At 47.8% G+C, this 72089-nt stretch overlaps 3 protein-coding genes across 3 annotated transcripts; 2 read left to right on the top strand and 1 right to left on the bottom strand.

Annotated features, from left to right (window-relative positions):
- Positions 1-14439: 14439 nt before the first annotated feature.
- LOC132583438 (olfactory receptor 6E1-like) lies at positions 14440-15399 on the top strand. Its single transcript, XM_060255075.1, has one exon. It carries the CDS (start codon positions 14440-14442, stop codon positions 15397-15399), a length of 960 nt encoding a protein of 319 aa, XP_060111058.1.
- Positions 15400-26359: 10960 nt separating this feature from the next.
- LOC132583439 (vomeronasal type-2 receptor 26-like) lies at positions 26360-34255 on the top strand. Its single transcript, XM_060255076.1, has 5 exons — positions 26360-26502; positions 27923-28214; positions 28415-29239; positions 31970-32096; positions 33327-34255. The coding sequence occupies exons 1-5, from the start codon at positions 26360-26362 to the stop codon at positions 34253-34255; spliced, it is 2316 nt and encodes a 771-aa protein (XP_060111059.1).
- A 35810-nt stretch (positions 34256-70065) lies between these two features.
- LOC132583974 (methanethiol oxidase-like) lies at positions 70066-71525 on the bottom strand. The gene has a single exon (XM_060255735.1). It carries the CDS (start codon positions 71487-71489, stop codon positions 70125-70127), a length of 1365 nt encoding a protein of 454 aa, XP_060111718.1. The 5' UTR covers positions 71490-71525; the 3' UTR covers positions 70066-70124.
- Positions 71526-72089: the final 564 nt, after the last annotated feature.

Below are 72089 nucleotides of genomic sequence, written 5' to 3' on the forward strand. Positions count from 1 at the left end.
AGTCATGGAGTAAAAGGACAGGTCCTCTTGTGGATCAAAAACTGGCTGAGTAATAGGAAGCAGAGAGTGAGTATAAATGGGCAGTCTTCGCAGTGGAGTACGGTAAACAGTGGGGTGCCGCAGGGCTCGGTACTGGGTCCCATGCTCTTTAACTTGTTCATAAATGATTTAGAGTTGGGAGTGAGCAGTGAAGTGGCCAAGTTTGCGGATGACACTAAATTGTTCAGGGTGGTGAGAACCAGAGAGGATTGTGAGGAACTCCAAAGGGATCTGTTGAGGCTGGGTGAGTGGGCGTCAACATGGCAGATGCGGTTCAATGTGGCCAAGTGCAAAGTAATGCATCTTGGGGCCAAGAATCTTAGCTACAAATACAAGTTGATGGGGTGTGAACTGGCAGAGACTGACCAAGAGAGAGAGATCTTGGGGAATCGTAGATAACTCACTGAAAATGTCAAGACATTGTGCGTTTGCAATAAAAAAGGCCAACGCCATGGAAGAACTCTATGAAACTCTCAACATGTCAGAGTATTAAAGAATATTGTTTTAAGATGATGTACAGATGGTATATGACTCCTAAGAAGTTGGCAAAGATGAACAATAAGATGCCAGATAGATGTTGGAAATGTAAAAAACATGAAGGTTCTTTCTACCATATGTGGTGGACTTGTGAAAGAGCGAAAATGTATTGGCAAATGATTCAACAAGAATTTCTAAGATCTTGGGATATAAATTTAACAAAGTTGCAGAGACTTTTCTGTTGGGATTACAAATGAAAACATTTCCAAAAGAAGATAGAACTTTAATCTGGTACTTGCTCTCAGCTGCTAGGACATTGTATGCACAGTTGTGGAAGCAAGAAAAAATACCAGAGAAATGGGATTGGATTGTAAAAGTTATGACATGGAGTGAAATGGACAAGTTAACATAGTTAAGAGACTATGATTTAGAAGTATTTAAGATGGAGTGGAAAAAGTTGAGAAGATATGTAGAAAAAGAGTGGAAAATAAGAGGACATTGGACAATTTTTTATAATGACTAAAAGAGTGGAAAATAAGAGGACATTGGACAATTTTTTATAATGACTAAGTACAAGAGGGAGGATATTAATTTTGGTTCTTATTAATTAAGGGTACCTTTAATATTAAGATTTTAAGTATATAACACCTGTGGGGGTCAAGTAACAGGGGGAGGGGTGGGTAGAAAGTAATATATGGGATAGATTAAAAAAGTAGTTATTAATGATGTAAGAAATTGAAATTTATTACCATATGTTACTAATAAAATTGTTTGAAAAAAACAAACAACTACAAGTTGATGTGAACTGGCAGAGAATGACCAAGAGAGAGATCTTGGGGTTGTGGTGGATAACTCACTGAAAATGTTAAGACAGTGTGCAATTGCAATAAAAAAGGCCAATGCCATGCCGGGAATTATTAGGAAGGGAATTGAAAACAAATCAGCCAGTATCGTAATGCCCCTGTATAAATCGATGGTGTGGTCTCATTTGAAATTCTGTGTACAATTCTGGTCACTGCACCTCAAAAATGTATTATAGCACTGGAAAAAGTCCAGAAAAGGGCAACTAGAATGATTAAAGGGTTGGAACACTGTCCCTATGGAGAAAGGTTGAAACACTTGCGGCTTTTTAGCTTGGAGAAACGTTGACTGTGGGGTGACATGATAGAGGTTTACAAGATTATACATGGGATGGAGAAAGTAGAGAAAGAAGTACTTTTCTCCCTTTCTCACAATACAATAACTCATGGGCATTTGATGAAATTGCTGAGCAGTCAGGTTAAAATGGGTAAAAGGAAGTACTTCTTCACCCAAAGGGTGATTAACATGTGGAATTCACTGCCACAGGAGGTGATGGCGACTACAAGCATAGCCAGCTTCAAGAAGGGGTTAGATAAAAATTTGGAGCAAAGGTCCATCAGTGGCTATTAGCCACAGTGTGTGTGTGTGTGTGTGTGTGTATAATTTTTTTGGCCACTGTGTGACACAGAGTGTTGGACTGGATGGGCCATTGCCCTGATCCAACATGGCTTCTCTTATGTTCTTATGTCAAACATGCTTATTTCTGTAACATAATGGGCTCTCAGACAAAGAGCAGGTCTCTAGCTCTATACTGCTCCCCCTTTATTTACAAACATTGGGCAAGTAATCAATCCATCTGGCCCAAGGATGTTTATGCTACAGCCTGGCTGGTACCACTTTCAAGTTGCCTCTCCCACAGGTTCACACAGACAACTCTTATCTTCTGCTAGAGAAGTGTGAGAATGGGAGATGTTTTTAGTAGCCTAAATTACTTAGTAATAAAAGAGATAGTGTTTAGTAACCTTTGAACCCGTGACTCAAGTATGCATCTGTAATGTAACCTTTGAAGAAATCCTATATAGCAACTGTGTAACTCTGTATACGTCATTACTCCCAAGGCTTGTGTCCTTGGTACAGCTTCTGAGTTTCTAAAATAAAACAGCTTTGATTTAAAACAAAAGACTGCTTATTGACATTGAGATCATGAAACCTGCATGAACCAAAGACCACGTGATAAGGGCTGTACTAAAGAAGGGAATCACATAAGATTTAGTAAAAAAAATTCTGGCTACATCAACACAAAGTTTTCCCATAAAAAAACTGTACATTAACAAGTTTTCGATTAAGCATTTTTGGTGAGGATCCATTAAAAAAAAAAAACTAAGGAATTGTACTATTTGCAAAATATTGCAAAATCTAAACTTGCTTCCTGATCCTTTTGAGTGGTTTTGATAATGTGTCCATCACTGGCCTATTGGAAATGATGATCATGTCATGATTCTGATGCTCTTGTCTTTTCAATAGAAGGTTTTTAAGAGATGTAGAGATATAATTCTTGTTTTAGCTCAACACTGAAGAATTACCAGCATGTCCTTACCTTGGCCTTAGCTGTGAAGGAGGTCAATGACAACCTGAAGATCTTACCCAATACGAGCCTTGGGTTTCATATCTATGACAGCTACTTCAATGCCAAGTTGACCCATCAGAACATCTTGAACTTCTTCTGCACCTTGTAAAGAATCATCCCCAACTACTGTTGTAACAACCAAAGGAATTTAATGGCTGTCATTGGGGGACTGTATTATGAAACCTCCCTCCACATAGCCAGCATGTTCAGCATATACACAATTCCCCAGGTAGGATGTATAGATTCTGTGAAAGTATTGCACACTCTTGGCTTTTCCTAAAATACTATCCATGTATTTTAGATTACTTCAGATTACTTTACTGCTAGATTGTTTCAGAATTTTTTTGATATTCCAATATAATTAGATCTAAGGGTTCCTGGTTTACTAACAAACATGGACCTAAGCATCTCATGGTCAGTTGTAACAATTTGTTTGATTTTTGCTTAGGCTACCTACTGCTTCTTTGTCCAGTGACAAATGAAAAAAACAAGTTTCCTTCAGTCTACCAGATGGTCCCCAATGAAGCCAACCAGTACAGAGGGATTGTCCAACTACATCTGCATTTCCAGTGAACATGGGTTGGAATTGTTGCCCTCTGTGGTAATAAAGGAGAAATGTTTGTTCAGATCTTGACACCTCTGCTGTCCCAGAATGCAGGGCCGGATCTGGGGGGGGGGGGCAAAGGGGGGTGCTTGCCCCAGGCACCGACAGAGGGGGGGGGATGCCAAATTGGGTATGGAGTCCATTGTATTCTGTGCGGCCATAAGATAGAATGGCCCATAAGGGGATGTCATTTTTTAATTTTGGCCCCCCCCCCTCAAGAAACATGTAGATCTGATCCTGCCAGAATGGCATCTGTCCTGCCTTCATTTATTGGCTACCAACCTTGACTTCAACTGAAGACATGACAGACATTTTTTACCTATCAAGACCCAGAGAGTATTTGTCCTAAACAACTTGGAAGTCAAGGTGTTTACTATAAAGGCAGATAGATATACAATGTTTGTTTTGAAATCTTTTCTGTACTTGACACAAATGGAAGACATGCCAGAAGTGATCATGGGTAAGGTATGGATTATGACAGCAGAGTGGGATTTCTCCTCTCAGACACTAGATTGGCTTTTGGACATCAAAGTTTTCCATGATGCTTTAACATGAAGACCAATGAGATATTTGGGTTCCAAAATTTAATTCACAGTATAAGTTCCCATTGGCCAGAGGAAGCCAGCATTTAACTGTTTATTATCAGATTCCAAACTGAATGGGGAGACCAACAGATGCACTGGATGGGAGAAGCTTGAAAATCTCCCATGTCCTTTTTTTGAGATGCCCATGACCTCCCAGAGCTACAGCATCTACAATGCGGTCTTTGCCATAGCACAAGCTCTGCATGCCATGTACTCAGTGAGGCAAAAATCCACTTTTAAGTTAGAGGAAGAAGACATATAGGAGTCCTTCAATCTACAGCCTTGGTGGGTAATATTTTACATCTATGTAAATGTACATAGATTTACATAGATGATTTACATATCATCTATGTAAATGATACATAGTTAATGATAACTAACTGGTTAAGCAAGAAACAAATCTATGCTATAAATGTTCCATTTAATATAATTCATACAAATCCATTCATTATTTTGGATCCTTACTTTTGGCTTTCACCTGGGCAGTGGGAAGGACACAGTGCAACCAATACATGATGGGCAGGAACAACTTCCAGTCAGAAATTGATGTTCCTACCATACAGTATCAACCACCCTAGTGTATTTCTTCACAGTGTATTTCTTCACAGAGTTTCAAATTGTGTAGGAAAGCAGAAAACCCACATATGAATTGACTTCATAAAGGAAACCATGACCTTTGATTAGCATGACCTGAGCAACTCTGTTATGACAGGACATTTTGGAGGTCATTGATTTATACCTATAAGTTTGGAATTACTTGATGGCATACCACAAACACACACATACACACACACAGGCAACATGCCACATTCTTCAGGGGTTCTTCAGAGGGCAAGGGTTTATCCATACAAACTGATTTTCAGAATTGGCTTTCTCCATAATTTACAGTTCGTTTACTTCCTGCTTCAGAGACAGAGATCTCTCTCTACATGTTTCCTTTTTTATTGTCAAATATTTTGGCAGAACAGCAAATGACCCCAATTAAATGCTCAATTGTCATTCCTATCCTTATTACAATTGCTAGCACAGATTACTTTTGCCCCCCCAGTCGGAAGAACGAGACAACGCCAAAGTTGGATGGGAAACAGGGCAACTTTATTGAGTTAAACAGCATGGGCAACATACCAGCTACCGGACAGGCCAAGGGAGACACCCCAGGACCCTTCCCTGTCCGGAAGGGTGAGCCACCCTGCCCCCGGCCGCAGCCAGCTGAAAGCGGCTGCTGCCAGGCCGGCACCGGCCAGGTTTACACCCCACGGCACGGCCGCCCACCCAGGGACGGCCTGCCCGAGGAGGTGACCCGATAGCGGGCAAGACAGCAGAGGGCCGTCGAACCCCGCTACTGTCCCATCCTGCTACTTCCCTAAATCAGGGAAAACCGTGGATGCTCACCGGAACCTGCAAACCAACTTAAACACCCGCCAATAAAGTTACCAATTAAAGACCCAACCTACAGTCAAATAGTACAAGGTAGGCGAAAAAACATCCCAGCAAAGGCCAATCAGCTGGGATGAAAAAATTCCTACCTGGCCCCGTAAAAACGGCGACCGAAAAATCTGTACTATTAAAGGGAGGGAGGGAGGGCCAAAACACGTGGCGAAGTGCGTGTAGGAGGGCGAGGCTGGGCTTATAAAGCCCCAGCCCCCGCCCTGCCAATCCCCGTATGGGCGGGAAGCACTGCCTCGCTCCATCCGGGGAGGCAAAACACGGCCCCCGCCCACAGCCACCTGCGGCGGCGCAGTCGGGGAGGGCCGGATTGCCCCCCCAGTCGGAAGAACGAGACAACGCCAAAGTTGGATGGGAAACAGGGCAACTTTATTGAGTTAAACAGCATGGGCAACATACCAGCTACCGGACAGGCCAAGGGAGACACCCCAGGACCCTTCCCTGTCCGGAAGGGCGAGCCACCCTGCCCCCGGCTGCAGCCAGCTGAAAGCGGCTGCTGCCAGGCCGGCACCGGCCAGGTTTACACCCCATGGCACGGCCGCCCACCCAGGGACGGCCTGCCCGAGGAGGTGACCCGATAGCGGGCAAGACAGCAGAGGGCCGTCGAACCCCGCTACTGTCCCATCCCGCTACTTCCCTAAATCAGGGAAAACCGTGGATGCTCACCGGAACCTGCAAACCAACTTAAACACCCACCACCCCAGGGCCAAGCCTCAGCTTAGGCCCCTGGGCCCACCGGCAGGCCTAAAGCCCGCTGAAACCCCAGCTGTAACTCGCCCGAAAATGCCCTGTTCCCGGAAACGGACAGGTGGACTCCGTCCTGCCGGTACAGGTCCGCCCGATCTGACTTGATGGCCGGGTGTGGAACAAAAAGGCCAAGGCCCTCTCAGAGTGCATTCCTGATCGCTCTGCTGGCCCTGCGTTTGGCTCTCTCCAACCCAACAGGGTCCCAAGCCGCTCTCCACACCCGCCGCGGAAAATGGCGGACCAATGTAACCGCACCTCGGGCCACCTGCTCCGGATTACCTTGAGGCCAACGACTGCCAAAAGTGACAGGGCCCTCCCCTGCACCAGGCCCAAACCGTTGCCTCCCAGGTGAATAAGCAAGAAGAGTGGCGGAGGACCATTCCTCCCCAAAAACAAGAGTGGCAGGAGCCCGTCCCAGCGAAGGCCCTGACGTCCCTGCCACTCAACGGCCGCCCATCACTAAGCCCCAACTGCGAACCCAACTTGATGCCGGGCTTGGAGGGCGGCCCCACAACCGTGCCGTGGCCGGCGATCAGTATCCTCTGCCTCTCGCCCTGCGCCACAGCACCTAAAACAGAGAAAATAACAATGTGAAAGCCCAGCCCAGCTAAAACTTGCCAGGCAACACAGGACGAACGTAGCCCATGTACGCCGGGGGCCACCATCTCCCAACCTGTTGAATGGCCGGCCCCGGGTACCCCATGGCTGCAGGAATTGATGCCGCCCCAACTCTAAATGAATGGGTCACAGACCGAAATCCCCACGCCCAAGCCCGTCCAAAGCGTGGCTGGTCACGGACCAAAATTGGAATGTAGTTAACAAGGACCCGTCCTCGTGCCGAGAAAAAGGGGGGGGGGGCGGCATCATAACCCTGCACAGCAATTTACTCGGCCAAAGCTAAAACAAGGCAGGGTAATGATCATGTCACGAGCCCAATGTAATCGTGACACCCCGCTGCCTCTGGTCAGTCTTAGACCCCGCACCTTCAAGGCTGCGGAGTCCCCAGTAATTTTAACATCTCCAGCATGGAGAGCTCGGCCAGAACAATCCATAAGCGAGCGGACCACCAACTCGCTGACTCTAAGCGCACCAAGATGGCGGACATGAAGGCTGCCTGAAACAAAACAGCCTCAAGTTTAGGAAAAACAAACCGCTGGCCATGACTTACGGAAACCTTTTCACGTCAGGCGAAAAAGGAGGTGCCGTGTATCAGGCCGCGGGCCTTGCTCACGGGCCCCGCCCTCCAATATTTTACGAATTCTGAAATCATAAGAGACGTCAGATAACCCCTTCACCTTGCTGGTGAACGCCCATGCAGCCAATTTGGCTCTAATGGTCCTTACCAATTTGGCTCTAATGGTCCTTACCAACCACTTACCTTTCAGCTCAACGCAGAACTGCATGAGATGCGATGCCGGAATTGGCCAAAGGTCTGCCAATACTACCTGCTCACTGAAGGCCGTGAACTGCTAAACGGAGCGATCATAGACCTTACAGGTAGAGGGGGCTAGGGCAAGCCTCATGGCCCGGTTGGCCTCGACTCTCCAAGCCGCCAAATCTCTGGGGCATCCGAGTCGGCAGGAGGTCGGCCCCCGGTGTAAAAAGTCGAAACCGCTCTATCTAACGACGTGACCAAGCGTCCACGACCCCGTAGCACACACCGGGCCCTGCTTGGCAAGGAACAAAATGTTTAACCTTACACAACACAAGGTAAAAGCGAACAAGGAACCTAACCGGGACCGACTTGGAGGTGAGGGTGTTAATCACCTAGACCACAGCCATGTAGTCACACCAAAAGTGAACAACATGGTTGGCCAAATCCTACCCCGCAATCGCACCGCAACTGCGATTAGGAAAAATTCTAAAAACATTGTATTACGGCAAGGTCCGTATCCACCACATGGCGGGCTACAACTAAGCCCACCATCGACCACGGAAATAGACCCCGTAACCAACAGTACCAACAGCATTGGACATAATCTGCAGATCGATTCCAAGAAAGTGCTAAAACGTTCGAAAGCCGAACACAAACAGCACACCCCAGAAGCAGTGCCCGGTCCCTGTAAAACCTGCCATCGAACATAAAGCCCGGTGACAGGCGAAATGCAGACTTTATGTCGCACTTAGCTAGCTGAGCACAAATCCCACAACGTCGGGCAACCTTGACAGCCTGGTCGAAGGAAGTATAGCGGACCGTGGGACGGGAATCGGGAATGGGATCATTCACCGACCCACCCCTGGGGAAAGATAGGTGGTGAATTAACCAAAATTCCCAGGGGCCTTTTTGGGAACCACACCCAAAGGTGAAACCCGCAAATTAGGAACAGGAGGGGCATCGAAAGGGCCCAGCACCCTGCCCTAAGCATACTCCTTTGAAATCTTTTCTCTAACACTTGCTCCATCCCACTAACAGACATTAAATTCTTCGCCATACAGGGTCCACGTGGACCTTAAAATGGGGTAAACCAAACCAAAACCTTCACGTAAGTAATCTCTATCGCTTACCCTAGAGTAGCTGGCTAACATTTTGATGAGAACGCTCACTTTGATGGGGCTGGGACCCTTTACCAGAACCATGGGCTTCGGCCCCGCCCCCGGGCCTCTTGGTGCCACTCAGGGGCTTGGACTTGCTGCATGCAGACAAGGCATGCACACCCCCACACAGTGGGCCTCATGCTTGTACTAGCAGGTCTAACGATTACAAACCTCCTGGGAGATTGCTCCCAGCACAAAAGCCGGGGTTGGCCGCCTACCCCGCACAAACGTGGGGACCAGACAGGCCAGCCTGCCTACCAACCAGGTGCCCACTGTCAGACCTGTCCCCAGCATTAAGCTTAGCGGGGGACATGAGCTGCAGCCAAAGCTGGTGACTCATTCGGTCCCAAGGCATAGAAGGGTTGAGGGCAGCCCTCATCCGGAACTCCTAGTCGAACTGCAGCCATGCCGCGTCCGAGAAGTCCATATACGCCTTGTAGACAATATCACTATACTGGAATAGCGGTGCAGCCCTTAAAGGCTGTGCACGCGCTATAACACCAGCATAGATCAGAAATCCGAGCAACCAGGTAGCCCGGTTTCTTTCCACCTTCCTCCATTTAATCCTTTCCTCGTCCCTCTCATCCAATTCATCTTCGTCCTTCTTCTCCAGTTCCCTGTAAAGAAGGCCAACGACGACCACATACACGCCCCTGAATATCTTCTCACAGGTGGCCACCGTCAAATAATCACCCAGCGGTCTGGCTGTGACGCCAAAAGGGGGGCGACACTGAAACGGGACCGACCCCAATGAGGCTGGGGGCCAACCCCCAAAACCGCTGGAGGTGCTGGGCCAACCGAGAGACCATTGACCACTCCACCACTGGCCCCGTGGCAAAGGTCCACCCTGCGTGACCTGACCTACCTAACCTTGAGACGTAGGCGGAGCACTGGGCGTTGAGGGGCAGACGTAGCGCCCCACGGGAGAATCTGTCCCTGCCCACAATTTCCCAAACTGCCAGTTGGCGCCGTGGACCCCCCGGACCCAGAAGCTGCACTTGGCCCACCTGCGGTTGCCGGCAGGGAAGCTGCAGGCTGATAAAGTGGGGCCACACACCCCAAGGCCAAGCGCCAGTCGGCCCAGGCCCACCCAGCTTACCTTTTTTGACCGGGTACACCAACAGCAAGCACAACGGGTGCAACGCCGCAATCCTCAGGATGCTCAGGGCCTCAGCAGGAACCAACCCATCTTCAGAATCCGAGGTGGGTTTGACAGGAAACATGCATCGTCTCACCCGACTGTCCAGGACAGGCAGCCATGTCCTGTAAAGTAGAGAGACGGGCCAGAACCTCTTGCTCAAAAGCCTGTGTGGACGCCCTGCGGCTTTCCGCCCCCGGGGTAACCCCGATGTGCCTGGGTCAAGGCCGAGTTGGCGCTCCAGAGCGGACAAACGTTCATCAATGGCAAGCCTGGTGTTGGTCTCCTACTCAACCGCGGGCCTGGAGGGGGCAGGCCTCTTCCCTGTGCCTTAGCGGGCTGCTTGCCCTTGGAAGTCCCCTGCCCGTTTTGGGAACCATTTCCACACAGCAGGCCAAAAGCCCCACTGAGCTATAAGCCTATAGCCCGAATACCTGAGAGGCCTTGGCCCAACACCAGGGATAGTAAAGGGCTGCCGCTGCCCAAACAGGCCAAGTTCAAATCACCAGGCTAACCCAGCCCAAGAAAGAACTCCAAAACAAGGCTGCCTTCTACTGCATAAAACCCCACCCAACTTCAAGGAAGCCCAGAGGCCCCCTTTATACTGAGATCAGACCCTGGGTCCGTCGAAGTCAGCACTGCCTACCCAGACTGGCAGCGTCTCTCCAGGGTCTCAAGCTGAGGCTTTTCATGCCTATGTGCCTGGACCCTTTTCAGTTGGAGATGCTGGGAATTAAACCTGGGCCTTCTGCTTACCAAGCAGATGCTCTACCCTGAGCCAGCGTCCCCCCCTTGATAAAAGATAATCACTAGGGACAAGGGAAGCCCCCCCCCAGCAGCTCTAAAGCCGCTGTTACTGCCTCTTCGCTCCGCGACTGGCTGGAGCAGACCGAATCCAGGCTGAAAGGTAAGGCGCGGCCGCGCGCCGGCGCCACAGAAGCACGCCGCGGCTCAAACGAGCCTGCTCAAACGACCCCTCATCTCCCCGACGATCAGCTGGAGCAGCCGAAACAACACGCCGAAAAGCAAGGCGCGGCTCGCGCGCTGCCGCTCTGAAAGGCAAGGCAGCCCGAAGGACGGCTCTGCCGGAGAGAGAAGCCCGCCGAAGCTCCGAAGCCAAGCCAGGAGGAGGCCGCGAAACAGCTGACTGCCTCCGCCGCCACAGGCCTCGTCGGGAAAGAAGACGACGAGAGCCCGATCTAGTAAGACCAAAACACGCGGCGAAGTGCGTGTAGGAGGGCGAGGCTGGGCTTATAAAGCCCCAGCCCCCGCCCTGCCAATCCCCGTATGGGCGGGAAGCGCTGCCTCGCTCCATCCGGGGAGGCAAAACATGGCCCCCGCCCACAGCCACCTGCAGCGGCGCGGTCGGGGAGGGCCGGATTTTATGTATAGATCCCATGATCTCCAATATGGGTGGTAAAAAGTGAACCCGTTTCTTTCTTTTTTTTCCATTGAAAAAGCTGGTTGGATCCAACACAATTACTGTAGTTCACTTTTGAGTGCTAACCATTTCAGATCAATTTTGTGAATGCCTGAAAACAGATGTACATTCGCTTACTGTTTAGCCATATACTAGTGAATGCTGACAATCATATTAAAGTCCTGCCAATATTTGTCTGCATGTCCAAATGTTTTTGTAATCACAAAGTTACTTGGCTTTGACAGCATTTGACTGTGAATGTTGTCGTAAGAATTACTTTAGGGGAAGGAGGAGAATCTATGACTAATTTCTTCTTGGTGTAAAATATTCTATTGTTAAGTCTGGAAAGTTTTTTTTTTTTTCATTTTTGCAACTAATGGCTTTAGAAATGCCTTGGAATGCATATCTGTAGGACTGGTTTAATTTGCCCCTGAGGAGTGCATATGCATTCTTTGGTATAAATTCAATCTCTATCATTAACTCCAGCAGGATTGTAATGAAGCAAGTTTGTAACTTCTTAATCATTTCAGTAATTGTAGTGAATCACTTAAAATGGTACCTTGAAGTGTAGTTCTCGTTCTGAATCAGATTCATCCTGTCACTTTGTTTTTCAAATGCTAATACATGGAATACTAAATAACCTCAAATATTACAAAAAAAAAAAAATTAAAGAAATCTGAAAGACAGCAACATGACCTAGAACATTTTGTGTGATGATGCTAAATTGGAAATATATGATCTTTTTTTTATTTTGCACTTTCTGATTGAAAGAAGATAATAAGTATTCAATTGAGAGCATTCCTGGGATTTATGTCAATGTCTTGGAAAATGTGAGTTGCCTTTCTTTTGCTTTTTTTACAGCCAAGGATAGCCTTTCACCTAAAACTAGAAAAAAACATAGATTGGGGGGCATGTGTAAGGACTCTGCCATATCTCTTTGTTCAGACTTTCTGCAGTTGTTTCTTCTATTCCTTTCTTTTCCTTGTCCATCATAATTGTAAAGGCTCCATTCAGAAACAATCAAAAGGTTTTTTTTTTTTTAAAAAAACATAGTTTAATAATCCAGTTAAAGTTAGTAAAATCCAGGCCACTCTACTAACTGTGCTATCCCAAATAGTTACATATGTCTAACCCCATAAAGTTCATTGGCTTTAGAAGAGTATTCTCTGTTTTGGGCAAAAAGTCCTAACTTTACATACTGATTGGGCTGAGACTGAGAAAAAGTTCTTGGAATTGTAGCGGAAAGTCCCACGGCTTTTGCAGCGCAAACGGAAACCGCCAAAAACCAGTTTCCATTTGCGCCGCAAAAGCCGCGGGACTTTCCGGCTCTTCCGGGTGCTCCGCGGCAATTAGTGCAAAATCCGCGCAGATCCTGCATGGTGAAGAGGGGCGTCGCTGCTGATTAAGGTCAGTGCGAAAACGCCCTCAGTGTGCAACAATGGCAAAGAACTGCCACACTGATAATTATTATTCAGATAATTATCTGAAAATAAAGTGGCAAATGTTATAATCTGCCTATACATGTGCAGTTTGTAGCCTCATCTAGAATACTGTGTACAGTTCTGCTTGGGTGATCTTCAGAAGGATATTGTGAAGCTGAAATGGAATACAGAAGAGAATAATCAAAGTGTTTAGGCCACCTTTTCTATGGAGAAGGTCTAAAATTGGGTCTGGGACATTGCAATTTAGAAAAAAAAAATGACTAAGGAGGGACATGATAGAGGTTCATAAAATTATGTATAGTATGGAAAGAATGAATAAACAGAATGCTTTCTCTCTGTCTCCAAATAGTATAAATTGGAGGCATCCAGCACAGCTGATGAGCAATCGATTCAAAGTGTTCCTCCCACCCCGTCATGGTACTCACTGATACTGAGTACTGTCACCTTTTTCTGGGATCTTCTCCTTGATACTTTCCTGATTACTTTTCCTGATGACTACTTTACTTTTTTTAGGTACCCAACTAAAACCCATCTCTTTTACCCAGGCATATAAAGAAGGGGTTATCTGATCAGCTTTTAAATGGTCTGCTCTGTTTTATAGGTAGGTGTTTGTTTTCAGGTTTTTTTGGCTGTTGCTGCTCCTGCTTGTGTTTTTAATGGCTCTTTTTTATACTGTGATTTCTAATTGTAATCTGCCTTGAATAAAGAGATTGTCCTACATGCTCATATACCTATTGCCCTGACTAAAAACAACTTCATGAGGCAGCAATTTGTTCTGTCAGACAACCATACAAGTCCTGATAGAGAACTTATATGTTTGCCAGTTTGTTTGTTTTTTCCTACTGGAAGCTGTACTCTCTATACCTTAAATGCTTGCATAATGAATTATTTCCTTATGATCATATATTTTCAGTTACATATGGTGAATGCTATGGGTTGGTTCCAAGCTGCATTTCTGCTTTTGACCAGCCAAAAGTCATGTGGGACGGAGGCTGACACAATGAGAGGGACTGGGGGAGAGTGATTGCAACAGCTCCCTGGATTCAACTCACTGGGTTTCTGTTTATGGGAAAATAATTTACAAGTTTCAGTTTATAGTTTATGTTTTTCCTGATGTATATGTATGCAATCGTTCCATTTTATCTTTTTTTTTAAATCAATTTGCTCTGATATATATATCTATATATTTTATGCCAATAAAGGCTAACTTGACTTGACTTGACTTGAATATAAATAAGTGCAAGCAATTGTTTTACAGAATGTTCTTGTAAAATAGTAGAGCTAACTGACCAAAGACACTTTAGTTAATTCTTCTTAACTGATTACAATTAGAATGTACATATGCCAGCTCAGGTTTTTCAAATCCTCACTTTTATGTGAGGTAACCTACAATGTACCTGCCTACAAGTTTCAGACTTCTTCCTTTTGCCTTCTGTTTCAAGCACATATAGTTGAAGGTTTCCCTGCCTAACAGCATTATCTGTAGTTCTCTGTATGTCTGTCATATTATCTAGAATTTGCATCCTGAGCTGTCTGGCTGCTACTTGCTCTGAAGTGACTGCTTCAGCTGGACACTATGATGAAGAACCAGACCAGAAGAGTGTCAGAATTCATCCTTCTAGGATTCTCTGGGGCTAAGAGGTTTGAACTCCTGCTTTTCACTTCATTCTTCATCACCTACACAATTGCTCTGGTGGGCAACTTCCTCATTCTTACCGTGGTGTGGTGTGAGAATAGTCTTCATAGTCCCATGTATATGTTTATTGCCAACCTCTCCCTTTTAGAGGCTCTTTACACCACTACAGTTATCCCCAAAATGCTAGCTGACTTCTTTAGCCAGAGAAAATCTATTTCTTTCAACAGTTGCATCTTCCAAGCCTATTTGTACTTCTCAGCAGGTTCCAGTGAATTTTTCCTTCTGGCGGTCATGTCCTTTGATCGTTATGTTGCTATATGTAACCCTCTGCGGTACGCGGCTATAATGAACACTCATTTATGCATACATCTAATAGCTGTCTCCTGGATGTCTGGCTTTCTTGCAGTAATGCTTCCTGCCATCTTGATACTGCAGCTATCATTTTGTGGGCCCAACATCATTGACCATTTCTTTTGTGATGTTGGACCCTTGCTTAAGCTCTCCTGCTTTGAAACAAAGATTATTGAGCTGATGAATTTTGCCAATGCAGCCTTCTTTCTCCTAGGTTCCTTACTGGTGACAGGGGTGTCCTACATGTACATCATTGTGACAGTAGTTAAGATCTCCTCAGCCAAAGGGCGCCAGAAAGCATTCTCTACCTGTGCTTCACATCTAATGGTGGTGACACTTTTCTATGGCAGCTCCATTTTTATTTATGTTCAACCACAAGAAAACCACTCATTGAATGGGAACAAGGTAGCAAGCATTCTGAATACAGTGGTGACTCCACTTCTGAACCCTTTCATTTATAGCTTGAGAAACAAGAAAGTCAAGGAGGCCCTGGAATGTGTTGTTAAGAGGATTACTGGTCAATTAACTTGCCTGAGAATTTGGAATCTTTAAAAGACATAGTCTGTATTGCAAAGAGTTTAATGACAATGAGAATAAGTGAAGATTAACATGGGACATGCATAGGGATATGGGATTGAACTATGTAGGTAATTATTTCAGGAAAAATCTAACCTTGAGTTATAAATTCCATCCAGTATAGTATAGTGGACAGAGTCATATTTGACTAGGAAAAGTCAAACCCTGCTTAATGTTGGGCATCTTCACAGTTTTATCATCCCAAGTTTTATCTCAGAAAAGGTTATGAAAATACAATGGAAAAATTCCCTTTTCTGTCTACCTTAGTCCAGTAGAGGTTAGCAGAGAATTTCTGGACACTAAATTAAAATTTCTTCATATTGAAATGCTCGTTTACTGTCAGCCAAACCTACGTCACAAGGTTGTTATGAGAAAAAAATTGGAAGGGAAGGACTAGATATGCCACCTAAGGGTGTGCATTATGAAATAACACAGTGAAGATAATATATGGAAATAACTGATTTGGGCCATTACACTTATTTCCTAGAATGGGAATACAAATCCAGGATTCTTGGAAAGCTGCCAATCAATCACTTTGCAAAGTTTGCTCCCAGCCAATCACCTTTGGAGACAAGCTGAAAACAATCACCATGTTCTTTAGCTCCCCTTGTTCAGGGCCTTCAGAATTTGAACCTTTGGTACAATTTGTTTGAAACCTGGGGCTCCTTTAGTGCATATGTGTTCTAGCTTTGCTTCTTCTTTCCTACATCCTGTGTCAGAGCTGAGTCCTTCCCCCTCTGCTCTGCAAGTAGAATGTCATGGAACACTTTATTCAGGAACACATAGAATTGGGTCCCTTGGTTCAATTTATTCAAAACTATAGTGTTCTATAGAGGGCAGGCAACACTAACTCCCTTGCAACGTTGGTGGTATTTGGATGGAAACTAGCCACTCCATTCCTCCCCAAAAAGACCCCTATAGGGAGTAATGGCAAATTTTGTGGACAGGACCAGACAGAATGTGAAGGGGGGGGTTCTTCAAAAGGATACTTCCTCATTTTGTGAAATGAAAAAAAAAAATAACAGGCCACAACAAGGATGGGTGGCAAACACATAGTTTTTCTTGGTGCACATCTGTAATGTCGTTAGGTTAAAAAAAATTATATATGTGTGTGTGTGTTTAAATAGAATAAAATAAAACTGAAACTGGTCCTACTGAAGTAATTTTTTTTTATAGTTAAGAATAATTTTTCATTTCACTGTTAAGCATGTCAACACTAAAGTTTCATGTCTTGCCTTCCCTTTATTTCTCAGTTTTTCTCATGTATCCTTTATATTTACTACAGTTTTGTGTGTGCACTTGTATGTGTGCATATGTGTGTTTTATAAAAGATATCCACAATGGTATTTGTGTTTTAGCAGGAATCCAAACTATAACACTGGGGTGTGCTGTATGGGACCATATCACTGAAATCTTGGCCCACCTACACTGGCTTCCAGTTTATTTCCAGGCACAATTCAAGGTGCTGGTCTTAACATTCAGAGACCTAAATCGTTTGGAACCAACATAGCTGAAGGACTACCTAATCCATTATGAACCTGTGCAACCATTATGGTTATGTTCAGAGGCCCTGCTTCTGGTTTTCCCAACTTCTGAGGCTGGGCAAGTGGCAACCTTGGAGACAGCCTTTTCAGTCATGGCAACAAATCTCTGGAACTTTTTCTCCTGGGAGAGTCATCTGTTCCCTTCTGTTGCCATCTTTTGTCAGTGTGTGAAAACTGATTTATTTCACTTTGCATTCCCTCAATAATCCCTCCATCCTAACCAATGTTTTCTGCTTTGTATGCATTTTAACCATTATATATGTATTTTAACTCTCTTTAAAGTTGTTCTATTGAGGTTTGTTCTTCAATGAAAATATTAACCATTTCAGACACAATTCTGTATAGGAAGTTTTATTATTTCTTATTAGGGGTTCTACCCCTTCTTTTTGGTTACCTACTGCATGGCTGAGATATTTTGCAGTAGTTTGGAGGTTCTAGCAGGGCAGAGCAGGTATCCTATACCCTTGATTGAAGAACAGTACACTATTTAGAGCTCTGAATGTTAAGACCAGCACCTTGAATTGTGCCTGGAAATAAACTGGAAGCCAGTGTAAGAAGACCAAGATTTCAGTGATATGGTCCCATACAGCACACCCCAGTGTTATAGTTTGGATTCCTTCTATCTGGGATTGTCATCCTCTTCCACCGAGCATGCAGCGTCGAGAGGGATGTGCATGGAGCTGAGAGGGAGGGAGGTGACACCTGCCTAGCTAACCAGATCTGCATTGGCGATCAATGGGGTGACTAATGTCACAGCCAGATCGCCCTCACATCTTAGCAGTATTCTGAATGAGCAGTTCTGCCTCTTGCTAAAACAGTTGTATCAATACCTGATGAAACAACCTGAGGAATCAGGCAGAAGTCTTTGACATCACTTTTCTCTTTAACTGCTGTAGGTTCTGAGGACTGTACTTTTCGATGTTCTGCATGAAAGGCAGAGGCATTTCCACTGACACAATCTTGTATAGGAAGTTTTATTATTTCCTATTAGGGGTTCTATCCCTTCTTTCTGCTCACCACGTTTGAGGCTTTTACCCATAGTTTCAGGTCAGTTATGCCTGCACCAGTCAAGACTAGCTTCCATTGCACATAGAGGAAATGCATTTTTTTAGCAGATAACCTGGACTAGGATGTTCTGATTTCTTTCATGTTTGGTACTGCAATTCCCACAATCATCCTAAAGACAATGGCCTATTTTGAGGCACCCAACTTTATTTTCTGATGTATTATGCTTGTCACAAATAGATAAATGAACACACAGGTAGCAGTGGTGGACTGAAGCAGCAGAACACAGTTTGAATCCTGTGGCACCTTTAAGACCAATGAAGTTTTATTCATTGAATAAAACTTTGTTAAATAAAGATTGTTGTCAAATCAACATTGTTGAATAAACATTGAATAAAACTTTGTTGGTCTCAAAGGTGCCACTTGACTCAAACTTTGTTCTACATCCTTTTATTACTTTAGACAATGTAAATGTATTTCTATGCCAAAAAAACAAAACAGAGGCTGGTCTTGGATAGTTCATCTGAGCCTCAGAAAATTTCCCTATGCAATCTCACTTCCTCTGCTTGTCCCACTTCAGTCTCACAGCTGATGATCTGATCTCCGCTGCAACAATAATAATGAGCCAACTTTTGAGATGATTAGAAATCTAATTAGAAACGATCTCATCTTTCTCATCTTCATCCCTGAGTACTATTTTATGAGTGAACGTTGAATCTGAAAAATTGAGTTGAGATTGTGGATATGGTGTTCTGAGACTCCCAAGCAATTATGAAGTCATCAGAAGAGCAATGAGGTTCTTGCACCATAACCATTCCAGAAGGATGGAAACCAATAACAGGATAACTGGAGTAATAAGCTATTTTGTCTCATTTCTTGCTTTAGCTGAGTCTGTTTTTGAGACAAGCTCAATGGGGCTCACTAGAGCTTTTTTTGTAGAAAAAGCACAGCAGGAACTCACTTGCATATTAAGTCACACCTCCTGATGTCGTCATAGTTTGACACAGGACTTTTTGTGTAGAAAAAGCCCAGCAGAAACTCTTTTGCATTTTAGGCCACACCCCTTGACACCAAGCCAGCCGGAACTGTGTTCCTGTGAGTTCCTGCTCAAAAAAAGCCCTGGGGCTCACCCATTGCCCCCCCAGGCGGAATAACGAGACACACACCAGATTGGATTAAAGGGCCACTTTATTAAAACTTAACGGCAAGGGCAAAACATGGGGACAGATCAAGCCAGGGGTCAACCAGACCACCTTCTTGACCTGAAACTGGGCCAGCCCCCAAAGCCAACAGAACGGCTCAGACCTGGCCGGCCCGGCAACATGCTCACCACACACCTGAGCTCCGCCATCCACACAGCCGTGCAGCCTGGGATGCGGACACTCCCCACGTGCCTGGATCTACAGACACCCTGGAGCCAACCTTGGGCCATACAGCTTAACAGTCCCCCCAGGGAAGCCATGTGCCAAAATGGCACGATGCAACGGGAGCTCACCAATCCCCCCAAAATAATCCCAACCACAAACTGCCACAGACAGCGCCAAGCCTCTGCTTAGGCCGCTGTACCCCAAACTATAAAACCCGAAGAAGCCCTTGCCGCAAGTCGGCCAAAAATAGCTCGTTGCCCTTCTCTGACAGATGGACACCATCCTCTCTGTACAATTCCGGCCTGCTAGATAGAATAAGAGGATGGGGCACATAACCCCCAGACCCCCTAGAGGGCTTTGCGCAAGGCCCTACTGGCCTTTAACCTGGCGCGCTCCAAACCAGCTGGGTCCCAAGCTGTCCGCCAAAACCGGCGCGGCAGCATGGCCGACCACAGGATCAATACACCAGGCCACCTATTGCCGATCAAAGCCAGGTCTGACTGGGCCTGAATCGAAAGGGCCTTCCCTTTCACCAGCCCCAAGTCATTCTTCCCCAAATGTATTACAAAAGTCTCTGGGGGAGGTCCTCCCAAATCCCTGAACAACAGGGGCAGGAGCCCGGGCCACCTCATACCCCGACGGCCCTGCCATGTAATCACAGCTCTGTCGCTCAGGCCCAGCTGCGAACCGATTGACGTCCGTTGGGCCTGGTGTTCCGCCCAAAAGACAATGCTGTGGCCTCATATAAAGATCCTTTTCCTCTCGCCACCAACCACAGCACCTAGAAGAAAAAACTATTAGAACTGCAGAACAGGAGTGAATAACATAACATGCATCAAACAAGTCCACGAGGCTATAGGCGTAAAAACCCCTCCTTAAGACCGCAAAGGCCGAATATAAGCTCTGTAAGCTGCAGACTTCCAATGCCCCACTCGACGAATATCCTCACCCCCATAGCCCAGCACAGCGGCTGTGGAAGCCGCACCGATTCTGAAGGAATGGGTGCCAAATTTGCGACCCCCGAGGCCCAAATGTTGCAAGGCTCTACTCGTGATGGCCCAAAATTGGTACTTCGTCAAGGGGGCCTCATCGATATGGCGGAAAAAGGGGGCCATCTGAAGATCCATGCCATTCGATGTAATGCTTGATTGCCGCCACTGGGCATAACTCACGCTCAGCACAAGTCCCAACCGTCACTGTGCAGCCATGCTGCTTCTGATCCGTCTTTGAATGGCGGACCCTGAACACCACCCGGTCGCTGAATAAACGAACATCTCTAAACTGCAGGGCCCTTGCAGAAACATCGTTGCGGGAGAGCGTGACCAGCTCTGATACTCTAAGCCCCCCCCAAAAAAAGGCCGTCAATGCGGCACCGTGAAAGAGAGCCTCCTCATAAGATGACCCACAAACAAGGGCCCAAGAGGCATGAAGCCCCCTGAGGAAGGACGGCGAGATAGGCTGCCTACCATCAATCCGGGGTCCGGCTTCATGAGACCAACCTTCCAGCATTTTTTGTATACGAAAGTCCTTAGTCGCATCGCCGTGCCCCCTAACCTTACTTGTGAAAGCCAGTGCAGCCAGCTGGCCATGAATGGATTTCACTGAAAGACCCCTGTGCTTCTGATGCACACAAAACTGTAACCACTGTTCAACAGGAATGGGCCACACCTCCGGAAGCCCTGGCCCATTTCTGAAAACCAAAAACTGGCTAGCCACCCGGTCAAACAACCTTTGGGTGCTGGGCGCTATGGCAAGATGGATCGCCCGGCTCACTTCTTCCCTCCAATCAGCCACAATTCCTCCGGGATGCGCTCAGGCAACAGGTTGGCCTCCGGGGCTAATTGATGGAAATGGTTCATCTGTTGGCGAGACAGAGCGTCCACCACCTCGTTACATGTGCCAGGAATGTGCTTAGCCAAAAACAAGATGTTCAGTTTTAAACAGCGTAACGTAAACGACCTGACAAGCCGCATGACCGCGGGGGACTTGGATGTCAGACTGTTAACAACATGGACAACTGCCATGTTGTCGCACCAGAAATGTACTGTGCAATTGGCCAAGGCCTCGCCCCAGAGAAAAACTGCAACGACAAGCGGGAAAAACTCAAGGAACGTCAGGTTCCGGCACAACTCAGAAACCAACCAATCTTGCGGCCATAGCTCAGCACACCAATGCCCTCGGAAATAGACCCAGAAACCGATGGAACCGGCGGCATCTGAAACTATCTGTAACTCAGCCTCGAGCTGCATATCAGCCCACCAGAAAGAAACGCCGTTGAATTCCATTAAAAATGTTTCCCAAACCGCACGGTCCGCTTGCATCTCCCTCGTAACACGGGTAAAATGATGCGGCAAGCGCAGGTTGACCATTCCATCACAGAATTGCCTCAAGAAGGCCCTGCCAGGAACCACTACTTTACAAGCGAAGTTCAAATGGCCCACTAGCTGCTGCAGTTCCAATAAGGTGACCTTACGCTTAACCAACACCGATCGGACGCGTGTTAACAGGCTTAAACGCTTATCTTCGGGCAACCTTGAAAACTGATGCACTGTATCCAGCTCGATGCCCAAAAAGGTAAGAACCGTAGTTGGCCCCTCGGTTTTTTCCGCAGCCAATGGCACGCCCAATTCCTTGGCCAAATCCACGAAGGCCGTTAACAACGAAAGGCACTGCCCGGAACCCGCAGGGCCCACTAAAAGGAAATCCTCTAAATGATGAGCCGTGTTCGGAATCCCCGTTCTAAAACGCAATGCCCATTCCAAGAAAGTGCTAAAACGCTCAAATGCGGCACAAGAAACTCAACAACCCATGGGCAGTGCCCTATCAACATAATAACTCCCTTCGAAAGCGAAACCTAACAATTCAAAGTCCCAGGGGTGAACTGGGAGAAGGCGAAAAGCCAATTTTATATCGCACTTTGCCGACTCAGCACCCCTACCACAACGCCGAGCTATCTGTACTGCTCGGTCAAAAGAAGTATATTTTACCGAACAAAGCTCAGACAGGATAGCATCATTCACGGAACGCCCCCTAGGATAAGAAAGATGGTGAATTAAACGATATTCACCTACCGCCTTCTTAGGCACGACACCCAAGGGGGATACCCTCAAGTTCGGTAAAGGGGGGGGACATAAACGGGCCTAAAACCCTACCTTCAACACACTCCTTTCTAATCTTCTCCCTGACAATGCTCTCGAAACCCCTAACGGAACGCAAATTGGAAAGGTCATCTGTATAGGTTTAATGTACTTCTGTGAATAGTTTGAGATTGTAGAGCAAAAAGTGCAAGGGAGACTTTTGTATGTCTTTGAAGATAACATAACTTTTACTTTTAAAAAGGTGGAGAAACAAATATGAAGGAAGGTCAAGACTTCTCATCTTGCTGCTTCCTTGTCCCCCTCCCCCCCCCAATATATCCAAAGCTTCAGAATCTTGCATATGAATATTTATATGCAGATTTTATTCTCATTACTGTGAGTTGCTAACTATTGCTTCTAAAAGTGTATGCCCATTAATGCCAATGTCAAGGTTCTGCTGTCAGCAAATATATATATATATATATATATATATATATATATATATATATATATATATATATATATATATATATATATATATATATATATATATATATATATATATATATATATATATATATATATATATATATATATATATATATATAAATAAATAAATTAATCAGATTTTTATTAACAGCTTTTCAGTTTACAATAAAGAATACTGTAATGCAAATCAATATTGATAAACCATGCCATTTAATTAACAAGGTTTTATTTTGCTATTGGCTGTAACCTGTTCATTCCTTATCTTTCCAGTTAGATGAAAGTTTTAATGGGTTGTACTGAATTTTACTTTTTCCCCCTACGTAAATTGTTTTGAACATTTTTTTTTAAAGTGACAGCTAATGAATGCTTCCAACACGTAAATAATAAAATACTATAATTCTGTTTCAGCAACAATAGCCAGATTCTGACAATACATTCTCCTTTGCCAGTGAAGCAGTAAAGTTATTACGATTTTTATTTGTTGCCTCTTCCCTACTTCTCTTTCATTAAAAATAATGGGATGGGGAAATGCTGACTTTTGGGAATTTCAAGCCTTGAATGTGCGATTCAGCAAAGCTTAAATCTGAAATCCTAAACAGTTACACCCCTCCTACTCCACTGAAGTCAACAGAATGAGAAAGGTGTATCTGTGTTTATGGTTGCACCATAAAGTGTTCCCTCTAAGCTAAGTTAGTGTGAGCTAGCTCAGTTTTTTAGTCTCTGGCTCACACATTTTTGGTCTTAGCTCAGGAAAAATGGCCCCAGAGCAAACTAATTTATGCAGTAGCTTGCAACTTTAATGCCAGTATCTCACAAAGTAGAAATTCTGCTCACAAGACTTCTTAGAGTGAGTATTGACCATAACCAGCTGGTTATAAGACTAGGCAGTGCATAACAATGCTGTTATGAAGTAACTAGAAATATCCTCACTTCATTGGGCAAGGGGAAGGGACAGCAGACAGTGGTGTGCTATTTCCCCTTCTGGTTCTTCTTCCCCTTCTGATGACCATATCAACATCCCATATAAATCCCATATAAATAATTTATTTATTTATTTATTTTTTATAACAACCAGCCCCTTCAGGGCAATAGGCAGGTATGAATGGGGGAGGGAGGTGGGCCAAGTCCCTACTCCAAGGGCACACCACCCACTAATGACCCAGTAGGGGCCTATGCCAAGCACACACTACCCCACCAAACAAGGCCCGCTGGCCTGCAACCCACTGTATTGCCTAAAGAGGCCAAACAAACAAGAAGTGGGAGGGGGTGAGTGTATCAAATAAGGCCAACAAGGAAGGGGGGGAAGGCCCGCAAAGGCCCAACGCCGCCTCCCCAACGCACCACCACTGAGCTCCCAGAGCGACTCGCTACCCGCGGCCCCTGTAAAAAGGCCCACCAACCCACGCCTCCGACTCGGCCTGAATCAGGCCTGAAAACACCTGAGGGGGAGGAGGGGAGGAGAAACATGCCGGCGAGAAAAGACTCGCAGGGCCGCGCGCCGCCGACGAAGCCGCACCGAAGGGGCTCCTCAAGCCACAGCTAAACGCTGCCCACGTCACTAGAAGATGCCTGGGCAGCCGTCGGAGCCGTCTATGCAGCAAAGAAGCCTCGACAATCCACGCTCCGCTCTTAGGAAGCCAGCAGCCAACCGGTAGGTTCTGCTCGGACCGAGAGCAGAATTTCGCACTGCGTGCGAGGGGGCGGGAACGGCCTCTTAAGGCCGCTCCTCGCCCCCTCCCCTATAGGACTAACCCATTGCCTCGTATCCGAGCGGGGAGGCAATGAGCGGCACCCGGCCTCAGCGGTCGATGGACCGCTCGGCCGGGAAGGTGCCGAATTACTGGTATACTTGTGAATGGAGCATATATTCATTCAACTGATTTTGGACAGCTCTGGAGGAATATGGTGGCTACTACATCACTCAGATTTTGTCTTTGCTTGGTTTACCTAGAGGCCTAATGAGGAGTGAGAAAGAAGCATGGCAATTTTAACTCTTTCCTGGAAGTAAGTGCAATTGAGTAGGCCTGATATGCATTCTGAGTGGACCTGCTCTGTTAAACTCAGAAGGCCCTCTGAGATATCCAATGTTTTTGCATAAAGATGAGTCTATTTTCCATTCTCTCTCTGGCTGATCATTAACTTGTGTTGCAGTATGACTCTCCCATGGATTCTTGCCATACAAAAATATAAGTGGAAATATGGCTTAATATATGTATGGCTGTGAGAGCTGGACCACAAGGAAGGCCGAGCGCAGAAGAATAGATGCTTTTGAGATGTGCTGCTGGAGAAGACTCTTGAGAGTTCCTTGGACTGCAAGATCAAACCAGTCAGTCTTAAGGGAAATCAACCCAGACTGTTCACTGGAACATCAGATGCTGAAGCTGAAGCTCAAATACTTTGGCCATCAAATGAGAAGGGAGCACTCCCTGGAGAAGATCCTGATGCTAGGAAAGACAGAAGGCAAAAGAAGAAGGGGACAGCAAAAGATGAGTTGGATGGACAGTGTTACTGATGTAACAAATACAAATTTGAGCAGACTTCGGAGGATGGTGGGAGACAGGAGGGCCTGGCGTGACCTTGGGGTTGCAAAGAGTCAGACTTGACTGTGCGACTGAACCACTACAATAGCTTAATATACTGCAAATAACCAGATATAACTGTAGCCATGGCATAAATGTGTACAGGGAAATATGAAAAAAGACAACAGGATCTCAGTGACAGGCCCCATCCTCCATTTAGGTACATTTCTGATACAACATAAGTGCTGACAAACTGTATATGTGTAGGCTTTATTCTTCAGTGCAGATCTCTGTAAAAAAAGATAATTCTTGATTTTGGGGACAGAGCCTGGGGACAGAGAAATAGAAATACTTGCTGCAACTCACTTGCACTTCTCTGTGTACATGTCCTAATTGGCTTGGTTTTTTTTTTCAAACTTTTGGCAAAGCTATGGACAAACACGTTCCCTTAAATGTTTTGTTCAATGTGATGACAGAGGGTACTCTAACCCTCTGGGGAAATCATTGTGAATCCTGCAATTATCTCCAATCCTTATGATCAGTCCTCCTCCTTGGCAAAGCCCACACAAATTTTCAAAGGTAATACACAACCTATGAACAAAGTTTTGAAGATTAATAAAAATCCACAGAAGCATTCGGTGCTGGGGTAACAGCCACGTATAGGCAAACTGCAATCACCTAAGCTTTTGGGGAAAAAAATCTTTAGATTCACAGACTCAAATTTCAGATTAGTACCTTAGAACAGTTAAGAGAGTGTGAAGGCCAGGTGTTGTAATTAAACAAGTTGGAACTAGGCAGTTGATGGATGATGACTGGCTAAAGGATTCTGTGGAACGGTAGGCTTTTCCTTCAAGATGGTGCTTCTCTTGCTGGTGCTCTTATTACTGCAATGGCTCCCTCAAACAAAATGCAAGCCAAAGAAATATGTGTGCACCATGAGCGATCCACTCTTTATTCCACATGAATACTATCTGGCAGGTAACCTCATCATTGGTGGGATAACTTCTCAGCTCATAACTTATTTTGAAGAGTTGTTGTTTGCAGAAGACCCCAAGAAAAAACAGATTGGAGAACCTATGTAAGGATTTTATTTTTAATTCCATAGTACAAAATGGGGCAGGTTAAAACCAAAGAAGGTAGGTAATAGGAGCAGTGCCTGGGGGTAATTAATGTGACTGCAGATGAACAAATGAGGAAAACAAGAAAGTAGTATTTTTTTAAAAAAATGTATATAGCTTTGCAGAAAAAAGTAGTTTTTGGTCAATTTGTACCACCTCTGTGAGTTTAAACAGAGAAACAGAGGTATGTAGTCTTTCACATTTCCTTAACACTGACTTTCTGACTGAAATAGCATACACACACACACCACTCAGCTGCTAAAGTGTAGTAGGAATTTTGTGCAGATTACATTTCAAAGTATAGTTCTGAAGTCTGAGATACAGATGTTAAGGAGAAACAAACATAATATATCAGAAGAATGTGCTTGAGCACTGCATGGAGACACCATATGTGAGAAGTTTTGTAAATGTGTGAGTCATGTGAACATGGCTATATATGTGGAAGTATGCGATATAAGAGGGAAGAATATGTACAGCAGTGGGGGGCCAAACTTTCTTAATGTAAAAGCCACATAGAATAAATGTCAGATGTTTGAGAGGCACAAGACATGAACATTAGATGTTTCACAGGACAGGAAGGAAGGAAAGAAGGTAGATTGGGGGAGGAGAGATGAAAAGAAAGCAAATTTAACTTTAAATGCATTCCCCAAGCTGCTGTCTGGCTTGGTTGGAGAAGTGATATAATGAGAGAAATGCCTTCTCCAAGCTGGCCAATGGGGTGGTGGGGGTTCCGAGAGTCACACAATATGTGTTAAAGGGTTCTAAAACAATTCCACATCCTCTTTTATATGACAGTCCTTCAAGTACTTGAAGATGGTGATCATATCACCTCTCAGCCACCTCCTCTCCAGGCTAAACATCCCCAGCTCCTTCAACCTTTCCTCATAGGACTTGGTCTCCAGACCCCTCACCATCTTCATTGTCCTCCTCTGGACCCATTCCAGCTTCTCTATATCCTTCTTAAAATGTGGTGCCCAAAACTGAACACGATACTCCAGGTGAGGTCTTACCAGAGCAGAGTAAAGTGATACCATCACTTCACGTGATCTGGACACTATACTTCTGTTGATACCTCCCAAAATTGCATTTGCCTTTTTAGCCACCACATCACACTGTTGACTCATGTTCAGCGTATGGTCCACTAAGATCCCTAGATCCTTTTCTCACGTACTACTGCTAAGACAAGATTTGTTATGTTGAACAAACTCCGCTAATCAAGTACGTACAAATCCTATATTTTGCTTTAATTAATGAATCGCTGAAAAGTCTGTTGACAATATAATAAAAGTGTGTGAATATGGACTTGCAAAATATTTTTAAAAGTGCAGAACATTCATTTTATGCAATGCATAGATCTCATATAAAATGCCTTGTTTTCAGCATGCAGCTGAAGAACTACCAGCATGTCCTTGCCTTGGTGTTTGCTCTGAATGAGGTTAATAATAATCTCAAGATTTTACCTAATGTCAGTCTTGGATGCCACCTCTATGATAGTTACTTCAATGCAAAACTGACTTATCAGAACACCTTGAATTTCCTCTGCACTTTGAAAAGGATCATCCCCAACTACCGCTGTGACACCCAGAATAATTTGATAGCTGTCATTGGGGGACTTGAATCTGAAATCTCTCTCCATATAGCCAACATCTTAAGCATCTACAAAATTCCACAGGTATAGTATGTGTGTATGTATTGTGATGATGCCCCATTGATTTAATACATAGTTGTATAAATTTCTGTATAACTTTTTCTTTTTGCAGTGTTGGAATGTTAAAAATTATTACAGAATAATTTCCAGATCATTGCACTGTAGACACAAATCAGTTTCTTAACACCACCTAACCAGTTATAACTATTAGACTTTTTGTCTAGGTAACCTACAGCTTCTTTGTTCCAGCAATGAAAGATAAATCCAAGTTCCCTACCATCTATCAGATGGTCCCCAATGAAGAAAGTCAATACAGAGGAATCATCCAGCTTCTGCTGCATTTCCGGTGGATATGGGTTGGGATAATTGCATTAGAAGATGATCATGGAGACAGGTTTGTGCAAGTCTTGATGCCACTGCTGTCCCAGAATGGCATTTGCCCTGCCTTCATTCATAGGTTTCAAATCTTGACTGCCTCTGAAGACATGAGAGATATTTTCTTCACGTCAAGACCAAGAGAGATTTTGAGCCTTCTCCAAAACAAAACAGAAGTCAAAGTATGTGTCACAAATGCTGATTCACATACTATGATGATTTTGAAATGGTTTCTGTACCTGGGTCAAATGGAAGATATGAGCGAGGCTGTGATGGGCAAAGTATGGATCATGACAGCCCAATGGGATTTCTCGTTACTGGCGTATGAAAAGGTTCTGAACATTGAAGTGTTCCATGGTGCTTTATCTTTTACAGTTAAGTACCAAGAAGTAACTGAGTTTCAAAATTTCCTTCACGTTCTACATACCCATTGGCCAGAAGAAGATGGATTTCTCAGGGTCTTCTGGGAATCAGCATTTAATTGTTTGTTGTTGGATTCCAAACTGGATGGAGACCCAGGTCAATGTACTGGTGAGGAGAAACTAGAAAGCCTTCCAGGTCCTTTCTTTGAAATGAGCATGACTGCACAAAGCTATAGCATCTACAATGCTGTCCACGCCATTGCGCAAGCTGTACATGCCATGTATTCAGCTAGGCACAAATACAGGAAAATGGTATGGGGTGGAGAGATGGATTCTCATAATCTGCAACCATGGGAGGTAATATGTTGCACCCATTCCAGTGATTTGCAAATGTTTTTTGAAAAAGGAAACATCTAGTACCTATCATATCTTTTATTCTAATAATTGTTAATGTAGTTAGAGTGTAGTAGTTTCTGACTGATTTAGATAAAAAAATGTAGGTCCCAATTGTTATATATAGACCGACAGTCCATTCCTAATACCAAAAGTCATGCAGTCCGAAAGAAAAATGTGCAATGAGATGAGCATAGGGATGGAAGGAAGAAAGTGCCAATTTCCTTCATCTGTATGCCCCATTTGTGTTTTTAAAAAGTAGCCTCTCATCATATCCTTGTAAAACCCAAGATTATATGTATCTTCAAGTCTCAATCAATTTATGATGATCCCTCAAAGAGTTTTTTTCTTTTTGAATGGAAGAGAGACAGAGAGGTGATTTGTCATTATCTTTCTCTGCAGAGTCTTGATGTTCCCCCAGCCAAATACCAACCCTGCTTAATTTCTGAGATCTCATGAGATTGGACTATATACCATAGCAGTCCACATTTCCCAAACACAACTTTATAAAGAGTACAAACAAAAACAAAACACCCACACATCACAAATGTTGTGCAAACTAGCTTGAAATTTAATTGTTTATAAAATGGGATACTTCTCCCTTTTTGTTCAAGGTAAGGAAGTAAGGAGCCCTTTAAGTACAGGACAGAATCTTTGATACTTGTATTCAGATTGGGTTTAAAAGAAACAAAAAGCACAAACTATATATTGCAGTATAAATAATTTTACAATATTGCACGCTATATTGTATTGCTGTATAAATTATCTTGTCACAATCAGTCACAATTGTTACAAAAGAAACCAACCTGAAATATCTAAAGACTGGTGCTTAAAAATGACTTTGTGAAATATCATTATCTAAGATTATTATTTCTCTCATTCCATCTAGATATATCCTTTCTTGAGGAACATCTCATTTAATAACAGTGCTGGGGACCTCATTCATTTTAATGAAAAAGGTGAACTAGAAATTGCATTTGATATCATCAACTGGATAACTTTCCCAAACCAAACCTTTACAAGAGTAAAAGTAGGAGAGGCTTCACTGGATTCCAATTTAATCATTAATGATGAGTTCATCACATGGCATGAGACATTTAATCAGGTGAGCATTTGACTGCGGGTAACAAAACCACATTTCGAAAGTGCCCGAATGCTCGATTTGGACATTCCTTCCAATGTCATGGAGTAAAATCCTATTGCACAGTTTTGTGATGTGGCTTGAGGTCTCTTGAGAATTTCTCATTACCCAGAGTTCTTGGGGTTTTTGTTACAATTAGCATTGCAAGCAAATTAATTAACTGAACTTGTTCTATTTGTACCATTACCCTAATTGTCTTTGCAATTCCCTCTACTCTCAAGAATGTACAGTTGATATAGAATGCTGAGGCCAGAACATTGACTGGAGTTTCAAACTACATCACTCATCCCATTGATGCTGGTTCCCAAGTTGCTTTTGGGTCTAATTAAGGTTCTAGTATAGATCAGTAAAGCTCTATACAGCTTGGGGCAATATACCTTAAGGACTGACTGCTCTCAAATGAACTTATCTGAGCACTCTGGTCATTTTCAAAGACCGTGCTTTGGGTACCACCACCATCTGAGGCTAAATAGATGGCAACCCAAGAAAGGGTTTTCTTGGTCAAGACACTTAAACTTCACAACTCCCTCCTGAGGAAATTTGTCTGAGTTTCTCTATTCTCATCCACCAATTGGTAGCTTTTTTTTTTTGCTTAACATTCCCTTTCTAAATCCCCCTAGTCCTCCTCCCTGTCTGTTTATGTTTATGTGTTAATATATTTATACTTTAAATGTTTTAAATGCTTGCTGCCTTAAGGAATCTGAGTTGGGTGGAGAGGAGGCATAGACATTTTTAAAATGAAATAATAAAAATTTATATAGTGAACATCCAGAAATAAAACTAAAGATGGTTGAAATTCCAGCTACCTCATTTCCAGAAGATAGGAGATGAATTCCAAATTCAAAGATAGGTTTTCCTTACAACTATATGTTTATATTTTTTGTTCCGTCCATCTCCCAAAGATTTCTTCTAAGAGAGGTTAGGCTAAAAACTAGTATATCACTCAAGTTTCCATTGAGCTTTACAACTGATTGAGGAATTGAGCCTGGGTTTCCTTGGCCAAACTCCAAGATCTGTTCACTATTCTGAGTTGACACAATCAAATACTTCTACATAATTTGTTTTAGCTTATTACAAAATCAATGCACTATATATTCAGTTACCTAACTGGTTTTGTCGATATCCATCCGGAACCCATTTCTGATAACCACAATATTTTCCAAACTCTGAATGTATGCACTCCGGTACTTATAATATGATTCTGAAGGTGGAATGCTATCACCTTTTCTCCTCAAACTCATTCAGTTTTCTCCTTAGTACAGCCTTTGTTCCACATAGGTTTTGTCCATGTATCGTTGCCAGAGTAGCCTTTTTGTTTTGTCAAAGTGAACACCTCTTCCCATTATCACAAATGGAAAAGCTAGTTGGGTCCCACACAACCTCTTGCTTGCAAAGTCCTCTTCTTCCACTGCATTGCCATCATTTCTATTTTTGAACCCTGTTGGTTTCACAACTAAAAGCCAATAAGAAATAATTAGAATAAATATATATTCTTGTTTTATGACTAGGTGGTGCCTCTCTCTGTGTGTAATGATAACTGCCACCCAGGCTACAGCATTGAAAAAAAGGAAGGAGAGTCATTTTGTTGCTACAGTTGTACTCTGTGTCCAAAAGGGAAAATTTCAGACAAGAAAGGTAAGATAAAAGCCCACCATGCTATAAAGTCTACATGAAATATTAAAAATAGGATGGCAGTGTCAAAATAAAAGTAATTCCTCATTATGGCATAAGACTGATGTGTGTAAAAATATCCCAGTTTCTTGGCCTCTGGGATCCTGCCTGGAACCATGAAGAACATGTGTAAAATGTCTAAGAAAAATAAGTGAATTCAAAGCAAGTAGAATTGTGGATTCATTTAGAAACAAGCTTCACTTCCAGAGAGAGAGCCGGTTCCTTTAAGACAAATATAAAACAGACATCCCATTCCTTTGCTGAACCACTATCATGTTATATATTCTATGGTGGAATCCGAGGAGGGCATAGGAGTTAGGGTTTCAGAGTGGGGTCTATCAGGCTCAGGTTTTCTGTGAAAGCTGACTGAGGGATTTCGGACCACTCGCAGACTTTCAGCCTAACCTGCTCAGGGTTGCTCAAAACAAAAGTGGGAGAGAAGAATGATGTAAGCTGCTTCCCCCCCATGGAGAAAGACTGCCCCTTTCCTATGTAGAGGCTGCAGGGAGGGGGAAGGTGATGGAAAGCTAGAGTTAGAGGGGCAGATAAAGGGAAGGAGATAGGGTTGCCAGCTCCAGGTTAGGAAATTCCTGGATATTTAAGGGGTGGGGCCTGGAGAGGGTGGGGTCTGAGGAGGGGTGGGACTTCAGGCAGGTACAATGCAATTTCCTCCTGTGCAATTGCTGTTGCCAATATCCAGGTGAGAATTGGAGATCACTCATAATTATAACTGCTCTCCAGATGGCAAGGAGCAGCCTTCTCTTGAGGTGTGGGGGGAGTGAATGCATTCAATTAGTTGCATGGAAAGACAGCAAGGATGGGAGGCACTTGCCCAGAGCCTCTTTCTAGAGCCTATTGTTTTTTTTATCAACAATGGGCCTTATTCCTAGTTTTTAATAATTAGAAGATGGTCAACTTTTTCATTTACCAATACAATCCTTATGACTACTCCAGAAAGAATAATTGGGATGAATTTTAGGTGAAAGACTCGAACAGCACCTTAAACATAGTCCAACCTCCATTTCAGGGAGAGTGGGAATGCTGGTTATAGGTATAATAATATATAATATTTTAAAATAACTTGAAAATCATTATTGATAGATTCCTTAGTTTCAATGAATATAGGAAAATATATATGGGATGGAAAATGTGATATGGTTCTTATGATGAACTTCAGTCTTTTCCTATCACCAGACATGGGAGATTGTTTCAAATGCCCTGAATATGAGTATCCAAACAAAGACCAAGATCAATGTCTTCCTAAGATTTTAAACTTTCTGTCTTATGGTGAACCATTGGGAGTCACTTTAGCATTCTTGGCTTCATCTTTCTCTCTGATCACAGTTTTGGTGCTTGGAATTTTCATTAAACATTGGAACACTCCAGTTGTCAGAGCCAACAATCGAGATCTCACCTATTGTCTACTCATATCCCTCCTCTTCTGCTTCCTCTGCACCTTGCTTTTCATTGGCCAGCCTCAGACACTAACCTGCCTTCTACGTCAAACAACCTTTGGCATCATCTTCTCAATTGCTGTTTCTTCCTTGCTGGCAAAAACCATCACTGTGGTTTTGGCTTTCATGGCTACTAAGCCAGGGAGCCAAATAAGGAAATGGGTTGGGAAAAGACTGTCATATTCTATTGTTATATCCTCCACCATTATTCAAGCAGGAATTTGTGCTATATGGATCTTTATTGCTCCTCCCTTTCCATATATAGATTCTCATTCTATGACTAAGCAAATCATAGTGGAATGTGATGAAGGATCAATAACTATGTTTTACTGTGCTCTGGGTTACATAGGATTCTTGGCTACTGTCACTTTTATTGTGGCTTTTTTTGCTCGCAAGTTGCCGAACACATTTAATGAAGCCAAATTCATCACTTTCAGTGTGTTGGTGTTCTGTAGTGTTTGGTTATCCTTTGTTCCAACTTATCTGAGCACAAAAGGAAAACATATGGTAGCTGTGGAGATCTTCTCCATCTTGTCCTCCAGTGCTGGTTTACTGAGTTGTGTCTTTTTCCCTAAATGTTTTATAATTGTTTTTAGGCCTAATTTGAATTGCAAGAATCACCTAGTAATAAGAAATAAATTCATTTCTAAAAGTTTGAAATGTCTATAATTGTATATTTCTGCAACATATCAGGAAAAAAACACCTTATGACCAATGTTTCTTCTATGCAGTTAGTGTAAGCTAGCTCACATTGTTTTAGCCTCCAGCTCACACATTTTTTCTTAGATAGGGAATGATAGCTGGAGAACACAATAATTTATGCAGTAGCCAAATCACTTGCTCACAGCTTTAATGCCAGTAGCTCAGGAAGTAGAATTTTGACTCAGAAAACTGCACAGTTTAGAGGGAGTATTACTTATGATGTATACTTACCCCCTCGCATCAATGACAAACATGATTGTTGTTATGGGAAAGTCTAGAATACATAAGCCCCCTCCTTTTCCAAGAACATGTCTAGGGAAGATAAATTCACCCAAGGCTTTTGGCTAACAGAGCATAACAGTCTTTATTAAGGATGATAATCCTGATGCCTGCAGGAGCAGATCATGTAAGCACATTGAACAGGATACAGAATTCTTCCTTTATAGAATAAAGTAGGTAAAAGGTCTAGAATTTTGAAGAGAGTTCATCAATTCTGCACCCAGACATAATTCTATATAGCCTCTGTTTAGAAGACATTCTACATTCCAAAAAGACAAACCATGAAACTCTTCCCTGAGAGATAGCTTTTCATGAACCCTTGACTAAGAAAATGTTGCTTAGGGAACAGAGATCAAAATAAGAGATCCACAGTGGATCGGGGTCAGACAGGACCACAACATTTCTAAAATTTGTCAAACCAACATAGGCTCATAATTATAAGGCATGTAAGATTCCTTAATAGTAGTCATGTTGTATAGAGCAGGGGTGGCCAACAGTAGCTCTCCAGATGTTTTTTCCTACAACTCCCATCAGCCCCAGCTGGCATGGCTGATAACTGCGGCTGATGGGAGTTGTAGGCAAAAAAAAATCTGGAGAGCTACCTTTGGCCGCCCTGGAATACAGTGTCATTGTTTTATGAAAACATGTAGGGCAGGGATAGCCAAACTGCAGCTCGGGAGTCACATGTGGCATTTAGCCTCCTGCAGCCCTGCATCACTGCTTGCCTGTCTCTTGCTTCCTCCATCCACTTGTGCTTACTTCATGCTCCAGTTTGCTTACTGATATCCTACATCTGCTGTCCCCTTCCCAAATTAGACTACCAATCAGAACAGTCAGCTAACTGAACTGTCAGATTGAGCACATCTAAATCCCCAACTGTCAAAACTACCATCAGAGTTAGATGGCTCACTGTCAGTTAATCTGACAGCTCCAGGTGTTTACAATCTCTCAAGTGCCTGCCATAGGAAATTAGTGTCTAAAGACACACAGAAATGGATACTAATTCTTATAACACGTAGGTTGTCTTTTTTGCCAGTGCTGCACACATTGAACTATCCACTTTAACTCTAACAGCTCTTTTAATCTTAGACTCAGTCAGTTCAAAATCCATGAACTCATTGTTCCTATGTGCTTCACCGATGTGTTTATTTTTATTTTATTTATTTTTATTTATTTATGATTTGTATCCCACCCTTCCCACAAAGATGGCTCAGGGCGGCTCACAACAGATAATAAAACAAAATTTGAATTAACATTTACATATATAAGCAGTTAAAATAGTCAAAACATTTAAAACCTTAAAACATCAAATCTTATAACAGTATAAATAGAAAGTATAAATAGCAAGAATCTAGTAAGCTACATTTGTTTCCCATATCAGTTAGGTGTAAGCTAGCCGGAAGAGGGTTGTCTTACAGGCCCTGCGGAACTGAACAAGGTCCCGCAGGGCCCTCACCTCCTCCGGCAGCTGGTTCCACCATGTAGAGGCCATAACAGAAAAGGTCCTGTCTCTAGTCGATTTAAGGCGGGCTTCTTTTGGCCCAGGGATAGTGAGAAGGTTTTGAGTTCCCGACCTCAGTACTCTCTGCGGAACATGTGGGGAGAGACGGTCCTTCAGGTAGGCAGGTCCCAGCCATATAGGGCTTTAAAGGTAATAACCAGCACCTTGTACCGGACTCGGTATGTTATTGGAAGCCAGTGCAGAGCCCGAAGACCCGGCCGAATGTGCCCCCATCTTGGGAGGCCCAATAACAGCCGGGCCGCGGCATTCTGCACCAGCTACAATTTCCAAGTTCGGCACAGGGGCAGCCCCATGTAGAGGGCATTGCAGTAGTCCAACCTCGAGGTGACCGTAGCATGGATCACTGTTGCTAGGTCATTGCGATCCAGAAAGGGAGCCAACTGCCTTGCCCGCTTAAGATGCAAAAACGCGGACTTGGCAGTGGCTGCTATCTGAGCCTCCATCTTTAGGGAAGGCTCCAATAGTACCCCCAGGCTCTTGACCCTATCCGCCGCCATCAGCGGCACGCCGTCAAAAACTGGCAAGGGGATTCCCCCCCCCCCCCCCGGTTCCCGACGACCCAAGCAAAGGACCTCTGTCTTCTCAGGATTTAATCTCAGTCCACTTAGTCTGAGCCACTCAGCCATGGCCTGTAGTGCCTGATCCAGATTTTCTGGGGCGCAGACCGGTCGGCCGTCCATAAGCAGATAAAGCTGGGTGTCATCAGCATACAGGTGACACCCCAGTCCATACCTTCAGGCAATCTGGGCAATGGGTCGCATATAGATGTTAAATAACATCGGGGAGAGAACCGCTCCCTGGGGCACACCACAGTCGAGTGTGCGCCTCCGGGATAGCTCCCCCCCAATCGCAACCCTTTGTCCCCGACCTTCAAGGAAAGAGAAAAGCCACTGCAAGGCCAACCCCTGAATCCCCGCGTCGGCGAGGCGGCAAGTCAGTAACCGATGGTCGACCGTATCGAATGCTGCCGATAGGTCCAACAACATCAGCACTGCCGAGCCACCCCGATCCAAATGCCGTTGAAGGTCATCTACCAGGGCAACCAACATCGTCTCCGTCCCATGGCCCGGGCGAAAGCCGGACTGAAGTGGGTCAAGGATGGAAGCATCCTCCAGGAAAGTCTGTAGCTGCCTCGCCACTGCCCTCTCAATAAGTTTGCCCAAAAAGGGCAAATTTGAAACCGGCCGATAGTGTGCCAATTGGGCCGGATCTAGAGATGTTTTTTTAAGGAGGGGGCAGACCACTGTTTCTTTAAGCGGCATTGGAAAATGCCCTTCCGTCAGGGATCTATTTATGATATCCCGTACAGGATATCTGAGAACCCTCTGGCAAGATTTAATAAGCCAGGAAGGGCATGGGTCCAGTTTACAAGTTGTTGGGCAAGCAGATAAGAGAATCCTGTCAACTTCCTCCAGGCTGAGGGGGCTAAAACCATCCAGAATGTGATCCGAAGACATGCTCGGGGCCTCGGTTACGCTAACTGTCTCAAAACTGGCGGGGAGGTCGAGGCGGAGTGACGCGAACTTATCCACAAAAAATTTCGCAAAAGCCTCACAGCCTATTTCCAATTCAATAGAGTTTGGCCTGCCTTGTGGCAGTGTTGTAAGTTCTCGAATTATATCAAACAATTGTGCCGGGCGCGAAGTTGCGGACGCAATCTTGGCCACAAAGTGTGCTTTCTTTGCGGATTTGATTGCCATCTCATAGGCCTTCAAACTCTCTCTATAAGATGTTCGGGTCACTTCGTCTCGAGTACGCTGCCATTGCCTCTCCAGTCATCTGAGTCCCCGCTTTAATTGCCACAGCTCCCGGTTAAACCAGGGCGACGGCTTCAGGTGGGGGCGCAGAGGGCACCTAGGTGCAATCACCTCGATGGCTCTGGAGAGTCCATCGTTCCAGGACTCTACCAGATTATAGAAAATTAAAGTGTGGTAGTGTCCAAGGGGTGCAAGGCAGCAAAGGAGGGGGAAATTAGTTCTTAATCTTGATCTTATTCTTAGATGGTGTAACTGCATAGTTCTTATTGTTGCTGTTGTTGGCGTTATTATTGGGGAGGGGGAGGGTCATGCAGTCTGGGGACCCAAGGCAGCCTCCACACAGCACCAGGGACCCAGGGAGGTACTAGCCCACCCCCGTTTCCCACAGCCGTGCGGCTGTCGCCCCAGTGACTCAAGACTGCAGGATAGGCTGTAATTCTCACTCTCTCCCACTGGGCGTCCTCCACTCACTCTCCACCCTATCCGCAGACTCCACCTATTCCCAGTTCCACATTCATCAATGTGTTTATTTATCAATGTGTTTATCAGCAATGAACTTGCTGTTGCCTACTCACCAAGTTTGGATAGATATTTTTATAGCTCTTCACAATCTAGTTTGTGTTTCACTATCTTCAGTAATCTGGAATTATTTGCAAACTTGGCCACTATACTGCTGACCCCCAAATCCAAATCCTTTATGAATAAACTAAATAGCACTGATACCAATGCTTATCCTTGTGGAACCCCACTGCTAATTTATCTTAGTTGCCAGGATCGTCCTCTCAATTCCCACTCTCCTATACCATTGTCTTATTGTGGAAGTTAAGTAGGGAGACAGCCAGAACTTTTTTTGCACAGTTTAGAGGGACTATTGCTTATGACATATTAGGCCACACACCCCTGATGTAGCTAATCCTCCTGGAGCTTTACAGTAGGCCCTGTAATAAGAGCCTTGCAAACTTTTGGAGGATTGGCTATATCAGGGGTATCTGACCTAATATGCAAAGGAGTTCCTGCTGCAAAGAAAGCCCTGGAGACAGCTGTACTGATAGTATTAATGTTCCCAAATTTGTCTACTACTAAACAACCAGACATGATGGTTGAACATGATAGTTGCATCAAAGATGTATCATCATCTCATGTATCATCCATTCTATCCTATTGACCCATAAGAAAGAATGGAGTCCATTCTTTCCTATGAGGCCAAAGGATAGAATGGAGGGATGGGGCTGCCATTGTGGCAGCCCAATCTGTGGCAGCCCAAACTTTAAACCCCTTCACTGGTGTCACACTGCAGAGGTGGCTGATCCCTCCATTTTATCCTATGGACTCATAGGATAGAATGAAGGGAAGGAGAGATCCTCTCCCTGCTTTTGCACCCCAGGTCTGCAAAAGCAGGGAGAAAGCCCCTGCCCCTATGCCTCTCAGGAGACTCCCGAAACGCACAGGGGTGGGGGTGGAAGACCCTCTCCCTGCTTTTGTACCTCAGGGGTACAAAAACAGGCAGAAAGCCCATGCCTCCATGCTTCTCAAGAGACTCCTGAGAAGCATGGAGTGTGTGTGTGTGTGGGGGGGAGATCCTCTCCCTGCTTTTGCACCCTAGGGATGCAAAAGGAGAGGGAAATCCCAATCCTTCCATGCCTCTCAGGAGACTCCCGAGAAGCCTGGGGGTTGGGGGCATTGAACTCTGGTTAGGTAGTTATGGCAGAAAACACTGAACAAACGTAAGCTGACTCCAGACAGAATCCAGAGGAGACACACCTCAGGAAGGCTAGTATTCTAGAGGGCTGAGTCCAATTGTCCTAGCTGTCCTGAGCCCACTTGTCCTAGACCCTGACTTTTTCAGAGTAGGTTAAGAGCTTGTGAGTGCCCATGGACCCCACCTTGCTGTTTGAAGATCAGGTTGGCATGGTGGTCAGGTGTGATTTTTATCAGCTGCATCAACTATCAGCTGCATCAACTATTTCTTTACGTAGATTTGGCTGATCTGTCCACACTGACCATGCTTCTGTAAACTACTGGTTGGATTCCTGTAGCATGCTGTACATTGGGCTGCCTTTGAAGACAATCCAGAAATGACAACTGGTCCAGAATGGCTATCAGTGGCTAGCAACGTAGAAGGTGCTTTGCCCTTTTTTAAACAGTGACATTGTTTTCCAATCTGTTTCCAAGTTCAACTCAAGATGCTGGTTATGATCTTTAAAGCCTTTCACAATCTAGGGCCCATATATTTGAAGGACTGTCTCCTTCCACACATCCCTGTGCACCAACAACAGCCAGTAGGCAACTGTCTGTTGGCTATCCCACCACTGCCCCTCTGGCATTGACCAGAACCTGGGCTCTATGGAGTGGGTTTATTTATTTATTCATTCTATGATTTGTATCCCGCCCTTCCCATAAAAATGGCTCAGGGCAGCTCACAACAAACAATAAAACAGAATTTAAATTGACATTTACATATATAAGCATTTAAAAGTCAAAACATTTAAAACCTAAAAAACCTTAAAACCTTAGCATCAGCAATATAATTAACAGGAGTTTAATAAGCTACATTTATTTCCCAGTCAGGTGTAGGCTAGCCAGAAGAGGGTTTTCTTGAAGGCCCTGCGGAACTGAGTAAGGTCCCGCAGGGCCCTCACCTCCTCCGGCAGCTGGTTCCACCATGTAGGGGCCATTATGGAAAAGGTCCTGTCTCTGGTTGTCTTAAGACGGACTTCTTTAGGCCCGAGGATGGTGAGAAGGTTAGGTTCTGAGTTCCCAATCTCAGTACTCTCTGGGGAACATGTGGGGAGAGACGGTCCTTCAGGTAGGCAGGTCCCAGGCCATATAGGGCTTTAAAGGTAATGACCAGCACCTTGTACCGGACTCGGTATGTTATTGGAAGCCAGTGCAGAGCCCAAAGACCCGGCCGAATGTGCTCCCATCTTGGGAGGCCCAATAATAGCCGGGCCACGGCATTCTGCACCAGCTGCAATTTCCGAGTTTGGCACAGGGGCAGCCCCATGTAGAGGGCATTGCAGTAGTCCAACCTCGAGGTGACCGTAGCATGGATCACTGTTGCTAGGTTGCCGCGATCCAGGAAGGGAGCCAACTGCCTTGCCCGCCTAAGATGAAAAAACGCGGACTTGGCAGTGGTTGCTATCTGGGCCTCCATCTTTAGGGAAGGCTCCAATAGTACCCCCAGGCTCTTGACCTTATCCGCCGCCGTCAGCGGCGCACCGTAATGCTTCCTATGCCCTTGTAGATGGTATATATATTGATCTCCCCGGTGTGTATTGGATATGTGGAAAGACAGGCTATAAATACCTGCCCATTCATTGGAGAGGAATGTGCTCTGTGGGCCACCTAACGGTGGCAGGGCATCTCCGCAGTGATATAATGGCACATGAAGCATTGAATTTGGGGTATCCCACAGCTCGTACAGGCCCCACCTTAAGAGAAAAACGAAGCTCCTATGAAAAGAGCTCAGGCCTGCTAGATTTTCTGCGTGCCTTGATACCCGGATGGGGAGTTTCTGATTTGCAGATATACACTAGGAATCTTTCTCGAATCCTACAGGAGGGTCTCGAGAAAACAGCCTTGTCCCTATTCACCCTGCAAAAAGAGGTTGACAGCATCGCTAATGTAGTTCTCCAGAACCGCAGAGTCTTGGACCAAATGCTCTCAGAGCAGGGTGGTGCCTGTGCCTACTTGGGAGAAGTATGTTGCTTCTATGTTAACAAGTCTGGTCAGATTCTTTCAGGAGTCAAAACTCTTAGAGGCCTGGTTAAACAGGCCCAAGGGGCGGACAAAGCTTTTAACTCGGGGTCAGACCTATTCCAATGGCTGACCAGTTGGCTCCCAGATTTTTCTTGGTTACGTCATGGGTTTGTCATCGTTCTCATGTTCATAATAGCTGCCTTGCTCATCTATGGGTGTATCCGCTGCCTACCAGGGATAATGAGAAGTTGTCAACAGCTGTTTTCGCCCTCAGATAAGGAACCCGTGTATGAAATGATGAAAACAATTCGCCAGCAATATGTGGCAAAGCAGGCTGGTCAAGAGAATTCAAGCTCTGCTTGAAAGAGGGGAAATATAGCGGTGGTCCAGAAGAAAATAAATCTATATCAATATCTAATCGATATGTTTGGCCTAGCAGTGCTTGGAATGAGAGAAGCAAAATGATAGTGCTTTTAGAAAATGATCTTTGTGTGGCATCAGCTTGCTGGGGCAAGAGGGAACCAGCTAGCTGACAAAGGGTTATTGACCTTTTGTAAGGCTAACCACAGAACAGCTGGGGCACCAGCAGCAAGCATAAAAAGAAGTTCCGCTTTCTGCAGAAGGTAGCATAGATATACGCAAGTTGGTAGCAATTTAGCAATAAGGAATGTGTGTAATAATATTCTTAATAAGGAAACAGGGTGCAGCTGGCACCAAGGAAAGGCCCATATAGGGTAGACAAACCCAGAAAGATGTAGCAACAGATTGATGCACCACACAGAATGTGGTTACGTGTGTTTTTGTCAGTGTCCCAGGGACCTGGGGAACTGAGATGTGGTAAGGTTGTGGCTGGGTTAAGACACCCTATAAACGAGGCCGGGCAACTGTAACGGGTGTTCAGACTTCCACCTTTGAGGCAGATGCCTAGGAGTCTGATCCCATACGTGTGCTAATAAAGAGCTGTTTTCCTGATCTTGTCTCAGACCTCCTTTTGTCTTTGCACCGCTTCGTAAGAACCACCAAGCGGGGTTTTCCCGCAACAGTGCGAGCCCTGCGGGACCTGAATCAGTTCCGCAGGGCTTGCAAAACATTTCTTTTCCAGCTCGCTTTTGAGACAGAACCTGATTAACCTGACGTGTGGCTACCCAGCCATCTTGTGGATTTTATGACTTACAGTATTTTAGCACCTAATTTATATATTTTATCTATTTTTAAAAAATTATTATGTAATTGACCATATTTAAAACTGTCTACATTGTTTTACTTGAATCATGGAATTCCATGTCTGTGAGCTGCCTTGAGCCCGCCTTTGGTGGGGGAGGGCGGGATATAAAAATAAAGTTGTTATTATTATTATTATTATTATTATTATTATCATCATCATCATCATCATCATCATCATCATCATCATCATCATCATCATCATCATCATCAGTAACACTGTCCAGCCATCTCATCTTTTGCCGTCCCCTTCTTCTTTTGCCTTGTCTTTCCTAGCATCAGGATCTTCTCCAGGGAATGCTCCCTTCTCATTTAGTGGCCAAAGTATTTGAGTTTCAGCTTCAGCAGCTGACCTTCCAGTGAACAGTCTGGATTGATTTCCCTTAGGACTGACTGATTTGATCTCCTTGAAGTCCAAGGGGCTCTCAAGATTCTTCTCCAGTACCACATCTCAAAAGCATCTATTCTTCTGCGCTCAACCTTTGTTATGGTCCAACTCTCACAGCCATACATTACTACTGGGAATACCATCGCTTTGACTATACGGACTTTTGTTGGCAGGGTGATGTCTCTACTTTTTATTATATTTGCCCAGGTTCACCATAGCTGTCCTCCCAAGGAGCGAACGTCTTTTAATTTCATGGTTACAGTCACCATCTGCAGTGATCTTGGCTCCCAGAAATGTGACATCTGTCATGACTTCCATGTCTTCCCCTTTTATTTGCCAAGGTGTGATGGGGCCAGATGCCATGATCTTAGGTTTTTTGATGTTGAGTTTCAAGCCTATTTTTGTGCTCTCCTCTTTCACCCTCAACAAGAGGTTCTTTTGGTCCTCCTCACTTTCTGCCATTAAAGTAGTGTCATCTGCATATCTGAAGTTGCTGATGTTTTTCCCAGCAATCTTAATTCCAGTTTGTGCTTCATCCAGCCCAGCATACTGCATGATGTACTCTGCATATAGATTAAATAAGCAGGGTGACAATATACATCCTTGTCGAACTCCTTTTCCTATTCTAAACCAATCTGTCGTTCCATATCCCGTTCTGACAGTTGCTTCTTGACCCTTTTACAGGTTTCTCAGGAGACATGTGAGGTGGTCTTGTTTTCTAGATTAGAGTATGCCACTCTTAACCCCTACATTATGCTGGTGTATTTGTTTTCAGTTTATTTGTTTTCAGTTATGTAAACTGGACATTGGACAAATCTCATACATGCAGTGATTTCTGCCCACTCTCATTTGTCTCTATACTCCAAAGATACTATTATGTGAACATCCAGGTATAACAACTGACGCGACTGAGAAATTAGAATCATAGAGTTGGAAGGGACCTCCAGAGTCATGTAGTCCAACTCTTTGAAAAATTCAGGAATTTAATGGGAAGTAAAGAAGAGTATATGGGAGACACATTCATATTTCACAAGTTAAGAGAAATTTTAGAGGGAACATGGATGACTGATTGATTCAATTTATAACCCACTCTTTCCTGTGTCCAGGCTCATAGCGCGTAATATTATTAATGTGAAATTTCTCAGGGAAATGAATTTCAGGTACAATCTGCAAGATTTCTGAGTGGAATATCATACAATTATACCCAAAACTAAAACATTCATCCAAATGGTTAAACAAAATATTCTGTAGGTGTCATTTGCCTGTCTCAGGCCTTGAATATTTTATTGGGAACTTTGGACATTTTAACAAAGTGTCCTTATTGCGGCCAAAACTGGTAAGACATAAAAACAAATGTTGATGCTATGATCTCCTTAAAGCAATATTTTGACACAAATTTGTAATTTCCTGAACAAGTGATTTTTTTTGGGGGGGGGGGGCTATTGTTGATATAACTGTTTGCACATTCTGCTAAATTTGACACTGGACAATTCCCATAAATGAAGCAATTTCTCTCCACTCTTACTCATTCCCTATATTTCAGTGATCCCTATCACTGTGTTTGGTAGTTTGCTGGAGAAGTATTCTGAACTGCAGTGCTGTATTTAATGTTCAATAATCAATATTTATTATTTTGCAAATTGCATTTATTGCACTGTTTTGTAGATTGTGTTCACTTATTAGCAAAGGACACCATTTCTTTATGTTTTGACAAACTGTATAATAGAAAGGAACCGCAACAGAAGTCACAGAAGAGTGCTTGCCTGCACTGGAACAGCCCATGGAAGGGAGGTACAAAAGCATCTTAAATTCCCTAATAGAGAAGAGTAAGGCAGTGGCAGAGATGAAGAATGCTATGAGATCTTCATTCCAAAAGATTCAAAGTAAAGTACTTTTAATCAAACCTCCCCCCCCCCAAAAAAAAAAGAAAGAAAACCTTACAGCAATCCAACAGCCATTGCAAACATCTATAGAACCAACAGTCCACTTAGTAACTCTTAGAAAATTTCAAGCCCCCTCTCCCTGTGCTCTAAATCTGATTTGGGCCATGTGTAACTGAGAACTGAGTTTTGACCACAGAACTCCCTGAAGACATCTGTCAGGACCCATACTGGATATGTGGGAAACAATGAATTTATAAGGTATGCATAGATCCTAAAAAAGTATTCAGGAAGTAACTCCAAATAAACTTTAAAGGAACATAGAATGCACTCAATCCTCCAGTCTAAACTCATTAGAGCACCTGGGCTGATTACAGTACAGCACTTTGGACCGACTTAGAGATGCCTCAGAAATTGACTAGAAAAATAAGGGATGCTATGTAGGAAAGCCTCACCCACATGGCTGTATCATCTGAAAACAGTACCCAGCCATTTGTGACATCATTATGCAAAAGAAGCTAAGATGAGTAACTGATGACTAAGGGTGAAGGCCACTGAAATAATATTACAAATTTGTAACTACAGATTTGCATTGGAATTACAGTGAAATATAGTCTGATTCCTTGTAGTGTATCAGTAAATAATATGCGACCGGGCGCAGGGGCAACTGGGCCGTCCCAGAAGCCCCAGCGCAGGGCGCGAATTCCCCGCCAATCAATAGCTGTGGCGGGAAGTTCAACGGGTCAGGATTGGCCTGACCAAACCCGTAGGCTGTACCGGGGATTGTATATAAGTGGGACCCGGCCCGCGTGTTCTCTCTCTTGCAACGTGCTCCTAATAAACAATGTTGCCCTACTCTCGTCTCCGCTTCGAGTACGTTACACTGGCGACGAAGGTGGGATACTAGCCTTATCGGCTACGACGGAGATCTTGGGCAACGAACGACCGGTCACGACCGCCGCTGCCACCATGGCCAACCAGGGCGGAATCACCGGCTACCTCGAACCCTTCGACCCTGCAAACCCAGAGGGCTGGGAGTCCTACTCGGAACGGGTCGAGTTCTACCTCTGGGCCAACAAGATCACCGACGCCGGAGCAAAGAGGGATGTTCTCCTGAGCGTATGCGGGCCTGCCACGTTCGAGATCGCAAAGGGTCTCTCGGCGCCCGCCCGCCTGGCGGAGAAATCCTACGAGGAGATCATCAGACTCCTCACGGGCCACTTCTTGCCGCAGCCCTCACGGGTGGCTCGCAGATTCCTGTTCCACAGGAGGGACCAGGCGGCAGGAGAATCGGCCGCCGACTATCTGGCAGCCCTCCGCAAGATCGCCGGGAACTGCAACTTCCCCCAGTTGGAAGACACCCTGGCCGACCGATTCACGTGGGGCCTCCGCGACGAGAGGCTCCAGCAGAAGCTCTTCGCCAAAGAAGAGCTCACCCTCCAGAACGCCTTCAGCGAAGCGGTGGCGTTCGAGAGGACCTCCAGGACCTTTCCCAAGACCCGGTCAGACGCCGTCCACCACGAGGAGCTGGACCACGACCGCATGGAGGAGGGAGAAGCCTACCAGCTGCGTCGCCCTGCCGGCCCACCCAACAGAGCGGCCCAACGCCCCCGAGCGGCCGATCGACCACCGGCGTCGGAGAGGGTTCCGGCCACCAAGTGCGCCAGCTGTGGCGACTCCCACGATCGGAGAGACTGCCAGTACCGGACCTGGGACTGCCGGAGCTGCGGGAAGACCGGCCACATCGCCAGGGCTTGCCGGGCCAAGCTCAACCGACGGAGGCCGACCACGCACCACGAGTCAGCGGAGTCCCACTCCACAGACTCCACGTCACTACAGGTACTGAACTTGCCCCTCGCCACCCCCGATAAAATTAAAGTGGCAGTCCTCATCGAAGGGAACCCCTGCCAAATGGAGGTGGACTCAGGTTCCTCCATTTCCCTCATAGCGGAGGAGACCCTGAGGGAACTGTGCCCCCGGCAGCGGCTGCAACTACGGCCGGCGAACTTCATACTCCGGGACTTCCAGAAGAACCCGGTGCAAATTGCGGGGTGGGCGCGGGTGCAAGTCGAGAGGGGGTCCTTCTACGGGCCGCTGGACATCCTGGTGGTAAAGCGCCAACTTGCCACCCTGCTAGGACTGGCATGGTTCAAACCCTTGGGGATACGCGTGGAGGGGGTGGGGCAGACCTTAACGCCCAGCGGGTTCGGGGAGATTTGCAAAGAGTTCCCCGAAGTATTCGATGGGTCCCTGGGAAGCTACAAGGGGCCGGCCATCTCCCTGCCCCTAGACCCCACGGTCAGGCCGATTCGGCTCAAGGCAAGGAGGGTTCCGTTCGCCTTGAAGCCCAAAATAGAGGCCGAACTAGACCGCCTCACGGCCCAGGGAGTCCTGGAGCCAGTGGACTACGCCCCCTGGGAGACCCCCATCGTAACCCCACTAAAGCCAAACGGGGAGGTGCGGATCTGTGCAGACTACAAATGCACGATAAACCGGGCACTGCAGGATAACCCCTACCCAGTGCCGGTGGTGAGCCACGTCCTGGCTGCCCTCGCGGGGTCTAAAATCTTCGGGAAGCTGGATCTGGCCCAGGCCTACCAACAGCTCCCGGTAGACAATAAGACGGCCGAGGCCCAGACGATAGTAACGCATAGGGGGGCCTTCCGGGTGAGGAGGCTACAGTTCGGGGTAAGCGTCGCTCCGGGGATCTTCCAGAGTATAATGGACGCTCTCCTTAAAGGGATCCCCGGAGTCCAGCCGTTCTTCGATGACGTTTTAGTCGCCGCCCCGGACCCCGAAGAATTCGGCAACCGCCTACGAGAGGTGCTCCGCCGGTTCCAGGCTGCGGGGCTCAAAGTCAAGAGGGAGAAGTGCCTGCTGGGGGTTCCGCGGGTGGAGTTCCTGGGGTTCGCCGTGGACGCAGCGGGAATCCACCCCACGGAAGAAAAGACACGGGCCATCGTGCAAGCTCCGGCCCCCACCTGCAAAGCGGAGCTACAAAGCTTCTTGGGGGTCCTTAACTTTTATCACTCATTCCTCCCCCACAAGGCAGCCCTAGCGGAGCCCCTTCACCGCCTACTGGACAAAAAAGCCCCTTGGGTTTGGGGCAAACGACAAGCCGCCGCGTTCCAGGCGGTCAAGGACGTTCTGGTGTCCAATGCGGTGCTCCACCATTTTGACGAGGGCCTCCCCGTCATCTTGGCTTGCGATGCGTCACCGTATGGGGTGGGAGCAGTCCTGGGGCACCAACTCCCGGACGGGAGGGAGGTGCCGGTAGCGTACTACTCCCGCACACTGACACCGGCAGAGCGCAATTACGCGCAGATAGACAAGGAGGCTCTGGCGATCGTGGCGGGGGTCCGCAAGTTCCATGAATATCTGTACGGGCGGAGGTTCACCATAGCCACGGACCACAAGCCCCTCTTAGGTCTGCTGGCCCCAGATCGACAAACCCCCCAAATTCTGTCACAGCGCGTGTTGAGGTGGAATCAATTCCTCAACTCCTACACTTACACACTGGTACACCGGGCCGGCAAAGCTATGGGTCACGCGGACGCGCTCAGCCGCTTGCCGCTTCCGGAAATGGGTCCAGACCCCGCCCCCGCACACCAGGTCATGCTGATGGAAAGCCTCCCAGAGCCGCCCCTTCATGCAGCGGAGGTCGCCAAGGCCACCCAGAAACATAAGACACTTGCACGGGTGCTCGACTGGGTGGTAAGGGGGTGGCCAGAGGGGAACATGGGGGAAGAATTCAAACCCTATAAGGTCAGGAGGGAGGAACTAGCGGCCCACAAGGGGTGCCTACTATGGGGAAGTAGGGTGGTGATTCCGCCCCCGCTGCAAAGGCATGTTCTAGAATCCCTCCATGAGACCCACCCCGGCATAGTTCGTATGAAGGCCCTGGCCAGAAGCTACGTCTGGTGGCCGGGAATGGATGGGGAAATAGAGAGTTGGGTCCGCAGGTGCCAGACGTGCCAGGAGTCGCGGCCCGAGCCTCCCAGCGCCCCCGCCACTAGGTGGGAGTCCACCAGGAAACCATGGTCGAGACTCCACCTCGACTTCGCGGGGCCATTCCAGGGGCAGATCTTCATGATAATAGTGGACGCCTACACCAAGTGGCTCGAGGTCATCCCCGTAGGGTCCACCTCGTCCGCAGCCGCAATCCGAGCATTACGCAGGGTCTTAAGCACACACGGTATCCCGGACACCATAGTCTCGGACAATGGGACCGCGTTCACGTCCGCAGACTTCCAGGCGTTCCTCCAGCGATACCTTATTAGGCACATAAGGTCGGCCCCCTTCCACCCAGCCACCAACGGTCAGGCAGAGCGGATGGTCCGCACCACCAAGGAAGCCCTGGGCCAGATTGTACAGGGAGACTGGGACCACCGATTAGCGGCATTCCTATTCGACAATAGGATCACCCCCAACCCGGTCACAGGGGTTAGCCCGGCCGAGCTCCTCATGGGACGAAAGCTCATAACCCGGCTGGACAGACTACACCCTGACCGGGCGTCAGACACCCGCGAGAGCCCCGAGGTCCGGGACGCAGTCAGGGGTTTCTTCGCGGGCGACCCGGTTTACGCCCGGAACTATGCAAGGGGCCCCAATTGGGTGGCGGGCCGAGTGCTACGAGTCACCGGGTCCCGCCACTACGACATATCAACTGAGGGGGGCCAGGTACTACGGCGGCACATAGACCAATTGCGGCGCCGCACGCTACCAGAGGAACTGGCGGACACAGAAGAGGCAAGAGCCGGAGGGGAGCCCAACGGGGACCGACCGGAGGACGCGGCCCCATCACCCCTAACGCCGGCCCTGGTAGCACCGGAACCGCCAGAGCCCGAAGGTGCAGAAGAACCAGTCCGGCCGCCACCGTCCGCACCAGGGTCCCCCGCAGCATCAGATGCGGTGGCGGCGCCTCCCCCACAGGACCTCCCCAGACGGTCCACCAGGGAGCGCCGACCTCCCGCATATCTGCAAGACTATGTTCATTAACCAGGGGGGGAGGGGTGTAGTGTATCAGTAAATAATATGCGACCGGGCGCAGGGGCAACTGGGCCGTCCCAGAAGCCCCAGCGCAGGGCGCGAATTCCCCGCCAATCAATAGCTGTGGCGGGAAGTTCAACGGGTCAGGATTGGCCTGACCAAACCCGTAGGCTGTACCGGGGATTGTATATAAGTGGGACCCGGCCCGCGTGTTCTCTCTCTTGCAACGTGCTCCTAATAAACAATGTTGCTCTACTCCCGTCTCCGCTTCGAGTACGTTACATTCCTTTTCTCTTTTGATTCCCATGAGTTACGTTGCCACCATACTCAGACCATTCTCGCACACAGCTTACCATGCAGTCACGTCCCTGTTCTCTCCACAGCATCAGTTGGATTTCCCACCATTTGCACCCGTTACAGGAAGTGCCGCAGATTTTGCATAGCACATGTAAACTGGGTTTTAGTGGTTTACGTTTGCTATGCAAAAGCCGCGGCACTTCCTGTAACTTCGGCACAGATGGTGGGAAAACTGACGGACGCTGCAGAGAGAACAGGGACGTGACTGCGTGGTAAGCTGTGTGCGAAAATGGTACCATACTATACCCACTTCCAACTAACTCCTCATTTGGTTTCAAAAGTTCCACTGGTCTCAAACATCATTTCAGAAACAGACTGGAACAGAAGAGACAGACAGGGTTAATAGACGAGAGAAGATTCCAGTCTGTTTCTGAAACAGTAAACAGATTGCTCAGCTTGGTAAATCTTGATTTCAGATTTGTGTCCATTCATATTTCAGTATAGCCAGGCCACAAGGGCACTGGGTTCAGCTGCTGGGCAGTAGTGCCATGGGTGCTGGGGACCCTGCAGAAGAAGCTGAGCCTGCAGAAGAAACTGTGCCCCTGCCACCTGCACCAGTGCCCCTGCCTCCTACTGGAGAAGATCCAAGCCCCCCTGCCTCGCCCTCTCCGGTGGCTCGTGTGCGTGACTGCCTTCGTCAGGACCTCAGGGATCGGAGGAGGGCGACACGCTTACGAGCAAGATGTTCCCTGAGCCCTGAGTTCTAAAAGGATCCTGGCCCCTCTAGGAGTGAGGATGCTTGAGTCTCAGCAGGATCCTGGCCGCCCTCTGAGTCAGCAATTAGTCCAAATGGGCAACGGACAGCAGAGGGCTATATAGCTGTGGGCTTTGGGAGAAGGCTTTGTGGAAGCAACTAGTCACTTACCTGACGTTCTAGCATCCACTCCGGCTTCTGACTTTGGCTTCTGGACCCCTTGACATTGGCTTTGACTTCTAGACCCCCTGACTTCGGCTTCTGAACCTCTGACCTGCGATACCTGGACTGTGATTTGGTTTCAGCGCTTTGAACCCTCTTTGCTCACCAGCTACAGACCTTGGACTGCCCCTGGACTTTGCCTGGCCTGGCCCCAGCTCGTGACAGATTGCTTCCACCACCCCAAACACCCACTCCGCAGGATGGATGCTGAAACAAGTGGAACCGCAGGACTGCTGGCTGCCCTCCAAGCCCAGGTACAGCAGCTGACACAGGCAGTAGTGCACTTGCAGCAACAACCTGCGGCCAGCGCTTCAGCCAAGTGCCCAGTTCCCCCACCTGACAGATTTGGAGGGGCCGTGGAAGAATTTCCTGCTTTCCTGGCGCAGTGTCGGCTGTACTTCGAACTAAGAGCACGGGACTTCCCCAATGACAAAACAAAGGTATGTTTCATTATTAGTCTGTTAAAGGGGCAGGCGGCCAAGTGGGCCACACCCCTACTGGTTGGGTCCTCTCCCCTACTGACTACCAGGGGTTCGAGGCCCACCTGTCTGCTGCCTTCGCGAACCCAGTCCAAGCAGCCACGGCCAACCGGAAAATCAGGGCCCTGAAACAAGGCAAATCCTCGGTGGCTCAGTATGCCACCGAATTCAAGCTCCTGGCCCAAGACTTGACGTGGAACGAGGCTGCCCAGATGGACCAGTTCACCAAGGGGTTGACAGAGGAAGTCCTGGACGAACTGGCCAGGGTGGAGCAGCCACCCACGCTCCAAGAACTCATCACCCTCTGCCTCCTCTTCGATGGCCACCTGGAAAGCTGCCGCCAAGCCAAGACCAGCGAGCGCCGGCTCCCTGCGCCGTGCCACTTGGCTCCTCGCCCATTCCCAGCTAGTACCAGAGACGAGGGTGAGCCTATGCAGCTTGGATCTGCTCGACCCCGCCTGACTCCAGAAGAGAAGACCACACACCGCACGCAGAATCTGTGCCTCTACTGCGGCACGGCAGGCCACTATGCCTCTGGCTGCCCTGCTAAGCGTCGGATACCTGGACCGTCGTTCCCACCGCCGCCAAAAGGGCAGCCCCAGGCATAAGTGGACCCTCCAGCCTGGGGTGACTAGCTGGGTCCCCCGAACAACAGGCCGACACCCCGGGCCCGTTCCTGCTACCAGTGAAACTCCGTCTGCTCAATGGACGCTGGCTGTTCATGTATGCCATGCTGGACTCTGGAGTGGCCCACTGTTTTGTAGATGCCGCCTTTTTAAAGCAACACCAGATCCCAGTATGGACAAAAGAGGTTCCGACGCTGGTGAAGGCTATTGAGGGGCGCCTCCTCCGTTCTGGCCCCGTCACCCAGGAGACCTGCCCCATCACCTTCCACGTCCAGCAGCACCAAGAACAGCTGCAGTTCGATGTTGCCCGCATGCCCCGCTTCCCGCTGATTCTAGGCCTTTTCTGGCTGAAGCTGCACAACCCCATCCTGGACTGGGCCCAGCAGGAACTATGCTTCCAAGACCCATGCCCCCATCTGACGCCTCCCACCACTCTAGCAGCCGGCACCCCGAGTGGTGGTCCTCAGCTCCCTCAGAAGTATGCGGATTTCGCCAATGTCTTTGAAGAGACAGGAGCGGATCAACTTCCCCCTCACCGGCCCTATGACTGTGCCATTGATTTGGAAACTGGGGCACCACTCCCGGTGGGGCGTCTATACCCAATGTCGGAGCCTGAGTTGGCAGCTCTGCGAGACTTCCTGGACAAGAACCTGAAACGCGGATTTATCCGACCCTCAACCTCTCCCCTGTCGGCCCCAGTCCTCTTCGTGAAGAAGAAAAGTGGGGAGCTCCGGCTATGCAATGACTACCGGGCCCTGAACAAGATCACCATCCGAAACCGGTACCCTCTACCCCTGATCCCTGAACTCTTGGATCGCTTAAAGGGGGCCCAGATCTACACCAAGCTGGACCTCCGTGGAGCGTACAATTTGGTACGCATACGGCCAGGAGACGAGTGGAAGACCGCGTTTGGGACCCGATACGGGCAGTATGAGTACCTGGTAATGCCCTTTGGATTGACCAACGCCCCCGCTGTCTTCCAGAGGTTCATGAATGACATATTCCGGGACCTGCTCGACCGCTTCGCGATCATATACCTGGATGACATCCTGATTTACTCCTGCGATCCTACCCAGCAAGTCGAGCACGTCCGCCAGGTCCTGCAGCGCCTACAAGCCCACGGCCTCTACGCCAAGCTGGAGAAGTGCGACTTTGACCTGCATTCCGTCGAGTTCCTTGGTCACATTGTGTCACCACAGGAAATCCTCATGGACCCCAGAAAAGTGGAAGTGGTCCTGACCTGGCAGGCTCCTCAGAATCGCAAGGACCTTCAGCGGTTCCTTGGTTTTGCCAACTACTATCGGCAATTCATCCCGGCCTATGCATCCCTGACCACACCCCTGACTCAACTACTCCGTCCCAAAGAACCCTTCCGCTGGTCCCCAGAGGCCGATAACGCCTTCTCCACCTTGAAGACCCACTTTGCCACCAGGCCGCTCCTGAGATACCCCGACCCCCAGCTTCCCTTTACGGTGGAAGCTGACGCCTCCAACGTGGCCCTGGGAGCAGTGCTGTCCCAGTGCGAGGAGTGTCCCAGCCACTCCAGCCCTGTGCCTATTACTCGCGCCAGCTCACTGCTGCAAAGAGGAACTATACCATCTGGGAGAGGGAGTTACTCGTGATCAAGGCGGCTTTTGAAGCGCGGCGACATTACCTCAAAGGGGTTCGCCACCCTGTTCAAGTGCTCTCCGACCACCGGAACCTGGTGCACCTCCAGACCACCTGCCGTCTCAACCAGTGCCAGATCCGGTGGTCCCTGTTCTTCTCCCGCTTCGACTTCCGGGTTACCTACATCCCCTATACCCAGAATCGAAAAGCAGAAGCGCTCTCACAGAAACCGGAATACGCCCCTGCTTCAACTGAGACCGTGCCTGCTGCTCCCATGCTGCTGCCCTCAGTGTTTGCAGCCACCTCCACTCCCCCAGCACTCTTGGAGGACATTCGTGCTAGCCAGGCCAATGATCCCTGGGTCCAGCAACACCTTCAGGGACTCCAAGATGGCTCAATGGGCGAGTTCATGACTCGAGGCAGCATCTTGCTACACCGCGAATGCCTCTATGTGCCGCCCGGGCCCTTGCGGGCAGAAGTGCTACACCTGACCCACGACTCGTTACCCGCCGGACACTTTGGACAGTATAAGTCCACCCACTTGCTGACACGGGAATTCTGGTGGCCACGAGTTCGCTCCGATGTTGCCCGTTATGTCAGCTCCTGTGACATCTGCTGACGAGCCAAAAACATCCCAGCCAAACCCTCAGGGTTGTTATAGCCCTTGCCCACAGCCGCAGGGCCCTGGGATACCATCTCAATGGACTTCATCACAGAACTTCCACAATCCAAGGGTCAGACTTGTATCTTGGTGGTCATCGACCTATTTACAAAAATGGCCCTCTTCATTCCATGCCCAAAACTTCCCACAGCTCAGTAGACGGCCCACCTCTACCTGCAACACATCTTTCGTCTGCACGGACTCCCAGCCCACCTGATCTCAGACCAGGGCCCCCCGTTCTCCTCTCGGTTCTGGCAAGCCCTCCATTCCAGCCTGGGTACTCGAGTGCACCTGTCCTCAGCCTACCACCCACAGACAGATGGTCAGACAGAGCACACCAATACCACACTAGAGCAATATCTCCACTGTTACACCTGTTACCAGCAGGACGACTGGTCCACTCTGTTGCCTCTAGCGGAGTTTGCATACAACAATGCAGTCCATTCATCCACCAAAATGACCCCATTTGCTGCAACCTACGGGTACCACCCTCGGTTCTTCCCGGCCGTTCTGCCACCCACGAATGTCCCCGCCATTGATGCCTACCTGCAAGAACTCCGCGCCGGCCAAGACATGCTCCGAGAGCAGCTACAGCGGGCCAAGGACGCCTATAAACTGGCTGCGGACCAGAAGAGGCAAGAAGGCCCCCCAATACAGCCAGGGGATCAGGTGTGGCTCTCAACCCGCCACCTGCGCAGGCCTGGCCGGTCTCACAAGCTGGATGCGTGGTTCATTGGACCCTACCCCGTCATGGAACAAATAAACCCTATCGCCTTCAGGCTTCAGTTACCACCCCACCTCCACATTCACTCTGTGTTCCATCGCTCCCTCCTCGTTCCGGCTACACCCCCTGACCCAGCTCGGCCTCCTTCCCCACCACCACCAGTGCTGGTGAATGACGAGGAAGAATATGAGGTGTGCCAGATCCTGGACTCCTGGTACCATTGTAGAGCCCTCCAGTACCTTGTGGACTAGGAGGGATACGGCCCGGAAGACCGGTCTTGGGAACCGGTGGACAACCTTCATGCACCAGACTTGGTACAGCAGTTCCACAACGACCACCCCGACCTCCCAGGCCCTTCGACGGAAGGGGGCCCTGGGGGGGAGGATAGTGTCATGGTTGCTGGGGACCCTGCAGAAGAAGCTGAGCCTGCAGAAGAAACTGTGCCCCTGCCACCTGCACCGGTGCCCCTGCCACTGGCACCAGTGCCCCTGCCTTCTACTGGAGAAGATCCAAGCCTTCCTGCCTCGCCCTCTCGGGTGGCTCGTGTGCGTGACCGCCTTCGTCAGGACCTCAGGGATCAGAGGAGGGCGGCACGCTCACGAGCAAGATGCTCCTGAGCCCTGAGTTCTAAAAGGATCCTGGCCCCTCTAGGAGTGAGGATGCTTGAGTCTCAGCAGGATCCTGGCCGCCCTCTGAGTCAGCAATTAGTCCAAATGGGCAACAGACAGCAGAGGGCTATATAGCTGTGGGCTTTGGGAGAAGGCTTTGTGAAAGCAACTAGTCACTTACCTGACGTTCTAGCATCCACTCCGGCTTCTGACTTTGGCTTCTGGACCCCTTGACTTCGGCTTCTGAACCTCTGACCTGCGATACCTGGACTGTGATTTGGTTTCGGCGCTTTGAACCCTCTTTGCTCACCAGCTACAGACCATGGACTGCCCCTGGACCTCGCCTGGCCTGGCCCCAGCTCATGACAAGTAGTTGGTAAAGTTGTGCTATTGGGCTGGTCATTATTAGGTCGGTACAGGGCTCTGCTGCTTAGCACCAGTGCATTTTTTCTGTACTGTGGTCCTTGCCGAAATCACTCCGCCCTCCCCCAGGTTTGTAATTCAGAGAGATTCTCAGATTGGAACTAAAGTCAAGTGTGGTACTGGCACGGCCACAGTGGCACTTGTTCTGCTGGGCACATATCACTGTTATGCTCCTTGCAAACAAGAATCCTCACACAGTACTTTCCACTGCAGAGATTCTCTAGGAATCTCTAGAAAGTGTTTGCACACTTTCTAACTCAGTTTATTTGTTTTCAGTTATGTAAATTGGACATTGAACAATTCCCATAGATGCAGCAATTTTTGTCCACTCTTATGCTCTATCTCCAGTGATCCCTATCACTTTTTTGATAGCTCTCTGGATAAGTATTCTGAACTGCAGTGCTATGTTTAATGATCAATAATCAGTATTGATTGTTTTTCAAATTGCATTTATTGCATGGTTTTGTAGATTGTGTTCACTTATTAGCAAAGGACACCATTTCTTTATGTTTTGACAAACAGTATAACAGAAAGGCACTGCAACAGAAGTCATAGAAAGGTGCTTGCCTGCACTGAAACGCCCCATGGAAGAGAGATAAAACAGCATCTTAAATTCCCTAATACAGAAGGGTGAGGCAGTAGCAGAGATGAAGAATGAGATCTTCTTCCCAAAATATTCAAACTAAAGTACTTTGAAACAAAATTCCCAAAGAAATTTACAGCAATCCAGTAGCCATTGCAAACATTTATAGAACTGAGAGTAACCCTCAGACAAGTTTCAGGCCCCCTCTCCCTGTACTCTAAATCTGATTTAGGCCCACGTGTATCTGAGAATTGCTGGCAGTGTCAGCTCCTGAGTAGTCCTTAATAATCAGGCTTCTCTGCATTTTCAGAAAAGGGTTGGAGGTGGGGTGGCTCTGTATTTCAGAGAGGGTATACAGTCCAGTAAGACTGAGAAGGTCAGATAATTAAATTCCCTTCTATAAATGCTTTTGGTTGAAATAGTGGGCACAAAAGGAAATTTAACTATAGGAGTTTGTTATTGCCCACCAGATCAAAAGATAGAAGACCATTATAATATGATGAAAGAATTAAAGATATCGGCTAAACATAAAAACTGTGTCATAATAGGTAATTTTAACTACCCACAGATTGATTGGGTCAATATGTGTTCTGGTCGGGAGAATGAGTTTGCCCCCCCAGTCGGAATGAAGAAGCAGACACAAGTGTTGGGTTTAAAACCGGGCCGCTTTATTAAAACATTAAATAACTGTAACTGGCAGGAGGGGTGAAAACCTGACCAGACAAGCCCTGGGGTCAACCCCGGACCCCGCCTTGTCCAAAGGGCGAGCCACCCTGCCCCCAGCACAAGCCCGCCAAATTCGGGTTGTAGCTGAGCGGCCAGGCCTCGAGCCACCACCATCCGAGCCGGCATCAATCCCCGTGGAAAGATCCGCCCAGGTGAGGCTCCCTGTGATCTGCAATCCCCGCACTGAGCCGTCTAGCCCATCTACGGTTCATGCAGACCACCGCACCAACGGTGCTAGGCCATAGGTGCTCCCCTGGGAAACCCTGTGGCCAACCTCCTCTAGCCTGCGACCAAAACAACTACCGCTAACAAATCCTAACCTACAAGGCAGTACAAGGTAGGCGAAAAACACTCCCACTGAAGCCAATTGTGTGGAAGCGAAAAAATTCCTACCTGGCCCCAAAAAGGCGACCAGCAAACGCCTGTACTGCCAAAGGGAGGGCGGGTGGGCAGAGAGCCCAAACCGAACTGCGTGAGTTGGAGGGCGGGAAACCGAGGCTTATAAAGCCCCGATTCCCCGCCCCAGCAAAACACCCGTATATCGGGTGATCCTGCTCCCTCCTCCTTCCGGGCGGGGCAAAGGCGGCCCCCAGCCTCAATTACTGCAGGCAGATTCGGCTGGGTAAGGGCCGGACCTTGCCCCCCCAGTCGGAATGAAGAAGCAGACACAAGTGTTGGGTTTAAAACCGGGCCGCTTTATTAAAACATTAAATAACTGTAACTGGCAGGAGGGGTGAAAACCTGACCAGACAAGCCCTGGGGTCAACCCCGGACCCCGCCTTGTCCAAAGGGCGAGCCACCCTGCCCCCAGCACAAGCCCGCCAAATTCGGGTTGTAGCTGAGCGGCCAGGCCTCGAGCCACCACCATCCGAGCCGGCATCAATCCCCGTGGAAAGATCCGCCCAGGTGAGGCTCCCTGTGATCTGCAATCCCCGCACTGAGCCGTCTAGCCCATCTACGGTTCATGCAGACCACCGCACCAACGGTGCTAGGCCATAGGTGCTCCCCTGGGAAACCCCGTGGCCAACCTCCTCTAGCCACCGCCAATGTCAAGCCTCTGCTTTGGCATTAGCGCCCCAACGGTTGGCCCAGAGCCAACCGCACCCCCTGCCGAATTTCGTCCAAAAAGGCCCGGTTACCCAAATCAGAAAGGTGAACACCATCCGGCCGATACAGGTCAACTTGCTCGACCCGTATGGCCGGATGTGGGAGAAAAATTCCTAGTCCCCCTTCCATGGCTTTCTGAATAGCCCGATTAGCTTTTCGCCTGGCTCGTTCCACCCCGCCCGGTGAAATGGCATGCCTCCACACTCTACGCGGCAAAATTGCCGACCAAACCAGGATAACACCAGGCCACCTCCGCCGAATTTCCCGGAGGTCAGCCAAGGCCTGCTGGGATAGAGCCTTCCCACGCAGCAGCCCCAAGTCGTTCCCACCTAAGTGGACGACCAGAATGTGTGGAGGTGCTGCCTTCCATTCCTTAAAAAGCAGGGGCATGATCCCGGGCCAGCGCAGCCCCCGACGACCCAGCCAATCCACAGTGGCCCACGCACTGAGGCCAAGCTGGGTGCCCACTGAAGATCGTCTGGCGAAATGGGCAGCCCAGAAAACCATGCTGTGCCCGCAGATGAAAACGCGACGTCTCTCACCACGCGCACCAGCACCTGAAAAGACAAAGAACTGTCAACAAACAGTAACCACAATACAACACCAGCAGGCCCCCCACCTCCGTCTAGGTGACCAAAGGGCGAACATAAGTTTTGTAAGCCGACGACCGCCATCGGCCTATATGCTGAATGGCCGAGGGCGTATAACCCATAGAAGCGGCTGTGGAGGCCGCCCCAATCCTAAAGGAATGTGTTCCGAATTTAAAGCCCTGTAAACCCAACCTGGCCAGAGCCTTACTTGTGATCTTCCAAAATTGATATTTGGTGAGAGGGGAGCCGTCGGCATGCCTTAAAAAGGGGCCTTCAACGTTCCCTCTAACCCTAATGTACCGCCGGACAGCCCTGACCGGACATAAGTCCTGAATAGAGCACATACCGATTGTAATGACAGAGCCCCTCTGCCTTTGGTCCGTCTTAGACCGGCGGATTGTCAGGACAAGCTGACTGTCTGAAATTTTGATATCCTTGGATTGGAGCGCCCTCCCAGAGGTATCAGCCTTGGACTGAACCACCAGCTCACTTACCCGCAAGGCCCCAAAAAAGGCCAGCAGAGAGGCAGCATGAAACAATGCTGCTTCAAAGGGGGAGGAACAAACACAGGGCCAACCCCCAAACAACCCTCGAAGAACAGACGGGGATATAGGTTGCCTATCATCCACCCGCCGGGTCCGCTCCCGGGCCCAACCCTCGAGCATTTTTCTAACCCTGAAATCGCCAGTATACTCAGGGAAACCGCGGGCCTTGCTAGCAAAAGCCAATGCTGCAAGTTGGCCCCGAATTGATTTCAGTCCCAGGCCCCTTTCCTTCTGGTGCACACAGAAATGCATAATGTGCTCCACAGGAAACGGCCAAATGTCAGGCAGTGCCGCCGCACTCCTGAATTCCCGAAATTGATTGGACGCTCTGTCGTACGCCTTCCTGGTGCTGGGAGCTAGTGCCAACTGAATGGCCCTACCGGCTTCCTTCTCCCAAGACGCCACAGTTCCTCTGGCATTTTCGCTGGCCATTGATCTGCTTCTGGGGCCAGTTCTCGAAAACGCTCCATCTGTTGGCGAGACAGAGCATCCGCCACCCCGTTACATACCCCGGGTACGTGCCTGGCCAGGAATAAAATATTCAACTGGAGGCAACGCAGTGTGAAGGACCTAACCAAATTCATAACTAACACCGATTTAGAAGATAAAGAATTGATAACATGGACGACCGCCAAGTTATCACACCAAAAGAGGACCGAATGGTTGGCCAGCTGCTCCCCCCAGAGCCAAACGGCCACCAGGATGGGAAAAAATTCCAGAAACGTCAAGTCCCTGCAGAGCCCGCTGTCCAACCATTCCGCGGGCCACTGCTCCGCGCACCAATGTCCTCTAAAAAATACCCCAAAACCGTTGGCACCGGAGGCATCCGAAGAAATCTGAAGCTCGGCCTCTACCTTCAAATCCTCCCTCCAAAAAGAAACACCATTGAAAGATTCCAAAAACTCCTCCCAGACCTCCAGGTCTGCTCGCATTCCAGAAGTAACGCGGGCCCTGTGATGGGGGAGGCGCAGCCGGCCCATAGCGTCACAAAGGCGCCTACAAAAGGCCCTACCTGGGGCCACCACCTTGCAGGCAAAGTTAAGGTGGCCCACAACCTGTTGTAGCTCCAGCAGCGAAACCTTCCGCTGCCCTTTCAAAGTAGCCAGCCTGACCTTAAGGTCAGCGACCTTGGCCTCCGGCAAACGTGACGTTTGCTGCAGAGTGTCAAGCTCAATGCCCAAAAAGGTGAGGACTGTGCTTGGCCCCTCAGTCTTCTCGTGTGCCAAGGGCACCCCGAGTTCGAGGGCTAATTCCTGAAATGCGTTCAGCAAATCAGCGCATTGCTCGGACCCCGCTGGACCTACAAAAAGGTAGTCATCCAGGTAGTGCGCTGTAGCGTTAACCCCGGTCTTGTGCCTGAGCGCCCATTCCAAAAAGGAACTGAAGCGCTCAAACGCTGCGCACGAAATCGAGCAACCCATCGGCAAAGCCCTATCCATATAAAATTTTCCATCAAAACAAAACCCCAGTAGCTCGAAGTCCCTGGGGTGAACAGGCAAGAGGCGAAAAGCGGACTTAATGTCGCACTTCGCCATCTCTGCACCGATCCCACAGGAGCGCACCACTTTGACCGCCTGGTCAAAGGAGGTATAACGCACCGAGCATAATTCCTCGGGGATAGCATCGTTTACCGATGCTCCCCTGGGGTACGAAAGGTGGTGAATAATACGGTATTCCCCAGCCACCTTCTTGGGAACCACCCCCAAGGGCAATACCCTCAACGTGGGAACAGGTGGTGCATCAAAAGGTCCTAGGACCCTTCCTTCCCTACATTCTTTGGCTATTTTTTCCCGTACCACTTGCTCAAGTCCAACAACAGAACGCAGGTTGGTAGCCAAAAAAGGGGCCCTAGGCCCCTGATAGGGAATCCGAAAACCAAAGCTAAACCCGTCGCGCAAATACTGAGCATCGGCCGCGCACGGGTATAAGCTCAGCCACTCATTGAGAGCCGTCAGGCGGATGGGGCTGGGCCCCTTTTCCAGGAGGGTTCTGCCCGCCCCCACCACCCCCAGGGCGCTTGCTGCCCGGCTTAAACTTAGATCTGCTACAGGCCGACATTGCGTGGGGTCCGCCGCAGAGGGGGCACTCATGCCGGAACTTACAGGGCTTCCTGGGACACGCACCTTTGGATGCGAACTCCCAGCAAAGCAACCGGGTTTGAACCGACTGGCCCGCGGTGACGCGGGCCCCTGTAGAAGACTGTTGCTGCTGCTGCCCCCTAAGCACTAAATGGCCGCTATCGGACCTGTCCCCGGCATTTGGTTTCGCCGGGGACATCAGCTGCAACCACAGCTGCTGGTTTATTTGGTCCCACGGCATACCAGGATTAACTGCGGCCCGCATCCGGAAAGCTTCGTCATACTGCAGCCAAGCTGCACCAGCGAAGTCCGTATACGCCCGATACACAATGTCAATATATTGAAAGAGGGCGGCCGCCCTGGCCGGCTGCGCCCTTGCAATGACTCCCGCATAGATCAGAAATCCCGGCAACCAGTTCGCCCAAGATCTATCTACTTTCCTCCTCTTCAGTTTCTCCTTCTCCTTATCATCGAGCTCGTCCTTACTCTTCTTTTCGAGCTCTCTGAATAGGAGGCTGAAGACATCCACAAATTCGCCGCGGAGAATTTTCTCCCGCGTAGCGACAGTCAAATGGTCACCCAGGGGTAAGGAGGTATCCCCATATGGAAGAACATGAAAGGGAATGCTGGCATAAGGGTTAGGCGGGTAAAACCACCCGCTACCCTGAGCCCCTGGCCAAGCCCCTTGCATCTGAGCCAACTGCTGACCACCCCACGGCAGAATGCCAGGTGTGGACGGGGGGGGTAGAAACCGCAGGTGGCGCGATGGCGCCTACCTGCTGGCCAACTGGAGGAATGACGGAGTTGGGCAGCGGGCTGGGTGTGTGAAACCCCCAAGCCCACGGCTGGACAGGACCCAACTGCTCACTGACTCCTAGCTGCCCCACACCCCAAAATGCCCCACCCTGCGCTGGCTGTGGGGGGGGGGGGTTGAATGGGGCCCCACGGCCACCCATAACTTGGCTGACAAAAGGGCTTACCACCATCACCCGTGAAGACCCCAGCGTCACCCGGGGTGCGAAGCTCACTGCTGCCCTGCGCACCGCCGCTCGGCGCCACACCCGATGGGCCCTCCTCCGGATCCTCCTCCTGGTCCGGTTCCAGTGGTGCTTCAGTCTCCGCTGGCCCACCCTGTAAAGCAGAAAGACGCGCGAGCAATTCCGTCTCAAATGTCAATCTGGCCGACCGACCGGAGGCCCGGCGGCGTCCCTCCCAAATGGGGGCGCCCCTAGCGACTCTCTCCTGCTCTAGGGCGTCCAACTGACCCATAATGGCCATCCGCACCTGCTCACTTTCGGCCCGTTCTTCCACCGGAGGCTGCTGCTGGCCCCGCCCACGAGGTGGGCGGGCGGGCTGTTTACCTTTTGATTTACCCTGACCTTTTTTGGGAGCCATCTTGAATGCTACTATGGCACAGGCCAAAGACAGTATTGACTACTCGGACAGGCAGCGGCACTCCAAGGTCTAAAGCCGAGGCTCTTTCACTCCTACTAGCCTGGACCCCACCCCCTTTTTTTTTATTATTTTTTTTTTTTATGATATAGATGGAAATGTCGGGGGTTGAACCTGGGACCTTCCGCTTACCAAGCAGATGCTCTACCACTGAGCCACTGTCCCTCTCCTAGGAACGACTGCAACCCACCTCCAGGGTTCACCCACAGCACTCCCTTACAAAGAATGTGTAGAAAGAAGGGCTAGACTGGAGGAAAAGCCCACTGCACACCGGAGGAGGTCCACCCCAACCACTAGCCCAGCAGGCTCAACTCACGTGGCCAGGGACTAAAGAAAATTGGGGGGGGGGGTTATGGTTCTACCTACTTAAAGGGCTTAACAACTGGGAGGCCGGGTGCTTCACCCACTCAACTCTGAGTGAGAAAGGCCCCCCAATAAGCAGCAGGCACCCTTTTCTACAGGCCCCCACCACAAGGCAGCTGCGTATTACTGGCCCAGCGCTTGCGACCACCAATGGAAAGAACGCTGCGCTCCTTACCGGGCAGCGTGGCCGGCCCGAAGCCCAGCCCTGCAAAGCCCCAGCGCCCCGCCGGCCACTACTCGGGCCTCTACCCGGCCCCCAAGACTTTCACCCACACAGCCCCGCTCCGGCTATCGCCCGCGCACCCACAGCCCACAGCCCGAAGGGCTCACAACGCAAGCTTCCCCCGGCCCAGACCTCCCAGGCCCCCGAAGACGCTGCGCAAAACTCAGCCTCGCAGCGCAAATCAGCTGGCCGCACGCGCCGCCGGAGCGTGGAAGAAGCCGCCGAAGCCGCCGAGGCTCAACACGCTCCAACGCCGGTCCCTCGCTCCCAGAAATAATCAGCTCTGCCGCGCCGATCAGCTGTTCACGCGCAGACCGACCCGGGAAGGACCGCAGGGACCAGCCGACCAACCGCTCAGGCGACGCTCCGGACGCACGAGGCTCTCATCCAGAGAGCCCAAACCGAACTGCGTGAGTTGGAGGGCGGGAAACCGAGGCTTATAAAGCCCCGATTCCCCGCCCCAGCAAAACACCCGTATATCGGGTGATCCTGCTCCCTCCTCCTTCCGGGCGGGGCAAAGGCGGCCCCCAGCCTCAATTACTGCAGGCAGATTCGGCTGGGTAAGGGCCGGACCTTCTAGACACTCTCAATGATTGCACTATGGCGCAGATGGTCACAGTACCTACCAGGGGTGGGGTAATCCTGGATTTGGTCCTAAGTAATAACCAAGATCTGGTAAGAGATGTAAAAGTGACTGCACCACTTCAGAGCAATGACCATAAAGTTATTGATTTCACCATTTGTCTAAATAGGAAGTTGCCCCAAAAGATCAACGCAACCACTTTTAACTTTAAAATGGGTAAATTCTCTGACATGAGGAGGCATGTGAAGAGAAAACTGAAAGGAAAGGTGAATAAAGTCAAAACCCTTGGGGAAGTTTGGAGGCTATTTAAAACTACAATCCTAGAAGCTCAGATAAGATATATACTACAAGTTAGGAAAGCCCAAATAGGTATAAAAAAGGCCTGCATGGTTAACAAACAAAGTAATGGAAGCTGTAAAAGGTAAGAAGGATTCCTTTAAGTGATGGAAAGCTAGAAAAAGTGAGGTTAATAAAAGGGAACACAGACTGTGGCAAATCAAATGCAACACTGTGATCAGGCAGGGAAAAAAGAACTATGAGGAGCATATTGCAAAAAACATAAAGACCAACAATAAAAATTTCTTCAAATATATTAGAAACAGGAAACCAGCCAGGGAGGCAGTGAGGCCCTTGGATGACCAAGGGGTAAAAGGTTTACTGAAGGAGGGTAGGGAAATGGCTGAGAAGCTAAATGTATTTTTTGCCTCGGTCTTCACTGTGGAAGATGAGAAGTGTTTGCCCACTCCAGAACCGCTAATTTTGGAAGGGGTGTTGAAGGACCTGAGTCAGATTGAGGTGACGAGAGAGGAGGTCCTACAACTGATAGACAAATTAAAAACTAATAAGTCACCAGGCCAGGATGCCATACAGCCAAGAGTTCTGAAAGAACTCAAAGTTGAACTTGTGGATCTCCTGACAAAAATATGTAATCTTTCATTGAAATCTGCCTCCGTTCCTGAGGACTGGACGGTAGCAGATGTTACCACCATCTTTAAAAAGGGTTCCAGAGGAGATCTGGGAAATTACAGGCCAGTCAGTCTGACTTCAATACCAGGAAAGTTGGTAGAAGCCATTATCAAAGAGAGAATTAGTAGGCACATTGATGAACACACATTATTGAGGAAGACTCAGCATGGGTTCTGTAAGGGAAGATCTTGTCTCACTAACCTGTTACAGTTCTTTGAGGGGAACAAACATGTGGACAAAGGGGACCCAATAGATGTTGTTTACCTTGACTTCCAGAAAGGCTCCTTAGTAAGCTCGAGAGTCATGGAGTAAAAGGACAAGTCCCCTTGTGGATCAAAAACTGGCTAATTAACAGGAAACAGAGAGTGAATATAAATGGACAATTTTCACAGTGGAAGATGGTAAGCAGTGGGGTGCCACAGGGCTCAGTACTGGGTCCCATGCTCTTTAATTTGTTCACTAATGATTTGGAGTTGGGAGTAAGCAGTGAAGTGGCTAAGTTTGCAGATGACACTAAATTGTTCAGAGTAGTGAGAATGAGGAAGGATTGTGAGGCACTCCGAAGGGATCTGTCAAGGCTGGGTGAGTGGGCATCAATGTGGCAGATGAGGTTCAATGTGGCCAAGTGCAAAGTAATGCACATTAGAGCCAAGAATCCCAGCTACAAATACAAGTTGATGGGGTGTGAACTGGCAGAGACTGACCAAGAGAGAGATCTTGGGGTTGTGGTAGAGAATTCACTGAAAAAGTCAAGACAGTGTGTGATTGCAATTAAAAAGGCCAACATTATGCTGGGAATTATTAGGAAGGGAATTAAAAACAAATCAGCCAGTATCATAATGCCCCTGTATAAATTGAAGGCGTGGCCTCATTTGGAGTACTGTGTACAATTCTGGTCACCGCACCACAAATAAGATATTATAGCATTGGAAAAAAGTGCAGAAAAGGGCAACTAGAATGATTAAAGGGTTGGAACACTTTCCTTATGAAGAAAGATTAAAACACTTGGGGCTCTTTAGCTTGGAGAAACGTCGACAGTGGGGTGAAATGATAGAGGTTTACAAGATCATGCATGGGATAGAGAAGGTAGAGAAAGAAGTACTTTTCTCCCTTTCTCACAATACAAAAACTTGTGGGCATTCAATTAAATTGCTGAGCAGCCGGGTTAACATGGATAAAAGGAAGTACTTCGCCCAAAGGGTGATTAACATGTGGAATTCACTGCTATAGGAGGTGGCGGCTACAAGCATAGACAGCTTCAAGAGGAGAATGGATAAACATATGGAGTAGAGGTGTCAAGTGTCAAGTCTGCTGTATTGTTGTTAACATGTTATCCAACTCTGGTTCAGAAGCAAAGGATTCTGGACTCTTACTGAACACCGAATGCTGCTAGCTACCTCTCCTCCCCCCTCCCCTCTTAGCTATGTCTTTGTTGTGTAGCCTGCTTTGAAATGCTGATATGGTAACAAGATTTTGGAGCCTTCTCAAGCTGGGTGTCTGTGGGAGTGTTAAGCGCCAAGGCCTTTTGCTTGGGAACGAAAGAGTAACATCCTAGTGTGAAACTATACTGCATAGAGTGCCCCTCCCGTAGGAATCCTTTGATCTTTACCTTAAAATGCTTGGTTAATTTCTGTGTACCCCAGTCCTTCAATCTCTATCATGGTCTTCAGCTCTGTTTTCAATAAACTAGTAAACTTTGATACCAAAGACTCGTTATTGAATCCAGCCGACTTGACATCAAGCATGGTTAATTGCTATTAGTAATTGATTGTTTTATGGTCCTGCATAAGCCTGGTCTGTGAATTGTCATGGAGGACTCATTCTTGTTAGGTTGTTATTCTTTCTCTTTTCCTGCCCTGCTTTATGGCTGTTAATTAAGAGTAGAGAGAAGGGAACTAAGTAATCAACCCCTTCCCATATATCCTCCTAAGGAAGGATGAGACATCTGGGCACAGCAAGGACAAAGTTCTGATAACACCCTGGGAATGTAGACAGTTTGACAGTTTATGTGCGAATGCTATCCCGCAACCCCCTCCTTTGGAATTCTTTTGAAGTAAGCCTTAAAAGTATTGTATCAATGTATCAGTTTTATTTTTCTCAAGAAATGGCTTCAGCCAAAGTATCGGTCTGTCAATAAACATAGTATTTGTATCAACTTCGACTTGTCATTGAACCTGCATGCTTGACATTTTGAGAAGAATCCTTTAAGAAGTTTAACCTCCCTGACAACTTTATAACCGAATGGCTGAAAAGATTCCAGGAGGCGGTGAATTTCCAGAGACTGACGAAGGGGTAAGAGCACCAACACCACTGTGGCACGTGCTGGACGCCCGGAGAGGACCAAGTTCGCCTCTCCACATCCAACAGCTCCTTGTCACCCCCCGGCAGTGGCAACCACGTACCTCTACCACCGGCGCACAGAGATGCCATACTAACTGTCAGGCGTAGGTGTCAGAACTGGGAACTTCAAAAGAAACGCATGACTTTGTTTCAAAAGTTAAAACGTTTATTGAGAACTCAGGTTCAGGAAAGAAGCAGGTTGACTCTGATAGCCTGTGTGACTATCGGCACATTCTTTATACAAGGATAACACAAACAATAAAACTCTTTCTCACACTTCGGGAGACAGTTGTCTGTTCCCAGACCCCTTATCTTCAAACGCGGAGGAAGGAACCCCGCTGCCTTTCCCTGGCATGCCGGCTTCAAAGGACACCTGCAGATGTTTCCCAGGGGCTATCAGTCACCCTTCAATGGTTATTGCTTGTTTGAAATGCAAAAGCCCTTGGTTAGTAAGCATGAATGCAAAGGCAATGTGTTAGCAGGCTTTTCCAACATGGAGTCAGTTATGCTAACCCTACACAGTCAATCTAGGAAAGTTACAAGTTCTGACAGTAGGTTCATTGAAGCTCACAAGTAAGCAGACTTAGTATTTGAAACAAAGTTGTCTTTATGGATACTTCAGAGTTACTTCAGCATGGTAGGTATTGGAACTGATGGAGATCAGCTCGAACTATTGGCATTTAACCTTCTACATCAAAGCAATCGTTTCTACCCCCTGATTCCCAAAACAAAAGGTTACTTTGCATGTGAGACTTTTCCCAACGCTTCCCCCCCTTATCTTTTCAGTTGGTGGTTACAATTCCCAGAGCAATGTCCTTGGGGCCTCCGGGGAGGAGGTGAGAATCTGGCACATAATGTCTACTTCAAAGAGACCTTGGCAACCTTTGATATTCCTGGGAAGCTGCTTTCTACTCTTCCCCCCTCCCTCCTGACTACCCCCGTTTCTATGTTAGTGAGCATTTTTATGCAGCATTGGATATGGTTAGTAACAGCATTTATTAATATTAAAGATGAACAGAGCCTGTCATACTGTCCGGGGTTTGTCTGGGTGCAGCTTGCTCGGGGTTTGTCTGGGTGCATACTTGCTCGGGGTTTGTCTGGGTGCAGTAGGTGAAATTGCTTAAGCAGTTGTGGAGCGTTTAGATCAGAGGCTTTGACCCATTCATCGCAGCTGGGTGGGAAGTTGTGCCAGGGCACCAAATAGTAAAGCACCCCCCTCTGGATTTTAGAGTCCAGGATCTCTTTGACTTCGTGGTGCTTCTGCCCCTTCACCAGGATGGGCTTGGGCTCCGGCCCACGAGGGTGCCACCTCGACCCACCCAGATCTTGACGCAAAAGGCTGCAATGGAAAACAGGATGCACTTTACTAAACAATTTGGGCAAGTCCAGTTCTACAGTCACTTGGTTGATCACTCTCTTTATTTTGAAAGGCCCTAGGAACTTGTACGCTAGTTTCCTGGACGTTTGTGGTAACAGCAAGTTCTTAGTTGACAGGAACACAGTCTCCCCCACTTTGAAATCCCAGTTTGGGCTGTGCTTTTTATCAAATTGGGCTTTGTAATCCCTTTTGGCCAGCACCAGGTTTTCTTGGATCACCTTCCAGGTTTTCTCCAAATGGCCGCACCACTGCTGACATTCCGTGGGCTTGGAGTCGCCCGCCCCTCCCAGCAGCGAAGGAAACGGCTTCCCTTCATAGCCATTAACCGCTTGGAATGGAGTCATTTTGGTGGAGCTGTGAAGGCTGTTATAATAATAATAATAATAATAATAATAATAATAATAATAATAATAATAATAATAATAATAATAATAATAATAATAATAATAATAATAATAATACATTTTATTTATATCCCGCCCTCCCCGCCGAGGCAGGCTCAGAGCGGCTAACAGCATCGGTCGATATAACAGATTATACAATGATTTAAACAGTAGGTAACAATTAATTAAAATTCTAAAAACAGTAAAACAATAAAATTAACATCTTGGTGCTATTCCGGCAGATGATAAGAATCATTTAAGCAGTCTCTCAGTTTTTAGTCGGTGAAGGCTGATGAGTAGAGAACCCCAAACCACTGTGTGCATGCCTTCTCCAGAGCACTCCCCCAAAGCTAGCATTGGAATAGGTTTGCGTATTCCCCAGCTAGACCCAGATATCCGAGGTGCAGTCTCCCCCAGGGTAACGCATCTCATGAGCCCGGGCAGGCCCGCAGGATTCCTTCCCGAAATCAACCAGGAAGTCTTCGTTCAAGTACAGACCTCCGTGATCCGTGTCCACATCGATCTGCAGCATGACAGAACCTTCCCTGACCAATTCAGGGTAAAACTGCTTGTCCCAAGGAGTGTACAGACTGTTGGTGCAGTAAAGTCTCTTGCCGTCCAAGCTCAGCTGAAGCATTTCAGGTCCCCCGTAGACTCTTCTTCCCTGGATGATTAAAGGATCAGGTTGGCAGTCCAGCTCTGGGTCTTCAAGGACAGTGACCACCCCGCCTTTTGGGATGCTGCCACCCACAAACACCTGGCCAACCAACTTGGGGCAGAAAGGGTTGGTGATGTCATACTGACGGATGTCGCCATGAAGAAAGTTACTTATATATATGAACCGATCGTCCAATGAAATGACCATGTCGGCGCATAAGGCTGGCATTTCAGGTAATGACCATCCCGACACTTTCTTGCTTGGAATCTGGATCACTTTCTCTGCTGTCCAACTTCCATCCTGTGTCTTGTAGAAGTGCATGATGATGCCCGAGATTCCACAGATCACCATTCCATGTGCAGCATTGGGGTTGTGCAGGAACCGGACTGCAACGGGGGTGGAATCCTCACCTAAATTAATCGACTGGAGAAGGCAGTGGGTGGTCCAGTCCCAGACGTTCAGGCGACGACCATAGCGTCCTTTCCCCAGGTCAGTTGGATTGAGCCCAGAGACAAAGAATTTTGGAATCCCCCATTCACCGTTCATCATGACATTGTGTCTTGGCTGGTACCAGAAATCACCACCTTGAGGGGCTGCTTGAGTGGGTCTCTCCCAGTTCCCCTTCACTTCAAATGTCTCCGCATCCAGAAGGACAAAACCACCTTTTCCGTTGCCACGCGGGTCCCCAATAGCACTGATCATGACTTCCCCGCTGCCCAGGCAGTGAAAGGTGTGCAGAAAAGCCAAGTCACATTTCTGGAAAACTTCTTTCGGTTCAATCACTGTGTGGAGCCTGGGAGCTCTCTGGTCAGTCCCTGTGTCCACCACGTAAATGCGAGCGGAGCTGATGCAAGGAAGTATCAGTCTGTTCCGCTTCTTGGTGGTATCCCCGAAACAGCTGCTGCAGGCATTCCACCCGGTGTAGTGGAGTTCATCTTCGATGTAAGGCATGGGCAGGCGGTGGATCACCTTGCAATAAGTTGGAGATTTTGGATCCACGTCTACCGTAGCCAGGTAATCAGGTGCTCGGATGCCGGACCCGGTTAAGATGCAGGTAACATAGATGAGTTTCTCTTTGGGACCTTTCATAGCATCCAGAGGTGTTGCGTACCCAGGCCCGGTTCCACATTCACAGTCCCCTTTCTTATCTTTACTTGACATTTGTGGGCTCAATCCCCACAAATGCAAATGGCAGCAGCTCCACCCAGTTGGACTGCTGGAAATTTATGTAGCACCTTAAGTACTGCTCTAGAAGCCCATTCACCTGCTCACTTTGCCCGTCAGTTTGCGGGTGATAGGCCGAGCTCAGCCCTTGTTCCATTCCCGCCAGTTTGCAAAACTCCCGCCAGAAGTTGGCAACGAATTGTGGCATGCGGTCGCTAATGACCTTATCAGGGAATGAGTGGACTTGGACCACATGCAAGAAGAATAAGTACGCTAGTTCCTTAGCTGTTGGTAGTTTGCGGCAGGGAACGAAGTGAGCCTGCTTAGAGAAGGTGTCCACCAGGACCAGGATCACTGTCCGCCCTTGGGAAGGGGGTAATTCTACAATAAAGTCCATTGACACCACCGACCAGGGTCTCTCCACCGTGGGGAGGGGTTGTAGTTGCCCTGGCACTTTGCCACCCCTTCTTTTGGCCATGATGCAGGTTGGGCAGGTCTGCACAAAATCAGAAATGTCTTTTTTCA

Source organism: Heteronotia binoei, chromosome 15 (genome assembly GCF_032191835.1).
Source record: "Heteronotia binoei isolate CCM8104 ecotype False Entrance Well chromosome 15, APGP_CSIRO_Hbin_v1, whole genome shotgun sequence".
Classification (NCBI taxonomy): domain Eukaryota; kingdom Metazoa; phylum Chordata; class Lepidosauria; order Squamata; family Gekkonidae; genus Heteronotia; species Heteronotia binoei.

Bases quoted from the DNA above. Each gene is read 5' to 3' on its own strand.
- LOC132583438 (XM_060255075.1), top strand. From the start codon at position 14,440: ATGAAGAACCAGACCAGAAGAGTGTCAGAATTCATCCTTCTAGGATTC.
- LOC132583439 (XM_060255076.1), top strand. From the start codon at position 26,360: ATGAGCGATCCACTCTTTATTCCACATGAATACTATCTGGCAGGTAAC. The intron at 26,503-27,922 runs GTAAGGATTTTA...CCTTGTTTTCAG, and splicing joins AAACAGATTGGAGAACCTAT to CATGCAGCTGAAGAACTACC. The intron at 29,240-31,969 runs GTATGGGGTGGA...TTTTATGACTAG, and splicing joins GGCACAAATACAGGAAAATG to GTGGTGCCTCTCTCTGTGTG.
- LOC132583974 (XM_060255735.1), bottom strand. From the start codon at position 71,489: ATGAAAGGTCCCAAAGAGAAACTCATCTATGTTACCTGCATCTTAACC.